The following is a 61,843-nucleotide window of genomic DNA, read 5'->3' on the forward strand; positions in this document are numbered from 1 at the left end:
ATCTTCATGAATATGCATTCTTACCATTTCCTTCATGACATTTCAATATGCATGTATCTATTACACAATAACATATATAATCATATCATACATGTACAAGACTTACCTTCTTGTACCACTTTCACTTTACTTTGTATTTCAATTGCCAATGTATATTATTGAGAATAGAGGTATGTGAGTGCATTGAGGTTGTACACTAATGCTGTCACCACAGCTCGTATCAATTCCCTCATGGGGCACCAAACCTTAGTTCAGTATTCGTCCCGAAGGACTGTCATATATGTCCCATAGGACCACTACATCCCGAAGGACTACGTCCCGAAGGACTATTATACCCTCGACTTTTGGCATGCCAATGACACCTATAGCTCTCATATCGTATACTATGGGCATTATTCTTATATTTCATATGTTCATGTACTCATGTCATTTCTCTTGTGATCATGTAGCTCATGTCATTTCTCTTGTGATCATGTAGCTCATGTCATGTTCTCATATCACAAATCATATCACATGTGTATTTGAATCTATTCATATGTATACATCATTTATCCAATCACATGAACATATATATGCTTTATGCATGTATTACAATAATTATCATGTATGCATGTTCACAACTATTGTACTATAAAAATCAATATAGAAATTAGACTTATCACAAGTCTTATTCCATTATATTATACATATAGTATGCACTCACCTTAGCTTTGCTTTGATTCGATTCTAATCCTTTGATCATTCCGGAATAAGCTTACTTTTAGTATCTACATAATCACACATGGATCTATATCAGTATTATAGCTAATATACTCTAATGGTTCACTCTTTAGATTAAGATAAATGCCAATTTCCTCTTTTAATAAAGGTATGCATCGATGCACTACTTGTGCATCGGTGCATAAAATGCATTCGATGTTTTATTATTAATGAGATTCGATCTTTTTATTTTAAAAGAGTGCATCGATGCACTACCTGTGCATCGATACACCTTCAAACACTTTCTGGGTTTTAACCTTGTTGCATCGATGCACTATGAATATGCATCGATGCACTCTGCCCAGAATCCTCTTTTTGAACCCAAAAATTCATTCATTTTGGATTAAATCCTTCATGTTTAATCTTCTTTTTCATTCTTAACTATAGTACACATCCTTAAACCAATTTATACTCATTTATTTCATCTTAAACCTCTAAATTATATCATTCATATGTAATTTAAGAATTACATCAATAATTCAACATGTTTGAATTCCACTTTTAACACTTTGTATATCTTAACTAGATTGATGACAAGTCAAATTTAACTTTCAATTCTAGTTATAAACTCTATTCCAAGATTTCATTTAAGAACTTCCAATCTTAAATCTCTCCTAACTCCATCATCATTTGATGTTAAGATAACTTAAGCTTTCTTTAAGATTAGTTATCATCTAATAATCAAAACCCAATATTAAATTTAACAAGAAACTTAATAATTAGAAATCTTACCTTTGCTTTGGTTCACACGCACAAGGAAGAAAGAAGAAGAAGAGAACTCTGGAAGCCTTGGGTGTTTTCTCCCCTTCCACCCACATGTATCCTTATATCTATAATTATCCTTTCTTTAATTATTTTTCCTTACAATTACTCTATTGTCCTTCCATTCCTTCCTCCTTTCAATTCCATCCTACACAATAATTTACATATAAATCTTTATACTATTCATTCATTTTATTTTAACCACCAAATTCTGAGACTATACAATTTAGTCACTAACCCGGTATTGAGGATGTTACATCGCGGACTCAGGTGGATGAAGGGGTTAGTTGTGTGTTATGAGTTTACCCCCATCTTAGAAAGTTCAAGACTAGTTTCACTTATCTAAGAGTAGGATTGCTCATCATCACTATGTACTAGTTCCAGATACGTTCATTAGTGCTTAAGTAACTAATCTCTCTATTACTATTCTGGAAAGATTATTTTCAAGTTTCAGAAGAATTCTTTCGCATTAGTGGGAGAATGTTGGTAATGATCAATCCCACATAGAGTTGGAAACACTAGTGGGAATGATATTTAAGGTTCACATTCTCCATTCCCTTGTTGAGTGATAGAGAACAAGGCATGGTAATACGTGTCTTTGACACGTCCGCACAGATACTATATTTTTAGAGAAAATTCGTAAGGAATTTTTCTCTGAAAGATTAAATGAAATAATACTGGATTTAGTCAAGCATCATTTATAAGGTGAGGTATTAATATTATGTAATAATAGGAATGAATTTAGGTTTTATTCTTATAATACACTTAAACACGTTTTGAAAAATTCAAAATTAATACAATAATATCATATTAATTAATGAGAAAAATATTAACAAATCAAATTAAAAGAGTATGAGTTGTTTCCAATTCCAAATTATTAATCGATGATCATCAAAAGCATCATCTGAAAGGATCTTGTTCACGTGACTATTATTGAGTTTGATTCACATATTATATTATTTAAGAATCATGGAATTGATTCGGAAATCATAATCATTGGGCAATGCAATTGATTGAGTCGGCAGCCAGCAATCAGCTGCGTTGACACAGGGCCTGCCTGGCGATTTCACCGCGTTTTTTTATTTTGAACTCTGTTTAGGTGTGTCCTGTTTTTGTATATTATCCTTCCAAATGTTCTCACTTTTAATGATAGAAAAAAGGAGGGACCTTCACTGTGTGTTGACCCACCGAGGAATTGCCTCTTAGCCACCCACCAAGAAAACTCAACTGCATTCAACCTCTTGCCATTTGCCAAATAACCAAGTATTTGTCTACGTTAGCATCACTTTTCTCGGTTCACACCACTTGTCACGCAACTTCACCTTTAAAACCCCCTCACTCCTCAGTGTCCTTCAACTCTCCTTCCTCAATTTCAGTACCCTTTCACTCTCCACCCAAACTTCATTACACTCTCCTCTACGTCTCTCGAATTAGATCGAAAGGTTCTCCCTTTGTTGTGCGTTTTCCCCCCCAAGTGTTCGGAAATCAGATGGCTTTAGAAGCTCCTAACTCTCCAACAACAGCTGCTACGTCTCCTTTCCACTTTGAGGATAGCAACTTACACTCCCTGGAATCATTCACCAAGCGTAAGCGTTCAAAGCGACCACGTTTCGATCACGTTACGACCGAGGAAGAGTACCTCGCTCTGTGTCTGATCATGCTAGCACGCGGTCGTGAAGCCAACTCCTTCGACACTTGTTCCACTCCTCACCGCCATCGCTCTCCTACTCCAACAGAGCAGAAGCTTAGCTACAATTGTAGTGTTTGCAACAAGTCCTTTAACTCTTACCAGGCTTTGGGTGGCCACAAAGCCAGCCACCGTAAGCTTTCAGGTGGCAACGAAGACCAGTCAACGTCAACAACCAATCCCGCGAGTGCCGGTGGAGTTATTTACCCAAGCGGTAAATCCCACGCGTGTTCCATCTGCCACAAAAGCTTCCCATCTGGCCAGGCCTTGGGAGGCCACAAGCGATGCCACTATGAAGGTGGGACTGGGAATAGTTCTAGCGGCGTGACCACATTCGAAGGAGAGGGCTCAACCAATACCATGAACCATATCAGCCGAAGGGTCGAGTTTGACCTCAACCTTCCAGCTTTGCCAGAATTCTCACCGGCTAATTTCTTTGTACCTGACGTTGATGATGAGTTGGAAAGTCCACGCCGCGCTAAGATGCCGCGTGTGTTGGTGCAGATTCCACCCAAAATTGAAGTCAACTAAAGAATTCCAAGTTAGAAGCCTTGTTTTTAGTTGCGTAGGAATTAATTAAATTTTCGACCAGATTGATGTATTTTCTTTTGGTTTTCTAAGACATTTTATTTTGTCTCGGTACATTAAACTCGAGCAATTCGTCAGTGGCAATGCTACCGTGTTTATTAATTAGTCAATTCTATTTGGTACTTATGTTCTGCTCACTGTTGTACAACTTTATTTTGTTCTTTTACTCTTAACAAGCGCAATAAAAAGAGGGCCCTCAGTTGCTGGTAGCAGGCAGCTGGTAAATGAAGGGATGTTGAAGCTTTGTTGCATGTGCAGTAGCAAAACTTGGAGTGGTTTTTAAAAACCAGCAATTCCAGGCCACGTTGTTGAGTATCATGTTTATCGAGGTTGGCCTAATATTCCGGATTATATAATTGAAAGTGACAGGTGACGAGAGGGGATGTTGGGCGAATGTCATGTGGATAAGATCAGATAGGCATGGTGAGCTTTCAGTTTTCGTATGGGGAAAGAGATTAGGATGACAGGTGCTCAAGGGATCTACTTGTATTCTCTTCATTTTCCTTTTTGATAACTTTAATCACCGGTCGTAGTTATTCAGTCAATGGTGATTCGGAGTTTTGGATTCTTCTTTGTGAAATATGATGCCACCATTTGTCCACTCCAACCGCCAAGGATTTAGTGCTGTGTCTCGTTGGCTAATGGCTACCCTTTAAATTATATATACTGTTGTAGCCTAAACATTTAAAAGCACAATTAAAGCAATGGCCGGGGAGGTTAATCTACCCACTCGAGCTAAGATAAGAGACTACGAGAATCGATTACAAGGAATTTGGTGTTCCAACGGAACTTTCCGCCTAAAGAAATTGAAGCACAAAAGTAGGCGTACTAAACAATTAAGATGCCCAAGTTTAGCCGCAATTAGTAGCAAAGGATTACTTGTGGATGTACAGCCAAAGCATAGTGTCACGCCCCCAGAACTTCGACGCCTCAAACCGTCGGAATATCAGAGTCAAGGTCTGACGGGTCGTGCGGCCTTAGACGCTTTAGACGCTCTTCGGTCTTCTCGGCGACTAAGTAAGCCTTACCCAAGCTTAGTGAGTGTGCGAACTCACAAAGGTTGGAACCAAGCCCTCAAGGCTTCGGATTGCGGAAGCTTTAAACACCAACGTGGCTACTCCGAGCCACAAGGTCGGACTATCGTGTGGAAGTGCTAACACGAAGGTGGCTACTCCTGGCCACCAAGATAGGCAACAAGAACAAAGAACTAAAGAACTCAGAAAGAATAGAGCAAATGCCTCAGAGCTTATATTACTCTCTCAAAGAGAAGAATAGAATTGGGTGATTACAAATGAGGAGGAGAGCTCTCTATTTATAGGGGAGCTCCCTCTCAATCGATGGCTAAGATCGTTTTACATGAAGGGCTAGGATTGATTCTCACCTAACCCAATCCCTTAAATCAAGGAAATCCCACCTAACCTTATCCTTCTAGAATCCTCCAAGGAACGGGCCAGATCTGATGGTTCTGGGCAAGCCAAATAGTCTGTATAATTCTCTTACAGATATATGCTCGCATGTCTCGGTTCGAATCCACGAGCCTCGACAACACTGCCCCCATCGCCCTCGTCGCTCCTCTCGGACGCCTCGGAATAGATCCTTCACGGACTTGTTAAGCATTCTCCAAGAATGGCTAAGTCTGCTGGTCACGGTAAGTCCGATTCTCCGTATTGAACCTCTTGGTCGGACGCTTACACCAATGTCTCGGACCCAAGTTTCTAGCCCGTGACATTCCCCCATACCGAACCTAGCGACGCCCTCGTCGCTGCACTCGACGATCCTGGGCAACACCATCTTGGAAACTCTTCAATGCCTTGGCTTGTCGCGGTTCTCCCATACGAACTGCTTGCCTTGGCTTTTGCCTCATGTAACTTCCCAATCTTTCACGCCATAGTTCACATCAACTTGGTTGCCTTTCGACGCCTCCGCTTGCTCACGTCCTCCCATAAGGACTCAGCCTCCCATAACGGACGTGCTTGCTTCGGCTCTTGCCGCCAAGTGATGAAACGGGCTAACACGCCCACAAGTGCATCTCTGTCGTAGGAACTCTTTCCTACAAGTCTTGATTTGCCTCGGCTTGGACCCTATTGTCCCTTGCGACAAAGTCTTGGATCCCATCCAAACTTTGTTTCCCCCGCATTAAAGTTAGGTTTTGCCCGACCTACACTTACTTAAAACGGCAAATCAAACTCAAAAGAACACAAGAATAGTGTTGAGATGTACCTTCTCCTCCTCATTTGTAATCACCCAATTTCATTCTTCTCTTTGAGAGAGTAATATAAGCTCTGAGGCATTTGCTCTATTCTTTTTGAGTTCTTTAGTTCTTTGTTCTTGTTGTCTATCTTGATGGCCAGGAGTAGCCACCTTCGTGTTAGCACTTCTACACGATAGTCCGACCTTGTGGCTCGGAGTAGCCACGTTGGTGTTTAAAGCTTCCGCAATCCGAAGCCTTGAGGGCTTGGTTCTAACCTTTGTGAGTTCGCACACTCACTAAGCTTGGGTAAGGCTTACTTAGTCGCCGGGAAGACCGAGGAGCGTCTAAAGCGTCTAAGGCAGCACGACCCGTCAGACCTTGAGGCGTCGAAGTTCTGGGGGCGTGACAATAGTGTCACGCCCGTAGAGACTCCAACTCAGAAACATGTGGTTGTCACGCCCAGGGTTTCAAATCGTGATCGCATTTTCATTCATTTCGGGTTTACCGTGATTGTGGCCGTCGCGGGCGCTATTGGGCTCTATTATGGGTGTAGCGGGTAACTCGGGCGGCGGCGAAACCGCTATTTATCGAACGAAATCACATTTTTGGACCGTGATTTGAAACCCTGGTCATGCCCTTGGACCTCTGAAACGTGCGGCCTTAGACGCTCAATGACGATACTTGGTCGGTTCTACGCCTAAATAAGGTTTACACCATGCCTTAAGAGCACACTATCTTGACAAAGGCTGGCACGAAGTCCTCAAGACTTCAAAAGGATGCGGAAGCTTTAACCCAATGGGGCCGCTGAGGCCACCAAAGTAGAACACTCGTGCGGAAGCGTAAACACCACGAGGGCTACACTTAGCCACCTAGAGATGCAACGAACACAAAGAGAATAAAGAACAACTCAAAACAACTGAAAGGAGATAATAGAACTTAAAGCAAATGTCTCAGATCTTTTATTTACTCTTCTCTCAAAGTGAGAGTGGAAGAATGAGTCTTAATGATACAAATGAGGAGGAGAGACTCTCTATTTATAGTTGAGCTCTCTCACAATCAATGGCTAGGATCGATTTACATCAACAACCCAGATCGAATACAATCTCTTAAATCTCTCAAATCAAGGAATTGTATCTACAAGATCTCTTTACTAAGGAAACTCAATACATCCTACCTAATTACATCTATTAGTAGGAATCTTTCTTTCAATAAGCGTTCACACTGAATATAGTAAGAATCCTCCACAATCTCTATTGATTTGTGTCTCTTGCCATAATTACCGAGCTCCCATGATCATCTTCACTTTCCATGTTTGTAGGTCAATGTGAATGAACTCTCTAGCATTCTCCAAGTGATGGGTCAAGTCGGCCGGGTGGTCTTGCCGAATTCCATAAATCCAACCTCTTTAACAAACTCACGTGCCAATGTCTCGGACCTTATTGTGGGGCCGTGACGATAGCAATAGTTGAGAAGAGATAAGGCAGCCTTTGATAACTGCATTTGTGGTTGTCGTCACAGGTCGGTCGAATAGATCACTCGTATTAATTAAACAATACAAGCACAGTTGGTCCATGATTAACATGAGGTGGTTGGCAAACCGACTCTATATAAGAAAATTGCGGGTCATTTTTTGTTTCATCGGATTAACTAATGAAATCAAAGTGTCATACACCAAATTCATTTCAACTACATATATTATATTAATTTTTATCACTAGTACCGTTTGCTTTCAAGTTCCAGTTTGGCCAATTGTAATCTTTGTTGTGCCAAGATACCTAAAAGGCTAAAATCTCAACTACAACCTAAAACGTCGGCGTTCTAGTTTGGTGGCCAAAGTCAATTAAAAGTAAGCAAACCAAACATTGACCTGAACTCAAAATAGATGATTCAGTGAGGAAAATATGTTTTATGCGAGTGGTTTAGCCCAACTACAACTTTGTCCCTTCCTATATATTTAAGCCACAAATACCACCATTGTGCACTGCTTGATACGTTCCTAATCCATCGAAAAGTTAAAGCCTGACAATTGAAAACCAGGCCAGATTCTATGTAATTCCATACTTTATTAAAACTATACCCCTTGTTCTTTTCCCTCTGAATATTCAATAATATATTGAAACAAAAAGTGGTTCAGACTTAGGACATGACATGTATCTGATTTTCGTACATAAACTTATAAGTTATTGATATGTTAGAATTCATATAAATATTTAGTCTTTCGAATATAATTTTTAAATGTGTGAATATTATAACATAGTCTGCTGTAAACGACTCTATACCTAACCTGCATTCTTAAGATAGGCATCTCAAGCTGGATTTTAGATATGATGCAGTACTGAGTTGCATATTCTTCCATTTTATAAAACAGAACTTGTGCTATATAAATTATGTATAAGAAATTGGATCCAAATGGAATATGTCTCTTAAGTCAACTTCCTTTTGTTATTTTCAAAGAACATGGGCGAAGAATTCAAGCAGAGCCTTGATTACAGTATTGAAACTTGAGCTTCCAAAATTGGCCAGTTGTTGGTATTGCAAGTGGAACTTGATTATTTGTAAAATTAAGGGGCTAAGATGGTGGAAGAAGGGTGTAGATGAGTGTTGCCCATTCTGGAATGAGATTCAGATCATGGGGTGGAGCATACCTGGCTTCCACATTTACCATTAATAAAAGACATGATATACATCAAAGGGTTTGAATTGAATCTTCCTTTTTTAAAGAAAGAAAAAGTAATGATCATGCACGACGACGTGCTTCGCGGAAAGCGGCAAATGCCTTCAATAGTGGAATGGGAACTCGGAGATGGTGACATAGTCTCATTTTGTGCTATCAAACCACCAACGCTTTTTTGGTTTTTTTTTTCATTCAAAAGTACAATGAAGTGAAGCTCCTCCTCTACTTCAGGTACTGCAAAAAGTACGAGTTCTTCTGTGGGTATTTAGCTAAACAAAAAAGATCAGGGCGTCTAACCTTGAGGCTCGAACTCACGATCACAAGGTTATAAGCTTCGCACTCTACCAACTGAACTAGGCAGGCCATTTAATCTAGTTAAATAATCTAAAATATTTCATCGAGGGACTGAATCTAGGCACAGACTTCATAGCAGGTGCAGGCTTTAATTGAGACGTTAGATGCTATTGTCAAGCCCACAGAGACTCTAACTCGAAAACGTGCGGTTGTCATGCCTTTGGACCTCCAAAACATGTGGCTTTAAATGCTCAATGACGATACTTTGTCGGTTCTAAGCTTAAGTAAGCCTTACACCACACCTTAAGAGCACACTATCTAGACAAAAGCTAGCACGAAGTCCTCAAGACTTCAAAAGGATGCGGAAGCTTTAATCCAATGGGGCCGCTGAGGCCACCAAAGTAGAACACTCGTGCGGAAGTGTAAACACCACATGGGCTACACTTAACTACCTAGAGAGGCAACGCACACAAAGAGAATAAATAACAACTCAGAACAACTGAAAGGAGACAATAGAACTTAGAGCAAATGTCTCAGAGCTTTTATTTACTCTTCTCTCAAAGTGAGAGTGTAAGAATGATTCTTAATGATACAAATGAGGAGAAAAGACTCTATTTATAGTTGAGTTCCCTCACAATCAACGACCAGGATCGATTTACGTCAACGGCCCAGATTGAATACAATCTCCTAAATCCCCCAATTCAAGGAATTATATCTACAAGATCTTCTCTTATCTAAGGAAACTCAACCTCATCCTACCTAATTACATCAATTAGTAGGATTCTTTCTCTCGATAAGTGTTAACACTGGATATGGTAAGAATCCTCCACAATCTCTATTTGATTTTTTGTCTCTTGCCATAATTACCGAGCTCCCATGATCATCTTCACTTCCATGTTTGCACGATCAACACTACATCAAAAGTATTCTATAGCGGCGTTTCTAGCAACGTTTTAAGGGAAAACGCCACAAAATTTAAGCATTTAGCGGCGTTTACAATACAAACGCCACAAAATGATTCTTTAGCAGTGTTTTTCAAACAAACGCTGTAATAGAGTGGTAATTTAGCGGCGTTTATAGCTCAAACGACGCAATAGAGTTGTTTATAGTGGCGTTTCTTCAACAAACGCCATAATAGAGTGGTAATTTAGCGGCATTTTTATACAAACGCCGCGATAGTGTTGTTTTTAGAGTCATTTGTTCAACAAACGACGCTATTGAGAAGTAATTTAGCGGCGTTTATCAAACAAACGTCGCAAAAGGTTTGTTTATAGTGGCGTTTTTGCAAAAAAAAAACGCCGCAATAGAGTAATAATTTAGCAGCGTTTGTCCCACAAATGCCGCAATATATTGTTTATCGTGTCGTTTTTATAAAAATGCCGCAAAAACATGTACTATAGTGGCATTTGTTTTTTATTAAACGCCGCAAAATACTAAAAAATACTCTTAATTTAGTGGCGTTTGTGCGAAAACGCCGCAATAGCCTTGTACTTATTTGGCGTTTGTGATCAAACGCTGCAATATCCATGCTTTAGCGGCTTTTGTAGAAAAACGACGTAATATCCATAATCTTTAGCGCCGTTTATAAAAAAACGCCGCAATAGTTTTGTCATTTAATGGCGTTTCTTTAATAAACGCCGCAGTAGTTTTGTCCTCTAGGGGCATTTTTGTAATAAACACCGCAGAAGTTTCATTAATCTCTGGCATTTTGTGGCGTTTGAATTTAAAAACGCCGCTAAAGTGATCTATTAACTCCTGTGATACTATCTCCCCCCTTTCACAGCGATACCATTTCCCCCCTTTCACAGACATTTACGATCGAAAATAAATGTTGGTCGTTTCTATTCAAAGTCGTCATCACCTATACTAGTTCTCTGAATCTTCTACTGCCACTAAACATAAAACCCCAGTCGATTAGTTTGTATAAAAGCCTAGCACGAGAGAAACCCTAGTTCTCTGATTATCTTGCAGAAGAATTAGGAGTATTTTGAAACCCTAGCTCAGAAGAATTAGGAGGGAAATTGAAACATCAAATTGAAACAGAGTGCTTGTGTAAGTAATTTACTATGCATTTCCATTTTTTTTGTTTTGCATTAATATTCTTTGGTTGTTCAATTATAACGGGTAATTTGAATTTTCTGGAATTTCAAATTTGTTACTATATGTTCTGTCTTCCGATGATTGCATGTTGCTTCTTGGATATGCGTATCCTGCATTTGAGTGCTTTAAAACGGTGGAGAAGAACAAAGTTGGGATCGAGGAACTCAGATTTTGGTGTCAATATTGGTAATCAATCTCTTATCTATTGCCTTATACTACTTTGCCCATTACACATACGACTTTGAGGAGGATTAGGGTGGTGGATCGGTTATATATTTTTTATCATAGGGTTATTATTCTCTTCATCCTCTCTTAGTTTGAACATATTATTCATTTTAATCGATTTAATTGACTTACAAGATTAAGTGTTCACCAAATAGAGCCTAAATCACTCAAATTATTATATCAAAAAGGTGTTGCCCAGTGATGTGAAGCTGCAAAACCTCTTGTTAAACTAAAAAGAAAACCTTAAAATTTCAGATGTTGGTCTCTCGACTCTCTCATAACAACTAATCAACGGGCTTTTACATACAGTTTGTGGGGTGAATTTGTTCGTTTTATTGACTGATAAATTACCCTTTGATGATCGTAATTTAGTAAAGATGCATAAAAAGTTTCATCGTAGGTAGTTTGAGTTTTCATCTTGGATATCAAAGCCTATGAAAACCATTATATGACAACCTTAGATCTTGATCCTTCCACAATAATGAACTTGGTGAAGTTAATGAAGATATCATGGCTTAAGAGATCTCTAATTGTGTAAAGGAAGCTGGGGAAGAGATTGTAATACAGAGTGCTGAAGTAAAAAGAAGGGTGTTGAGGTTAGGAAAATGGAGGGTTTGACGGTGACATTTATACTTGATTTTTGTATTACTCTGTCTAAATTCTTGTACATGATTTACATGATTTAATGACTTGATTACACTATTTCCATTAGCAATAAGCACTCTTTGGAGACCCCATCAATAAAATAATTATAGTTATCTTGGCATAACATGAACATCTGGAATGGATTGTATCGTGTTCCATTTCACATATACTTGGTGTAGCATCTATGCTCCATTCAATATATATCATCTTCATCATCATCATAGGCCAAACTTGTTTTTGGGATACTAATATTTGAACGCCGGCAGATAATGCACAACTCTGCTGTAGAACAATAAATGGAACATATCTTCTTTATTCCCACTTTCATTGCATAAGCATAAAATAAATGGTACTCCTAGCGCTCCCATTACCAACATGATACAAACAAGACTCCATTCTTCATTTTCGAAAACAAAACTAAGGCTAGTTTGAATATGGAACTGCCAGATGACTGAAGAATAATGCTGGGGAAGAGATTTTAAACTTGAGGGTACAAAACTTTTCAAAAAATATGTTAAGAGGCAACTCGGTTTGAATGATATAATTTATAGGACAATGATGCATTTAGTCCTTTATATAATTAAACAATATTGACATTGTAGATAATTGTTTAACATTTATTCAATTTAGAATATGAACATCAAATTTTGTTTGAATCAGTTCATATATATAAACAAATAACATAAATTCCTTTATATTTGTTTATACTGTTAAAAATGCTACTTCTATACAGAATCTAGTGAAGTTCAATCAATGAATAATAAAAATGATAATGATAATTAGAGTTGAAGAAAAGATAAAAAGTGAATGGCTTTTAGAAAAAGGGGAAAAGAGAAAGCCCAAGAAGCAGGCATGAGTGTTGGCCCACCCACCCCTCACAAACATTAATTTTGTTTTGAGGTAAAGTTGAAACCTTAATTGGGATGTATGATTAGTTTTGCACATTTGATACCTTGGTAGTACTTAAGTGACTTATACAAACCTATGTTCAATGTTAGTTTATGATTTGATCATCAATAACAGTACGTTAAAGTTCAAACCTATGTTCCTATTTGGCTACAACGTATGATTATCCATTCTCATTTTATTATTCTTATTTTCTGTCTATAATTTCAGCTCATTTGCATTGTCACTCCATCATCAAGTAATATATAAGAGACACACAATACACTGAAGTTTGATCACCGTGCTAAAAACACAAAAATCCAAGCGGCAGAAAACAAGGTATGCTTGTATTTTAGATTTTTAATACTTTGTTGTTGTTTCCAGTTGCATGCGTGTATGTTCTTTGTATGTTAAGCACATGCTAGAAATACAAACATGTATACGCGTGCACATGCTAGAAATTATTTCCGTATTGGCTACTGAACCTTTGTTAGTCCACATTAGAGACTCTACAGTTGTTTAAAACCATATTTGACTTCTAAAAAAGAAGTTGTTACATAAATATATTTAAAAGTCTAGAAATCATCGACAAATAAGGCAATTCAATTAATCAAAATTTCCTCTCATTTAATGGATTAAATGTAGACCAATGTCAAACATTTAGAATTTAGGTTTGGCTCATTCTTTACTGTGACTTTATGGACCGGTGGTGGATGATGTGAGGCTGATTAGTATCCGAAAATGAAAGCATTTGTGAAACTGTTTGCGTTTATTCAAGTTTACCCATCTCGGAATTAGGAGGATGTAGGAGTTATCAAAGGTTTGAACTTCGAATTAGGTTTTAATTGAAAATTAAGTAAGTCTTTTATCACTGTACTGATGATTATTTTTTAATAAATATATATATATATATATATTATTCAAAAATCTTAATGGATTAAATGTAACATTTGAATTTGAAACTCCAGAAATACGAAATGGAAAAGAGTTGGATGGATTTTTCAAGGGTAAGCGTCGAATATCAAAATGGAGTCGAAAAATTTCTAAATTTAGCTTTTCTGAATGCAAGCCAAGAGAATATGATTCTTTGCCCTTGTAAGAACTGTGTTAACATTAACTGGCACATTCGTGAAGTTGTGTACGAGCATCTAGTTATTTTTTGATTTGTTCAGGGTATAGAAAATGGATCTTTCATGGAGAGTTTGTATCAGATAGATATGCTTCCACGAGTTATTCGACTTATCCTGCTCCTTCTCACCATCCAACTTTTAGAGAAGATGACATGGAAGAGATGTTATGAGATGCATTTAATACGCACACTCATCAGTCGTATGTTATAGAAAATTATTGTCAGAATGATGTTAATGATTTCATTGAGATGGGAAGAATTGGAAGTATTGAAGAGCCAAATGGGGAAGCGGAAAAGTTTTACAAGTTGCTGAATGAAATGAATGAACAACTTTATGAGGGATCAAAGTTTTCAAAGCTTTCTTTATGCATTCGTCTTTTCCACTTAAAATGCCTGGGAGGGTGGACTGGTAGCTCCTTTACGCAATTATTGGAGTTACTAGGAGAAGTGTTTCCTTTTGCAAAAATCCCTCAATCATGCAAAGATATGAAGAAAATAATAAAAGATTTGGGTCTTGGATATGACAAAATTCACAGTTGTCCGAATGATTGTATGTTGTATTGGGGTAATCAAAAAAATCAGGACTCTTGCCATTTATGTGGAAAATCTCGATGGATGATTAAGGAGGCAGAAAATGTTACTGAGGATAAAGCTCAAGCACGATCAAGAAAGAAACCGATTAAGATTCTGCGATATTTTCCTCTCATACCTAGGCTACAAAGATTGTTTATGTCCTCCAAGACTGTTGAGTCTATGAGGTGGCATCATGATGGCAGAACCAATGATGGATTATTACGGCATCCAGCGGATTCTTTAGCTTGGAAGTCATTTGACAACAAGTATCCAAGTTTTGCGAGAGATCCTTGAAATTTCAGGCTCGGTCTTGCAACTGATGGGTTTAATCCATTCAAAATCATGAGTACTTCGTATAGTACTTGGCATGTTGTACTTGTTCCATACAATTTACCTCCCTGGATTTGCATGAAACAATCATCTTTCATCTTATCCATGATAATCCCCGGCGAGAAAGGCCCCAAAAATGATATTGATATTTACATGCAGCCGCTAATTGCAGAGTTGAAACAGTTATGGGAAGGGGTGGAAACGTACGATGTGTTGACAAAGGAGAACTTTAATTTACGCGCGACTTTATTATGGACAATTAATGATTTTCCTGTGTATGCAAATTTATCAGGTTGGAGTACCAAAGGTCGTTACGCTTGTCCTTATTGTGCTGTAGAAACATGTTCGAAGTGGTTGGTTAATGGAAAGAAGTTCTCTTATATGGGACATCGCCGGTGGTTACCTGATAATCATAGATTTAGAAGTCAAAAGAATATGTTTGATGGTGATGAAGAGTTTCGAAATGCTCCTGACCAAACAACCGACTCTCAAATATTCAGAATGTTGAAAAATATCAATTTTACTTATGGAAAGATGAATCAACCAAGTAGTACACAATCAAAGAAAAAGGCAAAGTAAGTCAATGAAGATGTTGAAGATGACGAACAAACTGATGATGAGTCTGATGAAGAGGATGATCCAAACGAGGTAGACTTGTGGAAAAAGATGAGTATATTTTTCGAGTTGCCTTATTGGAAAAAGCAGATTTTGAGACATAATCTTGATGTAATGCATATTGAGAAGAATGTTTGTGAGAATATTATCGGGACCATTCTGAATGATGGCAGAAAATCTAAAGATAATCTTAAGAGTCGACTTGACTTAGTGGACATGGGAATTCGATATGATCTTCATCCGCAATTAAGTCCAAATGGAAGAAATTTCTTGCCGCCTTCTATTTTTTCTCTTTCGAAGAAAGAAAAAGAAGTGTTTTGCACGGTGTTGAAGGATATAAAAGTCCCAGATGGGTATGCATCAAACATTTCTCGATGTGTCAGTGTTAAATATCGAAGACTTTATGGTTTAAAGTCACATGATTATCACATATTAATGCAAGATTTACTGCCAGTAGCTATTCGCGGTTGCATGTCGAGTAAGGTGACGTCTTGTATCATTGAACTTTCTAATATAATGAAAGCCATTTGTGGGAAAGTTCTAATGGTTGAAGAACTTGATAAACTACAAGATCGAGTCGCCTTGACTTTATGCAACTTGGAGAAGATATTTCCACCTTCATTCTTCACAGTTATGGTGCATCTGCTAATTCATCTTCCTCACGAAGCAAGAGTTGGTGGTCCAGTTTTCTATCGATGGATGTACCCTATAGAGAGGTGTTATTTGAATTACACGTTTCAAATTACTACTGATTATACCTCTCACTCAAATGTATTTACGTAGTATGGTGTTTTGTGTATAGGTTCTTGGTCAAGTTGAAGTCTTATTGTCGTAATAAGCGTTATCCGGAAGGATCAATTGCTGAAGGGTATTTGGCAGAGGAATGTATGACATTTTGCTCTAGATATTTGGAAGATTTTGAAACAAGATGGAATAGACCAAATCGAAATGATGTGTTAAGTACTGATGACTTACCTCAACATTATTTCTTTGGAAGTTATGGTTAACCATTAGGGAAAGTTGAATTTGCACACTTAGATGACACATCTTGGGTACAAGCACACCGATATGTTCTTTTCCATCACGATTCAATAGATCCCTTTCGCACATAAGTCTTTCGGACCCAATCCTAATGAAATCTCTTTATCTTTTATATTTATCAATTTTTAACGACATAATATTCTTTATAGTGAGTTTAAAGAAGTATTGAGATCTCGAGCATGTTTCCGAAGATTAAATCAGCGAGAGCTACATAAGTTATTCACAGAAACTTTTCATGAATGGTTAGGTCAGACGATAAGCAACTAAATCTTACGGAACACTTATAAATTATATATGTCTTGCTTTTTATATCGACGTCAATACAAATTAATTCACCATTCATGTGTAATAGGTTTGGAGTGGGAGAGAAGTTAGTGAAGAAGTTAAATGGCTTTCTCAAGGTCCGAATAGAATAGTTAAAAGATATAATGCCTTCCTCATTAATGGGTTCAGGTTCCACACGAAATCTAGTGAAAGATTAAGGACACAAAATTGTGGAGTAGTAGTTACTTCGTCAACTACAAGTTATGCTACTGTAAGGGACAATAATCCGCAGGAGGGAGACGTCGCTTATTATGGAAATCTTACGGACATTATTGAGTTAGATTATTATGGAAAACAAAAGGTTGTGTTGTTTCGGTGTGACTGGGTTGATGTAAACAGATGTATAAGAAGAGATAAATTCGGGTTTACAATGGTGAATTTCTCTCGATTAATTCACACGGGTCAACGTTTGATGGATGAACCATATGTATTTTCTTCTCAAGTGAAACAAGTATTTTATTGTCACGATCCAATGGATGACGGTTGGTATGTTGTGCTTCGAAATACTCCCAGAGACTTGATAGACATCGGGGATGGAAGTAGAGACGACATTGAAACAAGATCAGAAAGTTTACCTCTACTACCACAAAACTTAGATGAAACTATCAGTAATACAACACAATTTCAATGGGTTCGGGAGGACGTTGATGAATATATTTATGACAACTGACATTATATAAGACTTTTGTACGATTTTATATCTTAATTAATTTATTTATAATGTTATAACCTTTAACATGTTGTCTTTCAATATATTCATTAATTAATTCATTTTTTTATTACTCATGTTTGTTTATTATAGATATCATGCCGAGGAGAAAAATAAATGATTTGCGGGTTGTTCGAGCTTCTGAAGACCATGAAGAAAGAAATAACGAGGAATCGAATGCACCTGAGTCTTCTGAAGTTTCGGAAACTGTTGAAGAAGACGTAGAAATTCAAAGTAATCTTCGAAACATTATTTACTACTTTGTTCATTTTCAAAATTGACATTTAATAATTTCTTATATAGTTGAAAATGTTGGAACACGCAAGACTCGAGGACGTACAACTTTGAAGGAATTATACCAACTTCCTCCTGGGCATCGTGTCAAAGTTTCAAGAAACGATGTCGGTCAACCTATTGGCCCAGAATCACGTCTTCTAGCAGATTACTTAGGCATAGTTGGACGTAATGCGAATCTGTTACCGATCAATTACGAGTCATGGCGTGAAATGCCTAATAGTAACAAAAATCAAGCGTTGGATTTATTAAGGTAATAATGTCATTATAATACATACTCTATAGAAATTCAATACTAATTTATACTTACGGTGCACACTTATTTGCTGTATAGGAGAAATTTTCTTTAGAGGTCTCTGATGATTATGTGAAGCAAACGTTAGGGAAGAGATGAAGGGATCACAAGAGCTCCTTAAAGAAGAAATACTTCAAGAATGATCTCAGCCTTGAAGAGAAGTTGCAAACAGTCCCACCAGGAATGCTCAGGTACCAATGGGAAGATGCAGTCAGATTTTGGAGTTCACAAAAAGGACAAATATGATGTATTTTTCAGAAATAATTGTAACAAATTGTAAATCATCATTAAAAGTGGTTGTTTGACATTGTAGGACCGAGAGCATATTGGTGTTGCTAGCAGGCAACAACAAAAGTTTACGCACACGGCTGGATCGAAGAGTTTTGCTTGTATTGCTCATGAGGAGGTATTATAGATTATTGAAATAGTTTTTGCGATATTTTCCATGTACATACTAACTCATAGTAATTATATTATGGTACATTGTAGGAAAATACATCCGGTTCTAAAGTTGGTCGAATCCAATTCTTCGACATGACACATACGAAGAAGGATGGCACTCCTATGACTGCTGACGTTGCAGAAATTATGGTACGTTTTTTGGGTAGATGTTTTAAATTTACCTGACTTTATTTATATTTGTAGAATGACATTTTTTATTTTAATTAATTATTCACTTTATTAGGAAAAATTGAGAGAGAAAAAGGCAGAGTATCATGTTACTGCTTCGAGTCAAGGTATTGTTAATGATGATGACATTGAAAACCAAGCTATTAATGACGTTTTGGGTCCTGAAAGATATGGTCGGGTGCGCTGTCAAGGATCATTCATTACTCCTACCAAATATTTTGGATCCAGTTCATCACAGTCTCGATCTTCCCACCAAGAAGTTTGTCGTTTAAAAGAAAAGTTGGCTGAGATGGATCAACAAATGGCTAACTTGAAAGCAGAAAATGAAGCAAGGGAAGCAGAGAGAGCAGCAGTAGAAGCAGCCAGAGCAGCAGCGGAAGCAGAGAAAGAAGCAGCGGCAGCACAGAGAGAAGCAGCATATCAGTAGAGATGTGAAGAATTTGAAAAACGACTCAATGATATGATGCTGATGATTCAGAAAACGCAACCTCATAATCCACCATCGTAGTCTCATTTACGTTATGAGCATTCTACTGAATCTTGTTTAACTGAACTTATATTACGTTAATGAAAACTTTTATTTATTATATTGGATTTGATGTTGTTTGTTATGGATATATAGTTTGATGTTATTATTGTTTTGTTTGTTGGATAATGGAACAGGTTGAAAAAACAGTTTTGGGGTAATCAAGCATAATTTGTAGGAATGTTAATTCTGTGTTATTTATCGGCGTTTATAACAAAAAAATGCCGCAATATACCATACATTTAGCGGCGTTTGCATCCTAGAAACGCCGCTATATATAGAAATTTACCAGCGTTTTTAGCAAAAACGCCGCAAAAAATCAATACCTATTGCGGCGTTTGTGAGAAAAACGTCGCAAAACATCAAAACCTACTGCGACGTTTGTGGAAAAAACGCCGCAAAACATCAACATCTACTGCGGAGTTTATGGAAAAACGCCGCATAACATCAACACCTACTGCGGCGTTTCTAAATATCATAACCTATTGCAGCGTTTATCTTAAAAACGCTGCTAAATATCAACACCTATTGCGGCGTTTGTGTGACAAACGCCGCTAAATATCAACACCTATTGTGGCGTTTGTGTGACAAACGCCGCTAAATATCAATACCTATTGCGGCGTTTTTTGTTTAAAAATGCCGCGAACTTTAGCGGCGTTATTTTTAACGGCGATTTTCGCGGCGTTTGTCTTAACGCCGCATGTTTTTTTATCGGCGCTTATAAACGCCGCTAAAGGTTAAAAAAAGGCCGCAAAAACCTATTTTGCTGTAGTGCAACGTGAACAGACTCTCTAGCATTCTCCAAGTGATGGGTCAAACCTGGTGGTCTTGGCAAGCCCGATCCCCCAAATCTAACCTCTTTGGCAGACTCATGCTCTAATGTCTCGGACCTTATTGCTCGGCCCGTGACACTATTATCTATGTTTATATTAGACATCCGATGCTTCCATCTTGACTCTTTTTGGAGGTTAAGTGCATAAGGAGAAAGTAGCTAGCCTAGCCTGAAGTTCCACCGTTCTTTATCCACTCATATATATATCTGTAATAAATTATCAAACTAAAAATAGCACAATTATACCATGCACAAGCAAACTAAAAGAAGCAATGGCATTTAAATGAGACACATTTTTCACTTCTGCAGTATCTGTTAGACGCATGCTAAAGTAATAGTATATATACTATAGAGGCCTTCCATTACTACAGACCAATAAGCTATATGCGAATAATTTGCCAAAAAGACACGATGATGTCACCCTCACACTTCATTGTCCCGCCTTCACCACCGCTAAACTTGCTCAAAAAGAAAAATACAAACATCAAGAGCATTTCTGAACTGAATTTCAGAAGTTTTCTTTCGGTCTCTGATGAGTTCCATTTGGCTGCTTGGTACTAATAAAGTTTGGCTAGGAAGGTGTCAGTCAACTCTACACTGATTTGGTGTTCTTGTTTTATTTGTACCTTTATTGGGCTAATTATGTGTGTGTAGAAGTATCAAGCATGAGATATCTATAACTGGTGCAAGCATTTATGTATACTTCAATGATTAAGATAACATTTACTATTGTGGAGTAGGTAAAATGATCATTTCTCCATGACAGAAGGGTTTAGAATTGGTACACAAAAAGTTATTTCAATCGTCTTAGTTTGGAAACAGTTGAGAAGTGCTGTAAGAGATGATCGAAGTAAAAGAGAATTACTTGAACTTTTTCTAGTTACCATGGTAGGTCCCAAGTGAAACTGAAACAAACCATATATATATATATATGAGACAAAAGTTTGACGTTCACTAGAGGGTATAGAGTACTCTCTCTATACTTACCCAATCCTCAACATAGATGCTTTCAATCAATTATTCTGTTGTTATCTGCCATGGAATGGGCGACTCTCTCCCTCCCTATCTGCCATTGACCGTTTGATAATCGCAGTACCCTAGACTGACAAAAGACAAACTCAGGGTTTGATGTTCCTCAACAGATAAGAAGAAGATAAATAATGGCAACGATCATGTCTCCAAAGATAAGGCTTTGAAATAGGGTATCATGTTGAAGCTAAACTTGTTGGTGGGACAGATTCGAAACTGGTTAGACGTCGATCTGTGTATTCAGCAAATAGAATTTAGACAGCTAAAGAAAGGAGCATAGCTAAGAACTAGGTAGGTTTCTCGACAAAATCAAAATTACATTCCTAAGGCCACCAACATGCTCCATTACTATTTCTTGACTAATTCTAAAGGTACTGATAAGGATATCGTTGTCTGGTTTTGTCCTCAACTACTCTACGTAATGGAACAGACAAAAACCCTAACCCATTAAGATTTTATCCCCCCAACCCCAACACTAATATTGTCACAAATCATCCTTTATTTAATTTACTGTTTTAAAGCTATGCCTTAGACGTTTCTTTTAAATTTACTGTGAAGTAAAGGGTTAGGGTTGAAGTGAGAAGAAGATCAAGGATCAGGTTCTGCAGGCTTCTGGTGCTTGATAGTAATTTGTACTGAGAGGGAAGTACAAAAAGGATGGAAAAAAATTGGAAGGACAAAACTAATCTAACTATCTACGTCAATAAAAGAAGTTGGAATCCAACGGTGGACATAAACAATCAAAAAGGAAGCGGAAACACGGAGCCGCTCATGCCCAGACTTTGGAAGAAATTCATATTCTCCCACCTCATAAAAATAAGGATACCCCTTAACCCAACCATGGTCAGATTAACTCAACCCTAAACTATCACGTTGATTAAAATACCCCTCCCCCCCTTCTCTTCATTCTCATGTGGTTTTTCAAGCTCACTCCTTTCGCCCACTTTCTTTACCTACTTGCTTGAAACCCAAGTAATCTCCGGTCAACAAAAGGAACAGCTTTTCCTTTTCTTTTCTTGTTGGTGAAGATCAGTTGAGGAAACATGAGCTGCAATGGTTGCCGAGTGCTCCGAAAAAGGTGCAAGGATACATGTGTGTTACGGTCAAGCTTATGTTGGATAGAGTCCCCCGAAGCCCAAGGCAACGCCACCTTATTTCTCGCCAAGTTCTTCGGCCGCAGTGACCTCCTTTCTCTTATCTCTTCCGTCCCTGAATCCCAACGCCCTGGTACTCTTTCTCTCTTTATTTTCTATTTACGTTATCGATTTTCTGTTTTGATTATTTTACGTATATTTGTTTTTTTTTTTGGGGATTTTTTATAGCTTTGTTTCAGTCTTTATTGTTCGAGGCGTGTGGTCGTACCGTGAATCCGGTGAACGGAGCTGTAGGGCTGTTATGCAGTGGGGACTGGCATATCTGCCAGGCGGCGGTGGATACGGTTTTTCAAGGCGGAGCGTTACGGCCAATTCCGGAGATCATAGCCGGAGTTTGGACGCCGAGTTGCAATAAGTCATCTGATCGTTTTAGTGGCAACAGCTCGTACCACTTCCAGAACCACTACGCTGAGTCGAAGCCTTTGATGAGGATGATGATGGACAATCAAACGGCTTCAACCGTGTCGGATCTAAGCCTCTCTTTGATGACAAAGTTCGGTGGAGGAAGACGTGGCGGAAGGCGCTACAAGGAAGAAAAGAAGAGAGCAAAAGCGATGCCGCTTTATTCGGAGGAATCGGAGATAACTATTTCCGAGAGCAACGAAAATGAAGGAAGCCAGAAGAGAAAGATTTTGAAACTCTTCGTCTGAGAACACTTTTGAGTTATAAAGCGAAGGAAAACGGTCTTTTTTTTTATAAGTGGGAGATCATGTAGTGAATAACGAAAAGAGAAGAGAAGAGAAGATAATAAAGAGAGTGTTTTTACACTTTTACTCCTTTTATTTAATACTCCATATAATCATTTTCTGAATTTTTTTTAAGGATATGAAAATGGTAAGCCGCTCATAACAATGACAGATTTATAAATAATTTTTTATAGTATATGTGCATACATTAAGAACATAAAATTTTTAAATTGAATGAGTAAAAATAAATTTTTAGGATGAGCATTGTCTGTAAAATAAATAACTAATCGAATAATACTCAGATCTTAGAGTAGACATGAAAAATTTCAGGATGAGTACCATCAATAAAATAAATAACTAGTTTCATAAAATTAAAATTTCAAGGTAGTCAAGTACCACCTTCACCAAGCTGAGGTCTGCCATTGAGGATAGGCTTGGACGTTTAACTTCCGTTGAGGGATAATTCAATAATTCACGTGGTTTAATAAAATGGACTATAGTTAGCGTTTGAGTTGGGATTTATCTAATTTTACTTGTAAGCATTCAGATATTTCGTGTTCATCAAGTCATGAGCAGAGTTAATGTTTGTTGGTTATGCATGACGTACTTTCCTAACATGGTTTTCACTTTGAAGCATAATGGGGTTGTTTTTAAAGTATAGATGGAAGGGGTACCATCTTTAAACCAAGATGTAGGCAAAAGCAGGGCCGAAGATGAAGTCAGCTGATTCCCGGGAGGACTCATTCCTCATGCAACGAAGAAAGAGAATCGTTTGATTGAGAGAGACATGAGGCGTGGTTTGTTACATATCAGTACTAGTATATCAGTAATAAAAAAAACAAAGAAAGGAGAAGGGGATATATTGTTTAAAGAGGGAAAAAGAATAGTGGGGTGGTGCCCCCCGCCCACTGCGCCACCCAAACTCCTCCATTGGAAGTGGGTTCCACGGCATAACCCATCTTTTCTTTTTCATTGATGGGAAAGGGACTACAAATATAATTAGCTATAAAAGCAACCATTATTCTTCCACAATCGTTTCGCCGCGTCTATTGCATATGCTGTGGATCACACAAATTCATCTTTCTTTCTTTATTGGAAATCTCCACTCATTTACACGTCACTAGAAAGCATTTCCTTTGTAAAATTGTTGCCCAGCGTTATCAACTATTGTTGGTTTTAATGGTTCAGACGTTTTCTTTCTTTTTTTCTTTTTGAGATAAAAGAGTGTTGATTTGATTGTATCTCTCTCTCAACCAAATCTAGGATGCGGATTATGTTTACTACTAGATTTTTTTTTCTTCTATATATTGATATTTTAAAATATTATTATTTAATATATTGATTAAAATTGTTATGAGAGAACCTATTTAAAATCCAAATAAATTAGAATGAAATGAAGATTAAAAGGATTAAATAGTGCAGATTCGTGCTGGGACTATGGCCTTGAGCAATTTCTGAAAATTATATTTGTTCTTTATCAGGCTTCAAGTATTATATTATGCTTTTTTAATCCTTCATTTACCAAAACAAAACCATTAAGGACGGTTGAAAGTGTATGTATTTTTCACTCTGTATACTAAATCAAATTCATTATATTAAAGCGAACAAATATAGAAACACAAGAACCTTAGATTAAAACTGGAAGCACCATTTACACATTAAATAAACCATAAACCCTTGGAACCATAAATTCAGGGCCTGGATATAAAAAGATCCCCGAGACTAAAATATGTAAATCATCCAAGCACTTTCATCCGTTAAAAACACTAAAAAATTAGTGTTAAAAAGGGTTTAATTGGGTGAAAACAGATGTTTTGAGGCACAAAGGGCTTAGATGATTATTTGATTGTAGTTCAAGAGCAGCCTTCTTATATTTAAGCCAAAATTCGGATTAGGAGGGAATGGTGGTTGATGCTATGTTAGTTATTAGAGGAAAGGCAATGACAATCACATGAGCTGTACAATTCCGTAGTCATGCTGGAAGGTAATTGATTTAGTTGTAAAATGTGTGTTCTGAGGCTACATTCTTTCACCTGCATGGCTGAAATTGTTGATACAAGTACTTGGCAATGCTCAAGTAAAGCAATCTCATTTCCACTTGCATTTCCAAGTTCTCCCACCAAGGACTTGACTTCAGCAACCTATCAACCAAAAAAATAAATAAAATTAGATAAAAGTATAAAATCACAAACTAAAATTGCTAAAAAAAAAAACCAAGGGAATATCCCATTGTCATTAAAGTGAAGCTTATAGTTTATCATTGTCATCCAAATTTAAATGGTAAGTTTCATTTTCATCCTTAACCTAAAGCAAGATGCATAACTAATCAACCTGTGCCATTTTTAATACTTGTAGAACTGCTTAAGAAAACAAGCCGCTAAAACTAACATCAAATCAATATGACCACCCTTTGAGGACAGTAAAGAATTTCATAGCAGCTACAGTCGTAACTTACGCAAACTCTAAGGTGCTTATGCTTATCAAATGATCAATCTTTCACACTGGAACATGAAAACTTCTCGACACATGGGTACATGCACTCTAAGGCGCTTACGCTTATAAAATGATCAATCTTTCACCTTGGAACATGAAAACTTCTCAACACATGGGTACATGCACTCTAAGGCACTTATGCTTGTAAAATGATCAAGCTTTTGTTGAAATTATTAAAATGGTTTTCAAGTTTGGTAACCAACTTTGAAAAAATGGTTTTCAAAGTTTGGTAAATGTTTCTTTGAAAATGGTTTTCAAAGTTTGGTAAATGTTTCTTTGAAAAATAGTTTTTCAAAGTTTGGTGAAAAATGATAATGGGATAATCACAATTAATCCCTAGGCTTTAAGGTATTTACAAGATTAAGTCCTTAAGTTTCAACTATAAATACTCTAGCTCATTTAGCTTCAAAACCATCCCAAAAATCATTTCTTTCTCCCAATACTAGAGAGCTTTCTTGTGAGTAGTGAGTGTTTTGTAAACACCTGTAATTTTTCTCTCTTAGTAAAAGATCTGCAGCAGTCCGGAGACGTAAGCACAATTGGCTGAACTCCGTTATCAATTTCGGGTATTATTTTTCTGCTTTTATTTTGTATTCTCACTAATCTGACTATAGGAAAATTACTTGTTACTTGGTTTATTTCCCAACAACTGGTATCAGAGATTTTGGTTGTGAATTTTGTCAATTTTTACGGGATTACTATTCGGGTTACTATTAACGTGAATAGTGAATTTTGTGAATAGTGAAATTCGGTCGGCGATACGAGTTTGTCGACGGATGTGTTCTAATACACGGCGGTTAGCAGAAATTGTCAGAAACGATCCAAACGAAGCCAGATTCGAGTGGGAGCGATGGTTGCAGACGAAGGGAATGTGAAAATTGAAAAGTTCGATGGTGCGAACTTTGGATTTTAGAAGATGCAAATTGAAGATTTTCTATACCAGAAAAATCTATATCAACCCCTCTCAGGAAAACAACCGGAGGGCATGAAGAATGAAGACTGGGCTGTTCTCGACAGACAAGCCCTCGGAGTTATCCGACTGACGTTATCTCGCAATGTTGCTTTCAACATAGCAAAGGAAAAGACCACGGCGGGTCTTATGACGGCTCTCTCCAGTATGTATGAGAAGCCATCGGCCTCAAACAAAGTTCATTTGATGAGGCGATTATGTAATTTGCGGATGACGGAAAGGGCATCGGTGGCACAACACCTAAATGAACTCAACACAATCACAACCCAGTTGAGTTCAGTGAATATTGAATTTGATGATGAAGTTCGAGCTTTAATTCTCTTATCATCTTTACCAGACAGTTAGAATGCTACTGTTACAGCAGTCAGCAGTTCGTCGGGAAACAACAAATTAAAATTCGACGATGTTCGGGATCTGGTACTGAGCGAAGAAATTCGACGGAGAGAATCGGGTGAAGCATCAACCTCCTCAGCCTTGCACACGGAGTCCAGAGGGAGAACTTCAGAAAGAAATTCAAATCGTGGCAGATCGAAATCCAGAAGGGGAAAATCAAGAACAGGAAATAAAGATTTTACCTGTTATAATTGCGGCAAGAAGGGTCACTTCAAAAGAGATTACCGAGCACCGAAGAAAAATACCGACGCACAGGAATCTGCCAACATGACGGAGGAGACAGGTGATGCTATGATTTTAAGCGTCAACAGTCCGATTGAATCATAGATTTTGGATTCAGGGGCATCTTTCCACTCCACGCCATGCCAAGAAATCATGAAGAACTATGTCAGTGGTGATTTTGGGAAGGTTCATCTTGCTGATGATGAAACCTTGAAGATCGTCGGAAAATGAGACATCCGATTAAAGCTGCCAAATCAGACCACCTGGAAGCTGACAGGAGTGAGACATATTCCTGGTCTCAAAAGAAATTTGATTTCTGTATGACAGCTTGATGGAAAAGGATACAGTACAACCTTTTCAGGATGTAACCTCAAATTTAGAGAATATCATTGCAGTAGCAGATGTTGATGGAAAATCAAACATATGACACCAAAGGCTTGGCCATATGAGCGAGAAAGGAATAAAGATACTTCTATCAAAAGGGAAGCTGTCGGATCTAAAGAATGTAGATGTCGGACTATGCAATGATTGCATCTTTGGCAAACAAAAGAAAGTCAGTTTTGCAAAGATTGGCAAGACACCCAAGGCAGAAAGGTTAGAATTGGTTCATACTGATGTATGGGGATCATCCCCAGTTTCATCTCTTGCAGGCTCACTATATTATGTCACCTTCATCGATGATTCAACAAGGAAGGTGTGGGTTTATTTTCTGAAGAAGAAATCAGAAGTCTTCGATACCTTCAGAAAATGGAAAGCCATGGTGGAAAATGAGACTGGTTTAAAAGTCAAGCGGTTGAGGTCTGACAATGGAAGAGAATACAGAGATAGTAGATTCAGAGATTTCTGCGCAAACAATGGGATCAAAATGGAGACAACAGTTTCCATAATACCGCAGCAGAATGGCGTAGCAGAGCGCATGAATAGAACTCTGAATGAACGTGCCAGAAGCATGAGGATACATACCGGATTGCCCAAATTTCTATGGGTTGAAGCTATCAACACTGCAGCTTACCTGATCAACCGTGGGCCCTCAGTTCCTTTGGATGGCGGAATACCAGAGGAAGCTTGGAGCAAGAAAGAAATAAACATTTCACACTTAAGAGTGTTTGGTTGTATTTCTTATGTACACATAAACTCTGCTGAAAGAAGTAAATTTGATGCCAAGTCCAACAAATGCGTATTTGTTGGTTACGGTGGTGATGAGTTTGGTTACCGGTTTTGAGACTACGAAAATCGGAAGATCATTAGAAGCAGAGACGTCATTTTCAATGAATATGTGATGTACAAAGACAGGTCAACCGCAGAATCAAGTAATATCGAAGCTGAAACAAATGAATTTGCTGAGTTCGAGGAGATTTCTGGAAATGATGTTCAGATCAGTCCTGAAGCAGTTCAAGAGGAAGAACCAGGCACACCAGAACTGAGACGCTCCTCCAGAATTCCTAAATCAACCCAACGGTATTCTCCTTCTTTGCACTACTTGTTGCTGACTGACAATGGTGAACCAGAGTGTCATGATGAAGCAATGCAAGTGGATGATTCAGTCAAGTGGGAGTCTTCCATAAAAGATGAGATGGACTCGCTTATGTCAAATCAGACATGGGAATTAGCTGAATTACCACCAGGCAAGAAAGCGCTCTATAACAAGTGGATTTACAGGATCAAAGAAGAGCACGATGGGAACAAACGCTATAAAACAAGATTGGTTGTCAAAGGTTTTCAACAAAAAGAAGGTATTGATTACAATGAAATTTTCTCTCCAGTCGTGAAGCTATCTACAATCAGACTGGTGTTGAAAATTGTAGCTGCAGAGAATTTACATCTTGAGCAGTTAGATGTAAAGACAGCTTTCCTTCATGGTGATTTGGAGGAAGAAATCTATATGAGGCAGCCAGAAGGCTTCATAGAGGTAGCAAGAAAAACCTGGTATGCAGGTTGAAGAAGAGCTTGTATGGTTTAAAACAAGCTCCTAGACAGTGGTACAAGAAGTTCGATAGTTTCATGAGTAACAGTGGTTTTACCAGATGTCAAGCAGATCATTGTTGCTACATCAAGAGGTTCGACAATAGCTTCATTATTTTATTGTTGTACGTTGATGACATGCTCGTTGCAGGCTCAGACATGCAAGAGATTATAAACTTGAAGCAAAAATTGTCAAAGCAGTTTGTTATGAAAGATCTGGGCGCTGCAAAGTAGATTCTTGAGATGAGGATCAAGAGAGACACAAAGTCGGGGACTTTGATATTATCACAGGCTGTGTACATCAACAAAGTACTCTCCAGGTTCAACATGCAAGATGCTAAACCAGTAAGTACACCTTTAGGTGTTCATTTCAGACTCTCCAAAGAACAGTCACCAAAGACGGAGGAAGAACGTGCACACATGGTGAAGGTGCCGTATGCCTCAGCAATTGGAAGTCTGATGTATGCCATGGTTTGTACCAGACCAGATATTGCTCAAGCAGTGGGAGCTGTTAGCAAGCACATGAATAATCCGGGCAAGGCACTGGGAAACAGTCAAATGGATCCTCAGATATCTGCGGAGTACCACAAACAAAACACTTTGTTTCAAAGGTGGAGATACGATACTGACAGGCTATGTAAATGCTGACTTAGCCGGAAATGTTGACATCAAAAGGAGCACTACAAGGTATGTCTATACTCTAGGAGGAACCGCAGTGAGTTGGGTTTCTCAACTACAGAAGATAGTTGCTCTCTCCACAACTGAAGCAGAATATATCGCTGTTACGGAAGCTAGCAAAAAGATGGTTTGGCTCCAAAGTTTCTTGGAAGAGTTAGGCAAGAAACAAGAAAACAATGTCTTGTATTGCGACAGTCAAAGTGCTATACATCTAGCAAAGAATCCGTCTTTTCATTCTAGGACAAAGCACATACAATTGCGATATCATTTTATCCGGTCTCTTCTGGAAGATGGGATTTTGAAACTTGAAAAGATCAGTGGAGCTCAAAATCCGGCAGACATGTTGACAAAGACGGTGACTACAGACAAACTGAAGTTGTGTTCAACTTCAGTTGACATGCTAGAGTAACAAGACTAGAAAAGCTGTTGCATTGATCGAGGTGTAAAGACAGATTAAAATCAGTCTTCAAGTGGGAGATTGTTGAAATTATTAAAATGATTTTCAAGTTTGGTAACCAACTTTGAAAAAATGGTTTTCAAAGTTTGGTTTTCAAAGTTTGGTAAATGTTTCTTTGAAAATGGTTTTCAAAGTTTGGTAAATGTTTTTTTGGAAAATAGTTTTTCAAAGTTTGGTAGATGTTTGTTGAAAAATGATAATGGGATAATCACAATTAATCCCTAGGCTTTAGGGTATTTACAAGATTAAGTCTTTAAGTTTCAACTATAAATACCCTAGCTCATTTAGCTTCAAAACCATCCCAAAAATCATTTCTTTCTCCCAATACTAGAGAGTTTTCTTGTGAGTAGTGAGTGTTTTGTAAACACCTGTAATTTTTCTCTCTTAGTAAAAGATCTGCAGCAGTCCGAAGACGTAAGCACAATTGGCTGAACTCCGTTATCAATTTCGGGTATTATTTTTCCGCTTTTATTTCGTATTCTCACTAATCTGACTATAGGGAAATTACTTGTTACTTGGTTTATTTCCCAACAGCTTTCACACTATGGAACATGAAAACTTCTGGACACATGGATACATGCAGTTCTAACCATACAAACAGTGTATCAGGACATTAGGAAAAGATAAAGTTTGCACTCTGCATATAAACGAGGGGACAATGGAAAAATTCAAATTTTAATATGAAAAAGAAAGTGGGAAGGGTGAAAGAGGAAACGGAGCCTAAGGATGAGAGAAACTGAGAAAGAATTACCTTGGAGAACAATGAGCACATGGAGGATGAAATTCCCTGCATTATGTCAACCGCTGAACATATAACATCCTTCAAATTTGGGACATCAGCCTGTACAAATGAATAACCAGCCAAGATGTTTCTTTAAAGACCAAAAAGGCTAATACATGAAATACCACAGCTTGAACAAAATTGACAAATTCCCAAGATGAAAATTACCCTTGCTCCAGCAACAATTGGAAGGCGGAGTGTGCTAGCCATCAAAGCTTCAGTAGCCGCAGACAATGAACTGCAATAATCATGGTCCAGGACATCCCATTCATCCAAAAGCATCATCTGAACTCATTCATAAAAAGAGAGAGTAAATACATGAATTGAAACATGCAATTTTAGTTGACACGAATATGTAAAAGGTTTTTTCAGATAAGGAGCAACTTGAAAGTAAGATAAAAGGATGAGAGGAAATGGGAAGGGGGAAGAGAGATGGCAAGAGATAGAGCAGGATAGAGAGAGATGCAGTTTGAATTCTAACAGAAGAGGTAGAGAATGAGAAACTAGGATAATCAAGTTTAAGATGAGCAAAATAATCAAATTAACAAGGTACAATTCCACAATGGAGACATGGTTCTTACTTGCCCCTTCAGGATGGAAATCAGCTTCAATTTTTTCCTAAGCAACTGCAACTCGGTTCTTTTGGCTCTAACAGATTCTTGAAGTTTTGAGGTAGTTATCCATGTGCTATAAAGATTTTTCTGTTGCAATAACACAATAAAACAAAAGGATTTCTCATCAGATTTTAACTGATGCAAGTAACCTCAGAAACAATAAGATAGTTAAACCAAGCTCCTTACAAACACAACGCAAAACAATAATTAAAACAAATGTTAATCACATCAACTATTGAAAAATAAAAAATCTGAAGCAAACTCCTATTTCCCCTGCTTCGTTTTTCTCAATAAATTCATTCAACCATTTCTATTTCTATGGCACATAGAGTTTGGAAAACCTGCTTGCCTTTAATTTGATCAGACTGTTCCAGATATAGTGAATGCAACTATTATTTCTCCCTGTTTCTCCTTTGTCAGACTAAAATCTTTGAACCATGCTGTTTCTATGGCACATAGAACGAAAATTATGCTTGCCTCTATTTTGATCAGATTGTTCCAAACATAATGAATGGCCTCTAACTCATTCCTTAAAGCAAGATCGGCAAGTAATAAGCCATTCTCTCCTCTCAGACATTTAGCCCTTTTAACTTCTGTTCTTAATTTGAAATCACAACCTACTGAACTCAGTGTCTCTCAGGTGCCCTTGAAATGCAGAGTAGGCCTACAGTTTAATTTCCCTCTTTCCATTCTAGTATCGACATCCATTTTCACTTATTAAAGAATTGCATTTAGATATCTTTTTAAACAGATGAAGTAAGAATTTGTAATGGAACAAGCTGTTTACAGGGGAAGAAAAACTTGGGAGAATTTATAATGGAAACCCTGTTTACATGTAAACAATGCAGCCCTTCACCAAAACATCAGCTTCATCAGAATCGTTTTAACCCACAAAACAACTATCACGTGATGCTTGAAAGCAATGACAAAGTTACATCTACCACATGATAGAAATTATAATCAATCGATAGAATAACCAAAAAGCTGGAGTGCGAAGCCTTCTCAAGCAGAAAGTGACCTTGGGAGTTCCAGTTTTACCAATAACTCTATTTGTCCGTTCATATCATAGAATCTAAATTTTAAGGGTGAAATCCTAGCAAAGATGTAACAATACATAATGCAAAACTGGCAAATATCATTGTAAAATGCAATATGGGAGCAATTCAGCCATACCTCTGCATTAGAGGTCTGAGAAGACACAGCAGCATATGCACTAGCATTGGTAAAACGCCATTGCAACAGCCTATTATGAAGTAGCCTCAACAAATGAGAATCCGAAACCTTATTTTCCCCAATCTTGCCCATCTTAAGAACGTCACCAGCAAAGCTCAAAATTGACGGAGTATTTACCAAATTACAAGCGGATCCATTCCGCACTCTAGAGGGGCTCATTCCCCTCGCAGGAGAGGACACACCAAGCTTACTAGGCGATGCAGGCCGAACTGATCCACGAATCGGAGATAACTGTCCTCTGCTGTTCACTACACCTTTAGGAGACGACGAAGGACTATCAATACCGAACTTGTCTGGTGCATGTATCTTAGAGTGAGTTGTAATTTTCTTAGAAACCGGCGAGAGAGGACCGGCACGGCGTAACCGACTATTTGCCTCTTGCAAAAACCGGGCCGGAACTATTATCCCCCGAGGCCCACGCTTAACGTCTTCATAGCCGTTAGAAGAACTTTCAGGAGCTCCTGCACTACCAGCAGAAACACTTTCAGTATCCGAAGCCACAGAATCAAATTGAGCCTCGGATCCAACGGCTGTAACACATGTTGAATCTCTAGTGTCAATCATGGCATTTTGTAGTGCCCTAACTACATTGCCGTTAACAGATCCGTTTAACCTCCTCTTCTCGTCGGCGCCATCGACGATTCGACTCATTGAATTCAATTTTCTAAAGCCGGCCGGCAACCGCTCCATGTATGAATTCCCCGTTTGATCTATTCCTCTATCCGGTGTCGGTGTGATTGGTGTTGGCTTTCTCTTCTCCGGAGCGCCTTTCCTTGCCGCGCCTGGAGATGGAGCTGGTTTAGCTTTGGTAAACTGATAGGAAAATGAATCTCCCTGAAACGAAACAGATAAGCTTCTCGTCGAAGTGAAGAGCAACTTCTGAACAGCGGATAATTCGCCGTTATTGTTACCGTCACTATTTCTCAAATTCATAGAATTGTTAGGCCGCGGCGTCGTCACCTGCCTCCGCTCCACCGATTGCGACCGCTTGATAGTCGATGGAGTTGTTGACTTCGAAACAAACGGCGACGGGCACCGCTTGGTAGAAGCCGCTGAAGAAGAAGACGATGACATTGAGGAATTTGAGGATGACGGCGTGGACAAATAACGAGAAGTGACCTCACGGAACTTGTGACGGCGGGGAGCAATAGCATTGTCGGGGTCGGAAGGCAATAAAGGAGGCCGTGATGGGTTTTGGTGTTGGCCGTATGGCTGTGGCCCTCCGCCACGCTGTTTGGGGTTTACCGCTGCGGACACTGTAGCTACCATTGCGTACACACAAAATTTAATCCCCACAATCTCAGTGATTCATAAATTCAGTCACTCGAAAACCCTATAAAGTATAAACCCTCCAGAAAATCTCACATCCAAAACAAGGAAATCAGAGTTCAAAGTTAATTAGAAAACAAAAGGAGCAGAAACACTGAATGACCGTTAGCCAATAACGAGAGCGTAAGAGGAAAAGCGAGATAGTGAGAAGGGTGTGAGCAGTTTAGGCGAAATTTGAGTGCATAACGTTGTGCTCGTCTTTTTTCCTTTACATCGCTTTTCAAACTTGAAGGGAGAGGAGTGTACTGGCGACACAGTTTGGGGGGTTGGGGGGGAACTGCACTCGCGTAGAGGAGTGGCAAGTGGCAACGTCTGTAGATGATTGTGATATTGGAAAATAAAGACACGTGGAGGTTAGTAGTTGTGGGATAATTTTAGGAAAAGTGAAAGTAGATGAGAGACTGAAATATTCATATGGACGTTACGCTAATGCTAACCACGCTCGAATTTAAATTCTTTTAAGAGGACGTTGAATTATTATTATTGCATAACTGTTATTTAAAAGTAAAATTTAACCAATAATTTAAATGGATTATTTATTTGATTCAATAAGTAAATTTTAAATTTATTTTAGAATCTACGGGTAAATGTTACAATATTTAATAAATTCGTCATGTTCACACGATGAATTTATTTAAAAATTATTTTTAAATAATTTCATGTATGTGGATTCCGTAGATTCAAATTATTTAATATTTTTTAAGGAATTCGTGGACATGACGAGTTCTATTAAAGTATATTATCTTTTATAAAATAAATAGTATATTTTTATTAAAAAAAATTAAATTTATTTTTTAAATGGGACTCGTCTTGTGGGTGTGACGAGTTCCTTTTAAATTTTAGATGTATAATCGTTACTTGAACATTGGGCAACGAGCAAAATATTTTTAAATTTCATTGGAACTTGTCATATGAGCGTGACGAGCTTCATCGGTAATATTGGTTTTTTTTATATATAAATAGGAGTGAGTTGATTGTGTTTGTGTGAAAAGTGGAAAAAATCAAATCACGAATCAGTTGGAACAATTTGGGTATGATTTGGCGAACAATGTATATGGGTTTTACGACTCCGATAACGATGATTCAAATTCAAGCTCATTTTCAGATGAGGAGTGGGTAGAGCATGCATTAATGTCGATAGTTGAGAGAGAAAAACATAGGAGAAAAGTTGAGGAAAAGAATAAGAAGCCGATGAAAATCGAGAAGAAGAAAAAAAAGTACAAAGACTTATCAATCCGACGTAATAAATGACTTATAGAGAGGGATAAGAAAGAATAAAAATAATAGTATGAAATTTGAGCAAAATAAAAATAAGACATAAGACAAATATGAAGAATTACCAATTCGATCAAGTAAACGAATTTTAGAGAGTGGTGAAAAAAAATAAAATAATATATGAAAAAAATATTAATTTTTATAGTCTAAATATATGTATGAAATTCTTTTTACTAATTAATTAATTATTGTAGTAAGTAAAGTTATTTATGAATAATTTTAAATTATGTATGATAAAAGTGGAAGTTGAAAATATTAACGTTGAAAATACATAAATACACATAAAAAAGTACAATAAAAAATGGAGTGAAAGATAAAAATTTAGAGAATCACATAAACACAGTTAAAAATAGTACAAATAAAAACATGCATTATCGTCCAGGTCGATATTTAGGAAAATGCAGAAAATACTTTCTGTTGTGTCATTCACCTCTACAGTGTCCACAAAACTTTGATAGATCTTGCTCTCTTTGAGGATCATCCATATCAGTATGAATTCGGCTAGATTATGGTCGGCCATTCAACTTCTTATGCGATTCTAGGTTTGGTAACCATTCTTCAAAAATAGTTGTGTTGATCAATAAGAATCGTTTGGGAGATACTTAAACTCACAACTGTTTATGTTACACATTGTGTGCAAGCTATAACACTCATCAGCATAAGGTTATAGGTCAACATTAACGTATAGACATGCAGTGACAACATGAGCGTATGATAATCTAAAAGCTTGAAATCAAATGTAACCACACCATTTTCTATTTAGATTATTAATGCATATGGCAGAATTGCCCCCTTATGTGGTCGAACAAGGGCTTGGGCAACGTAATCAAAATCAAGTCTGGAAAAATTATAAACAAACATTGATATTGCATATGTTTATTTTTTATTGCCTTCTCCAAATCTGAAGACCAATTTATCCCTTTGTTGATCATAATATTTATTTATACACTTTTGTCTGCCTAAACTTTACTCAACCTAAAGTAAGTCTCCCTAACAATACTTGTTATCGAGAGATGTCGAGTCCCTTTAAGCACTAAGTTTATATTGGCAAGGTTGGTTGTCATATGGTCGTAATGTCGTTCCTGATTATCATATGCTTGTGATCATCTTTCACTAGGGATTTCAGTTACAAAGTTATAAACTTCTTCGTATCTTCTCAGTTCTAGCCGTGCATGGAATATGATTGTAGTAAAACAAACCCAGAAAAAAAATTAGATTTAAGAATACAAAATGAAGAACATAAATTAAGCATAAATAATTAATGAAAAATAATGTATTACTTACATATGTTGATAATATCTTTTTTGATCATTTTGTTCTTAAACCTCTTCATAGGATTAGAGACAATATGATGTATACAATATCAGATATGAGTGGGAGGTGTAAATCTACTTTCAGTCTAGAAATTATCGCTAACAAACCAGGCGAACGGTCTAATATAAGTCAAACTCTATCTTGAGTGACAACATGGAAACGCAAATGGAAAAGAAAAAATTTCTACTTTCCTCTGATTCATTCTTAACAATGGCTAAGGGAATGGGGAAATTTTTTTTGTCACTATCTTATACAACAACTATCATCAGGATGTGTTTGTATACTCCATATAGAAAAGTCATATCGACTTGAACCATTTGTTTGCAAACTCAGAACACTCCAATAGATGACTTGAAAGCCCAAAACAAGCCATCAAAAACTCTTTTTTCCAGAGACAATTTCTCTGTGAAGCGTGGTCGCAGGAAGCGTATAAGATCTTACAATGATTCCAATGATGAAAGATTTCATTGCTTGTAATAGAGGTGATAGCTCAATATATGACTGATCTAAATGACCATACATTAATTTCATTGCTTTCTTTTTAGCCATCCATGACTTGTAGTAAGGCATAACATATCCAAATGTGATGGATGCTACTAACACTAAAACAAGTATTCCTTGATTTTTTTCGACCAAAAGCTTGACATACGAGAACATAACATCTGAATCTAAATGATTTTGGTCCTGTGTCAATGAGCTCATTGTACATGCATGTTGACCATTAAACCTTGTGACTTCCCACAACATCATTCATTGTAAGTATGAAACTTGTATCCTCCAATTACACCCGACATCATGGTGTATATACATTGCAAAGTATATTTTTTGATCAGACTCTGCGACATAGAATTAAAGATGAACTTTGATGCAATACTCCTTAATTGCAAATTGTGCATTCTTTTTAGTTTCAATCTGGGAACTAATCACCAACTTCGTTGATCCATCGTTTGAATAACCCCTGTAGGCAGCACATATCTTTGGTATATCATAGATTTCAAGATTTCTCATAGCATCGTAATTAATGTCATGCATTACAACTGCATGATGATACCGATGTAAATCGTTTAGAGTTATTTGGGGGTTGAGGTTGTGTTGGTGTTTGGGCGTAAACTTTTGAAGCATTTTGTAATCCATAACCCTGTGAAACATATCCTCTCATACATCAGACTCAATATCCAAACTTTGTCCTTTAGAAGCAGCCTCAAATATATTAGAATCATAAAGTATTGGTGTGTCGTCTTCTTCTATTAATGGAACAACAATTTCATCGTCCTCGCTAAACTCAACAAGGCTTTCACCGAATCATCTAACAATATTATCATCTGCACCATTTCTATGTAGTATACATGTTTCTAGTTCTTCTATTTTCGGTGCAACTGTTGATGAGGTCGAAACATTTGATGCATTTGTAATTTCAGCATAAATCTCGATCCTGTCATTATTTGTTGATTGTTATAGTCCAACCATAATAGCAACATCGTCATCACATCAAGTTGAATTGTTTTATACTTGATTAGACTTGATGAGACTAGGTGTCAATAACTCAAACATGAAACAAAATCTTCAAGTTTTTTTCAATTTTGTTTTTCATTTGGCGATAAGATACATCTGTAGAGAACATCATTTTAACAGGCATGTGCGACTTAAACACAAAACCAACGTTAGTTTGTAAAATTTCATCATTGTAATGTACAACTATGAATAATTTAATGGTCATTGTTTCAAATAATTTTTTGTAGATTAAATAAAGTCTAAAAGTATAAGTTTTTCTCATGGAATATAAGTCAATTTATAAAATCCTATAGTAATATTTAAAAATGATAGAGAATCTTAACTATTCACATTATTTCTTTTCAGTGATATATCATCTCAAATAAAAAATTTATTTCATATTGAATGAAAAATCTTTTTCGGTAGAACAATAATTTCAAATGACAGATAATCTCAACTATTCACATCATTTTCTTTTCAGTGAATTATCACTTCAAATCAGAACTTATTTCATATTGAATGAAAAATCTTATCCGATACAATAATAATTTTAAATGATAGAGTCTTAACTATTCATAACATTTTTATTTTCAGTGATATATAACCTTAAATTAGAACTTATTTCATACTGAATAAACAATCTTTTCAAGTACAATAATAATTTCAAATAATAATTTCAAGTGATAAAGAATCTTAACTATTTACGTTATTTTCTTTTCAGTGAATTATCAATTCAAATAAGAACTTATTTCATATTGAATGAAAAATCTTATCATTCACAATAATAATTTCAAATGACAGAGAATCTTAACTATTCAATTTCTTTCTTTTCAATGATATATCACCTCAAATAAGAACTTATTTCATATTGAATGGAAAAAGATTTCTTATACAATAATAAATTCAAATGGAAATGAATCTTAACTATTCAAGTCATTTTCTTTTCAATAATATATCACCTTAATCAGAACTTATTTTATATTGAAAGAAAAATCTTATTCGCTACAATAATAATTTCAAATGATAGAGAATCTTAACTACTCGTGTCCTTTTCTTTTTAGTGATCTATCACCTCAAATCAGAATTTGATTAAAGGTGATAAGTGTTTATATATATATATATATATATCGTGGTCCTCATCTCCAAACTTACTATCAATACATCATCTAATATTTGCTTTTCTAATCTCCCAAATGAAATCTTATATAAGATTTTAGGATGCGATGTCGGGAATAATATTGGAGATTTCTTAAATCTTTGCTAAACTTGTTGAGATTTTTGTTTGGTTGCAAAGTCGAGGTCAGTATTTTCAAAATCTTTGTTTTAAATTCTTGTCCTTACGAGAAGTTGTTCTTTTGAAAAATCTTGGTGCACTACATAGGGAATGTATATTAGAGTGTTTTTCAAAATATTATGTCAATGTTGATATTGGGTGTGAGACTTTGAAGGAAACATCTACGATGAGAAAAATGGAGGCAACATATGCATTAGGAATATGATTGTTGCATTTAGAGGGGATGTTTCGGAAGGATAATAAAATGTTAGAAAATCACCCTCCAATGCATGATACGAAGAACCAAGGCCAATTTGAACATTATAAAAAAAATCGCTATGACAACGATATCTAAAATTCCCTTAGTTTTAGCAATTGTTAAGGATGAGAGATGAATATGCACATGCAGTGAAAATGTTAAGGGTTATTTTTATTATTTTTTGGAAAAATGAAAAAATATTATAATTGACTTTGAAAATCATAGGAGTTAAATGTTTGTAATGTGTAATATAATGTAGTATAAGTATTAAAAAATCTAAATAATTATAAGAAATTATTGTTATGTAACTCGTCATTTTGTGATTACGAGTTTATAATTATTATGTTTATATATAGTCATCTCTATATAAGTAATATAAAAAATCTCAAATCACATCTTCACCCAATATCATTGTTCAAGTTTTTATTTTTAAGTTTATCATGATAATAATTTAGGCAACAATTTATTGTGAAGGGAAATCTTTTATCATCTCATTCGATAAAAAAAATTTAACTTTTTGATTTGATGGCGAAATTTTCAAACACGATTAAAGCTAATCAATATTCAACACTATCTTCACTACACTTCAGATTTGCCACCTATGTGGTTCCACAACATTCATCAATGGGATATCTTCATAGTGATTCTACAGTTTGAACAAATTGACACATACATTACCAATTCAATGAGTAACATTAACCTATTTGTCGAGTATCATAAACAAGTCGCAACTCCTTCCACTTCAAACACTAAATTAGGATACATGTCTTATAATATAAAATATGAACTTCAAGAACTAGAACTATTTATGGAAGGAAACAAGAGAAAAAATGAAGGATTGAAGAACTGAACTTAACATCTGTCGAGTATCATAATCAAGCCACAACTTCTTTCACTTCTAATGTAATGTAGAAGTTAATGCTTGTAATGCTTGTTTAAATCAAATAGTTTAGTATTATAAAGTCGATAAATAAAACATAATATAAACATGATAAATAAAACATATTTTTTACATAATTTAAAATTATTCATAAATAAACTTCACTTACTACAATAATTACTTAATTAGTAAAGATACATTCATACATAATTGAAAACTATTCATAAATTAACATTTTTTCAACAACTATTTTAATTTTTTAGCCCTACAATTCGTTTACTACGTGTATTGGTAAATATGCATATTTGTCTTTTGTCTTCTTCTTATTTTCAAATTTCCTACAATTATTTTTTATTTTTTCACCTCTCTCTGTAAATCATTGCTACATTGAATTTGTAAGTCTTAATATTTATCTTTTTTTCTTTTTCTTAATATTTTTTTTGAACTGAAAATTTGGTATCAAATTTACACGTGATTTAATCTATACAATAAAAAATAAATTATTTCTCTTAAAATTTATATTTAGGTTTTATAGGAAAAAGAAGAGAAAAGAAAAATCATCTAAAAATCAAATTCAAAATTTAAGTTAATTAAATATTTAGATCATATCTTGTAATAGATTTAATTTATTCATAAAAATAAATTGCTTCCTCTAAAACTCACTTTTTTTTGTAATAAAAAAGATAGAGATTTATCTAAGAGTCTGAACATAATATTTCATGCAGGTTAAGATGCTATATTTAGATACCATATTCACACGTAAGTAATTATTTTCATCTTTTGCATGGCTTTCTCTATTTTCATGGATTACCAGTATTGCCCAAAAAGACTATTGAAATAGCTTCTAGGACTTGTTCTAACTCCACCCAACTTTAACCTTAATTCCAAATATGTAAAATTAGAGGCTATTATTAGCTGGAAAAAAAAGTTAGGTTTGGTTCATCTGTGGACGATGGGCATACCTTAATTATTCTTTACTCTTTGTACTATATCCCTACCGCTACCTAATAATGACCATTAACGTTACCGACAAATCATTATTTTTAACCATTAAGCTTTTAACACATACTGGGACTATGAATCATAGTCATATATTTGATTGATAATTTAATTAGGGGTGCGTGTGTGCATGTGTTGTTTAATCATTTGTCTTTGCTGTACGCTTTTTAGTACGTATCACTCAAAGAATCTGTCATGAACAAATTTGATTCGACGAACTACACAGAGAGAAAAGAAGGGGAGCTAAAATTCCAAAAATGCTACAAAATCATAATCACAATATTTCTAGACACCAACACAAGCTTCCATTAAATTCCATCAAAGGACCATCCCCATAAAAAGCAATTTTCCATCTCTTTCCTCCAAATCCTACACCTCTCTTTTGTATTGTTACTGTCAACAGATAATGAAATCTTCCACATTATTCCAATTCTTATCTGGAAAAGGATAATCATGTTTGTTAACCATGGTAAATCGAGGAACGTTTTGTTTTAATCCTCTAATGTTTCCTGACAAATTTATTCCATCTGGGTAGGTGTTTAAAGCTTTTGTGGTAGATTGGTAGGCCTGTTATCTGGGGCTGGACAGTGATAAAACTATCAATAAGATATCAAAAAGCTGAGTGAATTCTGAATCGTGCATGCATTAAGTAACCCTACAAAGATGAGAGAAAGAAAAGAAAAGAAAAGGCTATTAAACCATATGGATAACATGGCAGAGTTTTTAGACTTTTCACTTGGCAAAGTGTAGACGGATGACAACCAAATTCCAATGATTACAGTTTCAACATGAAATTCCAATTTCATACATATCACATTGCCTGTTGTCACCATATGATATCATATCTTTGCTTACTGAAGCTATTGCTTGCAGCAGACGCACAGAAGCATTTTTAACACATGAAAAACAAGCCTTCATTAATCAAGAAAAAAAAAAGAAAAACAAGCCTTCAATCATTGGTATTAAAGTTATCCCCATTGGTTTTCTCTCCATGATTAAGCACTCCAATAAAGAGAGTTTAACAGTTCCTCCCAGCGTTACCTAATCCGCGGTTCGTTTTGGATCACAATTCGCTAGTTTCACCGTTTGTGGTTCTTTTGATTGTTGAAACGTATTTTGAGATGTGATTCTTTAGGTGGGATTATTTGAGATGATCGATTCATTTTATAAATTAGAAATGGACTTTATCCTTCCATTGCTTAATTGAAAGAAGAGTTGTGCAACATTGCAACTTAAGTTTATCTTCTTCCCTATGTTAGTACATGGATTGTGCATGGTACAGGCATTTTGATGCTTCTTTCTCTTCCTTAACGACTTGACATGCGAACTAACCTCAAATGGGAACTAACGAATTCAAGTGAGATTCGTGGGGTTGGGGGCGAATTAGGTAACATTGGTTCCTACAGCACCCTCGTTTACTAGAAGTAAACCAGTTAAGCAAAAACATTTTTTTTTGAGTAAAAACAGTTTTGTTTGCGGTAAAGGAGCTGGATGAGAAGTCTATCAACATGAATTGAGTAGCCAGTTTTGAAAATGATCGGGTAGAGTTTAATCTATTTGGTCAGAAATCTGACATCAGCCTAACAACTATAGGCGGCCAGAGATGAACAGTAAGTTGAAATTGGAGTCAAAGCTGGAGATCGAAAATGTCATTGCAGTCGGAGGAATTAATCCTTGTTCAAGTAATGTTTTAAAACTCGATCACATGGTAGCTGATACAATGGCCAAGATAAATGAGTTTTTTGCGGTCCCATTGCTTTGGTGATTATGAGATGATATATTCTTTCCACTAGGCCTAGCTAATCAAAAAGAAAGGGACTAAATGAATGCAGTCGCTTTTTGTATTAGCTGGTCGGTGATATAAAGAATTCCAGTTTCGTTAGTTTTCTGAGTGCTGTTGATTTGGTCACCCTATGAGCCTTGGCCTTCGGCTAAGTAGGTCCACCATGATTGTTTCCTGTCCATGTTCTTTGCTTGTATTCTGATAGTTTCCCGTAGCTCAACCCCAGTACGTAAGACAATTTTTATATTCATCAAAATAGCAGCTGTGATAGTAGATATGCTAGTTAATTCAACAAAATGGAAATGACATTAACGATACAAGGCCAAAACCTAACAAATACATAAACTTAAGCTGCATATACATAGGCAACTATAAGTTATCGAGTGTACAAGATTAGATAACACAGATGGTATTACGTAGCCACGTTCTTCAGCTGATAGTAATGACTTTAAGTGGAACCACCAATCTTGGAATTGTCAGGAGGTGAGGGTTTGGGGATATATGGAATAAGAGGAGTACCATGCTCAATAGGACCAGGTTTTATAGATGCCTTTGAGCTTGGAACTGGATCAATGGGATGGTAATCTTCCATATCCACATTGTTCTGTTTTTCATTGCCGATCCCCTGCAATTTCAGATGAGAAAACGTCTCAAAATTCTAAAGGAAAAAGGCTTCTCTTAGCAGGTTGTGGCATGCATGTAGTGAATGCATACCTTCAGCTTCCTACTCGTTCCCGTCACCCTCGTACCACCGCCATGTTGCAAAAACTCCATACCTGGGATGACATTTAAAAATCTTCTTACATGTGATTATTAATGATTCTTACATTGATATGTCTTTGGTTTCTGCTATTCTTGTACCATATTTACCAACACAATTCATAAACTTTAGCAATAAACATTTGATCTCTGGCTAAGAAAAGAAGAAGATAAATTCTGATCATCAAGTTAGTGAAAGCATTACTTGAACCACGTGAATTGACATTGACATGCAACTCTGCAATTTTAAGCTACATTTTCTGAACGCACCCACACTTAAAAGTTAAACCCGAGCCATTGGTTTGAAATGCATTGCCCTCAACCTCGGGTCAAACCCTTGGGTTCTAAGCTACATCATTTTATTGGCTTGATTTAGATATGGGACAAGCATAGCCTACGAGTGGATCAACTAGTTATAAATATCATTGAAATAAACCAATAAATAATTGCTTTAACCTACCGCCAGCAAGGCAACAACCCAAAGAACGAAAACAAAATATCTGTAATAGACGAGAGTGAGGGTTAAAGACAGTTTGAGAGTAACGAATTTAAGAAAATTGACGCAAAACTTGTATAACAAGAAATAGGATGTAGTGAGGTCATTTAATTCTTCAAATAACAAGCCATGTGCAGTCACAAAAGCTGTACTTTAAGGAACAAATATTACTTCACTTTAACTTTATGAGGTGTAACTTTTATATTACCGAACTTTCAATTGCTCAAATTTTAGTTTTTACTTCAATTATATATCAGGTTGTTAAAATTTAATGGTATGATGACATGAACATATCTTTCCCTCATGTAATGATGTCGACAAAACGATAATGTCTTTTCCATGTCATCATATCATTTTGATTTTAACAATCGAATAATATAATTGAAGTTAAAATCAAGGGTAAGTTATAAATTTATTAGCTAAACTATCAATTTTGACCCATTTTAATACCTAAACTTTTAGTTTTTTCAAAACCACACCTAACATTTATTTTCTTTTCATTTTAGTACCCACCATTAAAAACTTAACGCGTTTAGTACCTAAACTATAAGTTTTGGTCCGTTTTAGTACTTAAATTTTCAGAACTTAACGTTAAGTTTTGAACGGGTACTAAAATGAAACAAAAACTAATCTTTAGGTATGATTTTGAAAAAAATGAAAGTCTAAATACTAAAACGGACTAAAATTGATAGTTTAGATACTAAACACGTATTTTACCCTAAAATAAAGTATCAGTGTGTAATTGAAATGTACAATACACTACCTAAAATTTATAAGTATTTAGTGTAGTTTATCCTAAAGTTTAATTCATAATATTAGTCGGATCATTAACAGATACAGAACATAAAAAAATACGGTTTAAGTGACTTTTCAGTTTTCATGCAAATTAGTATTCTTCAGCGGTAACTAATATTAGAAGGTTAAGTTGTTAAGAAACCATGCATTTTGCTATAATACTCACACAGATCGCAATGCAGCAATTACCATTGGTCTAGTTATGGGGGGAATTGCTCTTAGAAGGAGAAATGAATTATGTTTAGTCGAGGAAAAATAGAAGAGTACGAGTTACAACATTTACCAGGAACGGAGGAGCTGCTGGAGAAGGTAAGGGCAACCAAGGCTGCCCCAACCACAAAGAAGAAAACCCAAATCTCAGGGAACTTCATAATGGCAGATGGTGAGTTCTCCAAACAAAGAGTTGATTTCTCCAATTACACCCTTTATATGCAGCAACACATTTCAGTTCACGGATGATGGATCTCTCTTTTCCAGTTACCAAAATATAATTTAAAGAAGAAAAAAAATAAAAGAGCAAGCAGCTTTCGTCACCCCAGATTTGAGAAACTTGAAAGTCGACCAGAAAACCCGTGGAGATAAGGAGGTGAAGTGGGTGGCTTAGTGATTATTGTCTAGTGCCTAATAGCGGCCCAGCCATGCCTTTGAAATTGTAGTGTAAGATATAAAAAAATATAGTAATAAATAAATGCTTTAAATGGGTATGTGAATAATAAAAGAAAGCATGTGAGTTTCATTGTCTGGTCTCTCTTGGCTGTAGGGATGCAGAGAAGGGAGTAATTGCCGTTGTTATTGCAGGGAGAGGCCAGAACAGTGTCATTGAGGGAAAATGAATGAAGACTTTCAATGCTGCAAAAATAAATTATGGGTGGGAAAGCGAGCCGTTGTCCACGTTCTTTCTTAACTCCGGTACCCTTTAGCATTTATTTTGTGCCAACTGCCAATTGCACTTTGTTTTTGCTGTTACACGCCCCACGTTTCGTTTGCTTTCTCAGACATGGAATCACAATAATCGATCATAATGAAAACAAGGGAAGAAAATTAGAACTGCAAAGGGGTTGTTGCTTATGCACGGAGTCCGATTCCCCCGCACTCCATTAAATGATACAGTACCAACCATTAAAGCTCAGGAGAGAGAGAGAATAATAGTGACGGTCCATCTTAAAACAACCCTTTACGTCATTCGGTGGACTGTGCGGAAGGTGGAGGTGATGAGCATACGTGAAAATTAAGTGATAAAGCTACAAGTAATTAACTAGTTATTGAGAGGTGGTATTGTAAGTTATAACTCAAAGGCTCAAAGCTAAAACTGATCATGGCGGCCGGCCGGCAGTCAGCAAGCATTTGGTAATAACTTCACTTGTACGCAGGATGGTCAAGCAGCAGCCGAGGAGTAAAAAAAAGCTACTCAAAATGGATGCCATGAACATCCTAGGAGGTATTGAACTAACCCTACATCGGATTGAATATTTCATTTCAAGACTTATTTGGTCTTAAACATTATAAATAGATGGAATTTTAAGGTTAAGTTCATTATCACAATCTTTTTAAGTTACAACTACTATCAAAATTAGTCTTGGGACATTTCACTGTGATTTTTAAAGTGAAAAAAATAAAGGAGGGTAAGAATAAGAATAACTATTCACCCATTCTAAAGTGAAAATAAAATTATCAAATATGATTTATATCTTTCGAATTAACTCTTCTTTTCTCTTTCTTTTCCTTTTTATATTTTTGTCTCCTTCGAACTTCTCTTGATATTTATCTTAACGTTATATATGAAAATATTAATATTAAATTATAAATCAAGAGGTTTAACGTTTGATTATTTAAATTTATTCTTATGGTTATATATGATGGTGGATCCCAATAAAGTTAGCAAAAGCAGAATTCAAAAATTTACCGAGTTAAAGTTTGATTCAAGTTAAAAAAAACTTAGAACTCAAAACATTCAGATTTAGTTCGATTGAAACAACTCAAATTCGATTTAAGTTCCAACTCAAATTCGATTTAAACTCAAATTCGAGATCAAACCCAAATTTTGAGGAGATGAAAGTTTTATATTGTATTTTTTATAAACAAATAAGGCCAGCAAGATTCATCATCAACCTAATACCAAATCATTTATATAGATTATTAGCACATTTACCGAATATTTATTAGAGTACGAGATAGAACATGGAGATATAGGACCTGGTAAGCAGCTGATATATACAAATGATTTGATGTTTAAAAGAAAAAAAAGGAAGGGGAGCAATCCCATAAAACCATTCCCTCCTCAATCCCTCAGTTATATTGTGGTTGGGATTCTTACGAGACATAAAACCTAGCTACCAGGGAGTAGCATATAGGATGAAAAAGAGAACAAAAATGGAACCAGGAATGCAAAGGACCGTGGTCAGAAGCCGCGACGAGGAAAAGGAGGTTTCCTAGTCCATTGCGATTCAAAGCATCTTTTCAATGGTCACTTTTTGCATCTGTTGGGAGATTCTCCAATTCCAAACTCGGATCTTCTCAGCATCTCCCACATCTAGGGATGGGCATGGAACTTGAATCCGATGGGTTCTAACTCGATCCGACCCGATCTGATTAAGTCAGATTTTTTTTTAAAAAAAATTTAGATTCGGATCGGGTTGGATTTTATATTAAAATATTCAGAGTTGGGTTGGAGTTGGGTTTAGGGTTAAAATAATCCTACTTGACCCGACCCGAATAGTTAATATATAATTATTATTAATTTTTTTTTACTTTGACTATTCCTACCCGGCAACTTTCAAAATTCCATTTTCTTGTGTTTCGTGAGAATAGTAGTTCTCCCGAATTTTTAAAATTCCCTATCAGTGGTCCAAGTTTATTTGGTTTTGTTCACCAAGATTTATGGGTTGGCACCTTTGAAACCAACACCTTCATTTAATGAATCAAACAAAAAAAGATGGACCCACCAATATACCTAAAACGGGAGATAAAGCTGAAAATCAAAAGAAAAATAACTGAAGGTGGTGAGCATGTGCTATGCACCGAGATTCATGCAATAAACACTAAACCATGAAAACTGCACTAACCAAGCGTGGGTTTTAATAAATAAAAAATTAAATCAGGTCGGGTCGGGTCAGATCGGATTTTTGTAATTGTCTATCGGATCGGGTGAAATTATAATTTCATCGGGTCGGGTTACAGGTGGAGGTACTCTACTTCTCGGGTCGGGTGGACCCAAAACCCGACCCATACCCATCCCTACACATCACTTGCACATCCCGGTATTCACACGATCTTACATCCTTTTGCAGCTTCAATAGCCCTGTTTTTTTTTCACACAAAAAAGAGGCTAATTAAGTAATCAGATAATTCAGTTTAGAGGAAGTAGAGATAATCCACCTTCAACGGTATCGGTGGCATAAGTCGCTAATTTGTTCTGGAATATTCAAAATGATCTAATAGTGAAGTCGTGTCGTGAGTGAGAATATGGACCACGATTATACGATCACGTTCTTCACAGGCATTGACAGTTCAATTGTAGAAGAAAAAATATTCCAGGAAAAAAAAGTAAATCTCTGTTGATCTCAAATGGAAATCAAAATCAACATAAGACAGTGGAGGATTCGAGTTGAAATCTTATCAACGAAATGCATTCTTCTACCAACTGAAATTTGAAATTCCTTCTTCTCGTCTGAGAGGAGACAGAGGGTGGGGAAAGACTCCTTCGGGAAAAAGAAAAAGAAAAAACATAAAAGGAGAGGAGGTTTCAAATAATTCCCTGCAACAAAATCTACCCCCAAAAAACTCAGAAACTAATGATTGAAGTGAATATGGAAAAAACGAGAAATAATTTAAATCTCTCTCATCTGCTTTTGTTCTTTTTCTACTTCTTTTTTCTTTGCCTGGGAACTGATCGTATTCTGAATTTTAATGGCTTCTATTAACACCAAAAATCTAACCTACGCCGATGATGTCATCTCCATGAGTACCACGTGTCGTTTCCTAGCGGTTTGAGAGCTGTGATTGGATTCAATACTTTTGGGGCTTTCGATCGAGACGGGGATTATGTCTGATAATTGACGCGCTGCTGCTTTCCTTCTCCGACGTGGAGGTTTTGCAAGTGGCTTTTACATTGTCCAGCCACGTGAGAATATCGTTTTGTTTGTTGAAGCTGCAACCTTCCATGGTTCGAGCGGGAAAATGATTTGGAGAACGGTTCAGGCGTGGCGCGTGGTCTAATTAAGTGGAGTTGGGGCCGAATAAATAGGCCCGATTCCCGTGGCCTTTGACCGCATGGTTCAAAGAGGTAGAGGAAGTACCACGTCAGCGCTTCAATGTGTTCAAACTTGAAAGGAAAAAAATAGTTTTGGATATTTTTCTTTCTCACATTTAGATGTTACGTTAATTTAAAAAAAAAAACTCCAATCATTGAATTAAAAAAAGTAGCAATATTATAATATTCGAGTTAGAGATAAATACTAATATAGTCATTAAAGATTTCAAAATTGAGTCTTTTTCTCTCCAAAAATCACGTTTCAAATTAGCCAAAAGATAATATAAGGTCCTTGTACTTTTTTAAAAAAAACAACGTGACTCTCCACTTTTTTTTATACCTAATGTAGCTTTCCAATTTAAAAAAAATTCAATATGGTCTTTTGTCCAACGCTTTCCATCGTTGGCCAATAACTCCATTATTTTGTGGTGACTTAATACATTAAGCAGACCAACATCTTATTTTCCTCTCAATCTGACCCTCCAACTCAAGAAAATAATTCAATTTGGCCCTCCTATTTTTTTCTTTTATTTTGGTCACTAAACTTTAAAACAATTCAATTTAATCACTCAACTTTTGAATTACTCTTGTTTTAATCATCATGATTTATTTTATTAATATTTATGTATGATGTGGCATTTATTATTCTTTAATATATGATTAAAATGATATTAATTAAATTAAAATTTTAAAATTATATTGAAACAAAAAAATTCTCAAAATTATAATTAAATTGAAAAATATTCCCTGTGCTTTATATATTTCCAAATCTCTACTCTCCTCCTTTATCCTCTCATTTCATTTTTCTTCTTTTCAACCAAAGATTTCTTTTTTTATTACCCGATCAAGCAACTCATCCCCAGTTTTTTCAATTTTTTTACAAATTCAATATGGGTTCACTGAATATGGTAATGAAAGGAAAAAAATCTTTAGTTCAAAAGAAAAAAAATTCCACATCATACATAAATATTAATAAAAATAAATCATGATGATTAAAACATGAACAATTCAAAAGTTGAGTGATTGAATTGAAAAATATTAAAGTTTAGTGACCAAAATAAAAGAGAAAAAAATAAGAGGGTCAGATTGAGTTATTTTCTTAAGTTGGAGGGCCAGATTGAGAGACAAAATAGGATGTTGGTCTACTTAACATGCCACGTAAATAGAAAATAACGGAACTGTTGGTCAACGACAGAAAACTTTGGTAAAGGACCACATTAGGTGCAAAAGAAAGTTAAGGGCCACATTAGGTGCAAAAGAAAGTTGAGGGCCACATTGATTTTTTTGAAGAGTACGATAACCTTAGGTACCCTTTTACCTTCAAATTATCATTTTCCTTTACTTAGTTTATTGATTTATTCTGTTCATTGATATGCCAGAGTTGATTGATTTATTCAATTGGGTCTGTACAATGGACTAAGAATAGAAGCAAAACATCCGAAATGAGATCCATGTCTCACTTATTTTATGACTTATTTATGTTACTAATTCAACCAAAAATATCAACGAATCAAATATTCATGATAACACCGGAAAGCATAATTAATTAACAAAAGGTATGCATTTAACATGATATATATATAATTGTTTCACCGATCCACTGCGACTCTTAATCAGCCTTGATTGAACAATTTCCAAACCAGTTTTATACATAGTAATCAGACAGGACAAATCACCAACCAGCCAGTCTGCTTTCAATCGATGAAAATAGCTCAACAAATGAATAAAGAAAATAGAGGACCTGAATACTGAAGGGGAGCAAAGCTGATTATAATTCTATCTCTGCAGAACTAAAGGCATATTTACCTACATTATAGGAAATATTCAATTCTATAGGTTGCTTTCAGTTGTGTTTCATGTCTTCCGGGACGAATTTCAGATGGACAGTTAAATCGAGTAAACTAAAAGAATTTACTACTCCATGCTCACTTGGTTTAAGCTTTGCCATGTATGTCAAATAGATTGTGCATATATAGGCACACGAACTATTCATTAGGGCTTCCAGAAAAAAATGTTAGTAAAGGTATCAGCCAGCAGTCATACCAATTAGATATGAGAAGGTCGAAAAAACAGATAGCCGTGATCCCAAACACCCGGAGATGAACAGATACAAACTTGTACGTAACAGAATCGCAGGTTGGCCAGAACATAGCACCATTTATCAATGTTGGGAGGAGTTCACACACTTCAATTTAGCAACAATCGCTTCAGCCTTTTTACCTGAGTTTGGAAACACAATAAGAAGTCAGAGAGTAATACGTCGCCTTTGTCAGAACACCAACATCACACAACCTGAAACTCAGTTTTATACAAGTACAAGATAGAATTCGGGTTTCATCTTTAAAACCCTTGTGATATAGCCCTAACCTATCATTCTCCATTTTCAGAGGACGGGTTCAACCTCTGGAACTAGCCAATAAAAGACAAAGACAGTGTTAGATACAGGCAAAACTAAAACAGCTTAAAACAGTACATCCGTAGCCCTAAAAGCGCAATGCTAGATACAGGCAAAAGTAGAGGCTTTAGAAAGCCTACAAGGTTGGAGTGACAACATTTCATCTAAGACAAGTCTCAAGTTTTCAGCTGAAGAGAGTTTATAAAATAATGATGGTTATATACCTTTGCTATATCACCTGTTGAACTCCATTAGGACCATAATAAGTCCCAATCAAGCAGAGATACTCAGAATATAGTTTGTAGAAAGCCCAAAGCCCCAACATTGCACATACAATATGTAGCCCAGAAATTAAAAAAGAAGCAGCATGAAGTTATATTTTGGTGGTGATATTAAATTTGAGTGATAAATACTAGTATCGAAACTGTACCCACTACACATTGTGTTAGTCAAAAGGGCACCTGGTTAATTAACGAATAGGCTCGCAAAGTCAGAAAGGTGCATGCTTAATTTAGATGGGAGTTTATAGGGGTGAAACCCTACAGCTGGAGCTCACTGGATATAAAAATTTAGTTGGTTGTTGCAAGCACCCTTCTTGGAAATCAGCACACCTAGTGGTGGTGGACCCTTGCCTAAATTTCCATTGCATTTGACTCGATTTCTAGTTGTTGGATGGGAGTTTGCAAAGTGCAGCAATCATTTAAGTGATAATAAAGCAGGCTTGGGAGTTGGGAGTGGTGACTAACCAACCGGGCTTTATTAAGTGCACCTTCATTTGTGTGACCAACGAAACTCGATTTAAACTGTCCCAGAGCCTGTCACAGCCCATAAATCAGAGGTTGGCAAAAGTCAACAGCAGCCCATCTAGAGCTAGTAAACATGTCTGAGCCCGAAAATCTGCTCATACTGAACCCAAAAAGGTTTCAATCTAATCCCTTATCAGTTCAGAAATATAAAACCTCAAGTTATTTTCCCAATAAATTAGTCACAAAGTTGTTTTATTTCTTCTGTCAATAATGGAATTTTAATCACTTCAAGCTGATAAATGAGTTCAAAAATCCACCTTAAACACATTAACAACTTTTCTAAATTTATCTATGAAATTAAGAATTTCATTGTCATTAAAGAGGGTCTGATGAAAAGAAAAGAAAAGGCCTCCATGCTCCCTGAGTTGGCATTTTGTTGTAACATTTACTAGAAAACAGACGACGACCTTAAATATCGTAGGATGCAGCTACCTTACACGCAACATTTGATGAAAATCTAAAGAAAATTGAGGAAACTAGAAATTGGAGAATATCATCCTTATTCTCTCCCCCAACAGCATTGATCATTGGCGTTATTTCCGTGGATTGTCCTTTTGAGGTGTAGAAGATGAACCATATCTGCCACCTTTTCCTGCTCCTGGAGATCCATATCCCCGTCGCCATTTCCTGACCACCCCCCTCCACCCCCACCTCCTACATTACCGTAACTGTAGCCACCACCAGTACCAAATCCTACACCTCCACCCCCAACCCATGCCCCGGGTCGTAGCTGTTGTTAGATTTGTCTAGAAATTAAGTTGACAAGTTGGAAATTTCATCTTGGTTGGTCAACTTATTGGAAATTTCATCTTGGTTGGTGGCCAAACTTTGAACATGTGAATTTCATATTTGGTGGCTAACTTGTACACATTGGAAAATTCTTTGGTAGGTGGCCAAACTTTGAACATATTGTTCTTGAAACTCAACTATAAATAGGCCTAAGTATTTCCATTAGAAATCATCAAAAACAAGTCTCTCTTCTCTTGTATTATTCATTTCCCACTTTGGGAATTCCAAAGAATTCCATTTGTTGTAATATTGGCGATATAGTGAAGTTATCATCCGGTGTGGTGCCCGAGGAGTAGACGATATTCTCGTCGAACCTCGTAAATTTGGTGTGTTCTCTCCTTTATTGTTTTTTATTCGGTTCTTTTCCATTGTGTTTCATATTCAATAGTTTGACAGGTTTATCCGCTGTGCAACCTTTGGTGTTTTAATCTTGACATTTTAGGTCAATTTTAAAACTACGTTCGTGTGGGAAATAACTCGTTTTCCCCAACATTTGGCATCAGAACTTTGGTTGAGGTTATCCTGGTGGTTCCGTTGCTGAAAGATACAGTTCGTGATATTGAATATTGTTCGTTAGAATTAAAATGCCAAAATACGGATCAGTTGAGACATCAAGTCTTCATCTGGACCGGTGAGGAGGGTGTCAAATGCAAATTTCTCGTGGAGTTGTTCGATGGATCCGGTCATTTTGGCATGTGGCAAGGCGATGTGTTAGACGCTTTATTCCAACAAGGTCTAGACATCTCCATTGAGGAAGAAAAGCCCGAATATATGGAGGAGAAAGAATGGGGAACAATCAATCGTTTGGCGTGCAGCACGATTCGATCTTGTCTTTCCAGGGAGCAGAACTATGGCTACAAGAACGAGACTTCTGCAAGTAAGATGTGGAAAGCTTTGGAGGAAAATTCCTGAAGAAAAGCTCTCAGAATCGTCTCCACATGAAGAAAAGATTGTTCAGATTTGATTATCAACCAGGCACCAGTATGAATGAACACATCACTGCGTTCAATGAGCTAGTGGAAGACTTATTGGGCATGGATGAAACCTTCAAAGATGAAGATTTAGCTTTGATGTTGTTGTCCTCTCTTCTAGATGAATTTGAGCACCTGAGACAACATTACTTCATGGTAAGGATAATGTTACCCTTAAAGATGTAACTGCTGCTTGTATAGTTTGAACTCAGGAAGAAAACCAAGAAGGAGAGCAAGTACGAAGCAGCAGAGGCCATGGTGGCAAGAGGTCGCTCGAAAAGTCAAAAGCCAAAGTGGAGAGGGAGATCAAAGTCGAAGTCCAGACTGGGAAAAGATGAATGTGCCTTTTGTCATGAGAAAGGCCATTGGAAGAAAGATTGTCCGAAGCTGAAGAAGAAAGGAAAAGTTGCTCCATATGCATGTGTTGCAGAGCATGATGCATAGACTCTGACATATCATTGGTTGCTTCATCAACAACATTTCATTCCGATGAGTGGATATTAGATTCGGGTTGCACCTATCATATGTCCCCTAATCGGGAGTGGTTGCCGAGTTGTTTATATGGGCAATGACAATGCCTGTAAAACTGTTGGGATAGGTTCAATTCGATTGAAGAATCAAGATGGATCAACCAGAGTTCTGACGGATGTCCGATACGTGCCCAGTTTGAAAAAAATCTCATCTCGTTGGGAGCCTTAGAATCCAAAGGCTCAGTATCACTATGAGAGATGGAGTTTTAAAAGTCACATATGGCGCATTGTGATGATGAAGGGCATCAGGAAAAATAATTGTATTACTACCAATCGGGAGGGTTCTCCGATTTAGTGGAACTAAATGCAGGAGTTGTTTATAGGGCAATGACAATGCCTGTAAAACTGTTGGGATAGGTTCAATTCGATTGAAGAATCAAGATGGATCAACCAGAGTTCTGACGGATGTCCGATACGTGCCCAGTTTGAAAAAAATCTCATCTCGTTGGGAGCCTTAGAATCCAAAGGCTCAGTAGTCACTATGAGAGATGTAGTTTTAAAAGTCACATATGGCGCACTTGTGATGATGAAGGGCATCAGGAAAAATAATTTGTATTACTACCAAGGTAGTACAATTATTGGAGCAGTTGCAGCAGCTTCCAGAGGTGATGATTTGGACGCAACCCAGTTGGGACATGCTGGAGAGAAATCCTTGCAAATTCTGGCAAAGAAAGGATTGTTGAAAGGTGCAAAGGCTTGCAAATTGAACTTTGCGAGCATTGTGTTCTGGGAAAGCAGAAGAGAGTGAAGTTTGCACCACTATACATAATACAAAAGGTATGTAGATATATTCACTCAGATGTATGGGGTCTTCAAGACATCGTCTTTGGGGAGGAAACCATTATTTTGTAACTTTTGTAGATAACTTTCCAGAAGAGTTGGGTGTATCCGATGAAGTCTAAAGATGAAGTGCTTCAAATTTCCTGAAATAGAAAAATATGATCGAGAATCAGACTGGTTGAAAGATCAAACGTATTAGGACGGATAATGGAGGGGAATATAAAAGTGACCCATTCTTTGACGTTTGCCATGGTATGATATTGTTCGACACTTCACTGTTAGAATACCCACAACAGAATGGGATGACAGAGCGTATGAATCGAACACTATTGGAGAAAGTTCGATGTATGTTGTCTAATGCTGGGTTAGGCAAGGCATTTTGGGCTGAGGCTGTGACATATGTTGGCCATCTCATTAATCGTATGCCGTCATCAGCGATAGGAGGAAAAACACCATTGGAGGTATAGTCTGGAAAAACCTGCTACTGATTATGATTCTTACATGTATTTGGATCCACTGCTATTATCATGTGAAAATCCAAGCTTGATCGAGAGCAAAGAAGGCTCTCTTAGGAATCACCCATGGAGTGAAGGGATTCCGCCTTGGTGTTTAGACACCAAGAAGATAATTTGTAGCAGAGATGTTACCTTTATGAATCTACCCTAGTAAAGAAGGTAACAAGTGAAGCTGTCCAGACAAGTAGTACTCTGCAGCAGTGGAGCATACTCCAAAACAGGTGGAGTTTCAGCAGATGATGATCCAGAAGTTGATGCAGCTGATTTTTCAACTCCAATAGAAGAATCAAAAGATGAAGAGGTTCAAACCCAAGAACTATTGGAGGACACCAGAAACACTTGCAGTTACAAGGCCAAGGAGAGAAATTCGTAGACCTGCTCGATTTGTTGATATGGTGGCCTATGCTCTCCAGTTTTTGATGATGATATCCCTATCATTACCAAGAAGCAATACAAAGCTTGGAAAGTGATAAGTGGAAAAGTGCATGGATGAAGAAATGCAATCTCTCCAAAAGAACGACACTTGGAAACTGACACAATTACCGAAAGGTAAAGAGGCATTGGATGCAAGTGGGTTTTTGTAAGAAAGATGGATCTCATAACAAGAAAGATGTTCGCTACAAGGCATGGTTGGTAGCTAAAGGCTACGCTCAAAAGGAGGGAATCGACTACAATGAAGTATTTTCCCTGTTGTGAAGCATTCCTCCATTAGAATATTGTTGGCCTTGGTAGCACAGTTGAATTTGGAGCTAGCTCAACTTGATGTAAAGACGGCTTTCTTGCACGGTGATTTAGAAGAGGAGCTCTATGACACAACCAGAAGGATACAAAGATGGGGGTTGTGAGAAATGGGGTTGTAGCTGAACAATCGCTATATGGATTGAAGCAATCTCCGAGGCAGTGGTACAAGCGATTTGATAGCTTATGAGGAGGCAAAAGTATACTAGAAGCAAATATGTTCTTGGTATGGAGATAAGAGAGATAGACAGAGGGAAGCTTTGTTTAACACAGAAGCAGTATCTGAGAAAGGTATTACAATGTTTTGGCATGAATGAAAATACCAAACATGTAAGTATCCCATTGGCTTCTCATTTGAAACTTAGTTCTCAATTATCTCCTAAAACTAACGAAGGGTGTATATGGCAAAAGTTCCATATGTTAATGCAGTTGGGAGCTTGATGTATGCAATGGTGTGTACGCGTCCTGACATTTCACAAGCAGAGTTGTGAGCAGGTACATGATCCTGGAGAAGGACATTGGCAAGCTGTGAAATGGATTCTACGGTATCTCCAACAAACCGTGGATGTTGGTTTAGTTTTTGAACAGGATGAACACTTGGTCAGTGTATGGTTGGATATGTTGATTCCGATTATGCTGGTGATTTGGATAAGCGTCGATCAACTACTGGGTATTTGTTTACTCTTGCTAAAGCCCTAGTAAGTTGGAAGTCTACATTGCAATCTACGGTGGCCTTGTCTACTACAGAGGCAGAATACATGGCAGTTTCAGAGGCTGTAAAGGAAGCAATTTGGCTTAACGGGTTGATGGAAGACTTGGGAGTTGTTCAAAGTCACATTAGTCTCTATTGTGACAGTCAGAGCGCTATTCACTTAGCGAAAAATCAAGTCTACCATTCAAGGACTAAGCATATCGACGTGAGGTATCACTTTGTGGGGAGATCTTTGAAGAATGAAAGATTCTACTTCAGAAAATTGCATCAAAATCCTGCAGATATGATGACCAAGGTGGTAACAGTAATCAAGTTCAATCATTGTTTGAACTTGATTAACATCCTGAAAGTAGGAACACCTTCGGATGTGTGGCGCTTGTGAGCGCAATTAGAGGCACTACAAATTTGGGGAGTTGAAGAAGTTGAGTAGACTTGGTAATTTCAAGCCAAGGTGGAGATTTGTTAGATTTGTCTAGAAATTAAGTTGACAAGTTGGAAATTTCATCTTGGTTGGTGGCCAACTTATTGGAAATTTCATCTTGGTTGGTGGCCAAACTTTGAACATGTGAATTTCATATTTGGTGGCTAACTTGTACACATTGGAAAATTCTTTGGTAGGTGGCCAAACTTTGAACATATTGTTCTTGAAACTCAACTAAATAGGCCTAAGTATTTCCATTAGAAATCATCCCAAAAACAAGTTCTCTCTTCCTCTTGTATTCTTCATTCTCCCACTTGGGAATTCCAAAGAATTCCATTTGTTGTAATATTGGCGATATAGTGAAGTTATCATCCGGGTGTGCCCGAGGAGTAGACGGTATTCTCGTCGAACCTCATAAATTTGGTGTGTTCTCTTTATTGTTTTTATTCGGTTCTTTTCCATTGTGTTTCAATATTCAATAGTTTGACAGGTTTATCCGTTGTGCAACCTTTGGTGGTTTTAATCTTGACATTTAGGTCAATTTTAAAAACTACGTTCGTGTGGGAAATAACCCGTTTTCCCAACAGCTGCCACCACCTCCACCTCCATAACCTCCGTGCCGCCACCATTGCCCACACCTCCCTCACCACTTCCAAAACCTCCCCCACCACCAAAACCGCCGCTTCCACCACCTCCCCCACCTCCAAATCCACCACTTCCTCCACTGCCCATACCTCCCCCTTTGCCACCTCTACCACCACTACCACCAGCACCACAACGGCCTACAAATCCCTCACTCCCAGAACCAGCACCAGGGCAACCTCCAGAAGTATAACCACTAACTGCAGTCACATTATGGGCGAATTCTTCACCAAACCTTTGCCCTAATCCCATGCCTATCATTCTACGATTCACATCACTCGAAAACCTTGCTTTCCACTTGCTTCAACCACACAACTCGAAGAAAACCACAAACACAAACAAACCACCCCCCAAAACATCGCACCACTACTTTTCATGACTCCACCGCAATTAATCATAAAAATAAGAGTAAGATGATCAAAGGAAATGAATTAATTAGAACAGAGAGTTGATTTCGAAACCCATGCAAAATACGCATCTCAGTGAACGAGCTGGCACTGTTACGAAGGAGCAAATATATATACGCACAAAAGCTATGTACTGTGGTGGCATTGGACGTGGAGAGGTGTGATGTGAACCGGAGCGTACTCGGCTTGTTCTGGTGATGAGACTAATTTGCATGACCACAGCTCACATAGACTGCATTTTTTGCGTGTATTTGTTCTATTCCTTTGTTAAATTACACACGAACAAATCAGGTTTGGGACTATGTGCAGGCCTTCAAAACGAATGGGCTTTGCAGAATTTCATATTATGGACGGCACTTAGCAAGCTACTAGGTGAACGTTTAGAGTGTCAAGACTCATCTTATTATTCATGTGACTTAAATATAATATAATTATTTTTAAAATAAAGATGACATGTTAGTAGATGATGAGACAACTCATAATCTTATCATTGTATAAGTTCGAGTTTGAAGTTTTATAATTGATGACATGAAAACTATAATAGCGAATTTGTTCTGTTTCCTAATTAAAATTATTATTAATGTACACAAATTATCTTAGTGGTTAAGATTGATATTATTCTTAAGAATTCTAGATTCGAACACCAACATCTATAAAAGTGTTTAAATTTTATTGTCAACTAGTTAAAGTCTTTAAAATAGATATTGTATTTATAATCACATCAGTTTAATAAAAAAATATATTTTTTTGGATAAATTGTTGTGTATTATCTAAGAAAACGAAAAACCTGCTATAAAGTACAAGGTAAAAGGGAATTCATGTACAAAAAACTAGGAGATACCCTAAGTAGCACAAAGCCTTCTATTTACAGGGCTCAAGGAATCTATACATCAATTTCTAACATTAATTCTATCTATATCCCTTAATACCAACAATCTTATCAACTGAATGAGTTTTTCCCTTAAAAACCCGACAATTTCTCTCCTCCCACACAGAATAAATATGGACACTCAATGCAATTTTAAAAATGTAAACCAACAGTGTTATCCTTCATCTGGGTACAAACCCAAACCAATTCATGATCGCAATCCGTAACAGCTCTACCAACATTACACAACCTAAGAACCTTCTCCCAAATACAACAAGAAAAAGAATAGTAAAAAAAGAGGCACTCCCTCAATTCTAAGGCAGGAGAACAGATCGCACAGAAGGGATCAACGACAATATTCCGCAACAATCTATCCTTAATACTAAGCTTACTAAGAATAGCCAACCAAGTAATGGCAGAGTGTTCAAGAACATGCATAGAAAACCATATTAGCTTTTTCCATGGAACATGAGGTACCTTATGTCTAATCTCATCCTAAATTTAGATGACATTTACCTTCTGTCCATTCAAACTAGAAGAGATGACTAAAGCAGTTTCATCTCTCATTTAAACAATTTTTTCAAGCTCAACTAGCATTGAACGTAATCGGAGTAAAAACTAGCTCCCTTTTAAAAAAGGCTTAATATAAAAAAGGTGCTCAATATGTCGTTTTTTAGTTCAGTGCCTACGTTTTTTTCATTTTAGTTTAGTGTTAAAGTTTCATTCGTAACTCAAAATGGTCACGCTCAGTTACAGTTAACCATTAAAAATCGCGTGACATATTTTTTAATATTAAAAAATCTTTATCTTCTTCTTCTCCTTTATCGTCTCCAGTTTGGGTTCAGTTATGGGCGACAAACCGATGAGCAACGCGTATTTTTTCTGCAACTGAGGCGTCATGCACACTCTACTTGAACATCTCTTCGATGTCGTCTTTCATTTTACTTTCTTCCATCAACTCATGTATAAACTCATCGGAAACTCGTATTCTCAATGTTGGCCTTCTCTGCCAACCGAGGAGAAGAGTATCTAGGGTTGGCAAAGGAAGCAATGGTGACGAACGATAAAGCTGTCTGGAAAACTTGTTGGGGAAGAAGAAAGTAGTTGTGGCCGAGGAACTCACTTTCGAAGGCGTAGAGAAGGTTGCTGCATGATGAGCATTGCTGCTCGTGGCGGCGGCTGCGGTTGTAGTCTCGTATTCTCAAACACCCGGACTCACTGTTTTCGACTTGGAAAGGTTGACAAGCAGCGGCCTTCTCTGCCAACCGAAGAGACGAGTATCGAGCGTTGGCGAATGAAGCAATTGTGACGAATGATAAGCCATCTGGAAAACTTGTTGGGGAAGAAGAAATAGTTGTGGCAGAGGAACTCACTTTCAGAGGCGCAGAGAAGGTTGCTACATATGAGCTTTAAAGCTCGTGCGGCGGCTGCGGTTGTAGTCTTTCTCTTCCTTTTCTTCTTCTTCCTCTCGCATTCACTTCTGTTTTCCTGAAGTTGCTGTTGTGCAAATCTCCTTAGTCTTCTATGTTCCTCTTCTGGGTTACCAGTAAGATTTAATTTCTACAACACATAAATAATCATCATAAA

General features: G+C 36.8%; 4 protein-coding genes, 1 long non-coding RNA gene and 1 pseudogene across 6 annotated transcripts; 3 read left to right on the plus strand and 3 right to left on the minus strand.

Moving 5' to 3' along the window:
* Nucleotides 1-2,700: 2,700 nt before the first annotated feature.
* LOC120216620 (zinc finger protein ZAT10-like) lies at nt 2,701-3,835 on the plus strand. 2 transcript variants are annotated; one of them, XM_039213979.1, is made up of 2 exons: nt 2,701-3,380; nt 3,414-3,831. In XM_039213979.1, exons 1-2 carry the CDS (start codon nt 3,011-3,013, stop codon nt 3,737-3,739), a joined length of 696 nt encoding a protein of 231 aa, XP_039069910.1. In that variant the 5' UTR covers nt 2,701-3,010; the 3' UTR covers nt 3,740-3,831. The 2 variants fall into 2 exon arrangements, with proteins under 2 accessions (XP_039069910.1, XP_039069909.1); XM_039213978.1 differs by having other exon boundaries at nt 2,701-3,835.
* An 18,202-nt stretch (nt 3,836-22,037) lies between these two features.
* Nucleotides 22,038-22,993, plus strand: LOC120216606 (LOB domain-containing protein 38-like). Its single transcript, XM_039213970.1, has 2 exons — nt 22,038-22,364; nt 22,460-22,993. The coding sequence occupies exons 1-2, from the start codon at nt 22,181-22,183 to the stop codon at nt 22,939-22,941; spliced, it is 666 nt and encodes a 221-aa protein (XP_039069901.1). The 5' UTR covers nt 22,038-22,180; the 3' UTR covers nt 22,942-22,993.
* A 1,679-nt stretch (nt 22,994-24,672) lies between these two features.
* On the minus strand, nt 24,673-34,294 carry LOC120216605 (QWRF motif-containing protein 2-like). The gene is made up of 5 exons (XM_039213969.1): nt 32,721-34,294; nt 31,515-31,634; nt 31,102-31,218; nt 30,904-30,993; nt 24,673-25,118 (listed from the first exon to the last, which is right to left on the minus strand). The coding sequence occupies exons 1-5, from the start codon at nt 34,047-34,049 to the stop codon at nt 24,897-24,899; spliced, it is 1,878 nt and encodes a 625-aa protein (XP_039069900.1). The 5' UTR covers nt 34,050-34,294; the 3' UTR covers nt 24,673-24,896.
* Nucleotides 34,295-34,951: 657 nt separating this feature from the next.
* Nucleotides 34,952-42,872, plus strand: LOC120216621. Its single transcript, XR_005525068.1, has 3 exons — nt 34,952-34,962; nt 35,625-35,629; nt 42,751-42,872. It is a non-coding gene; the product is annotated as an uncharacterized LOC120216621 (long non-coding RNA).
* An 897-nt stretch (nt 42,873-43,769) lies between these two features.
* On the minus strand, nt 43,770-46,106 carry LOC120216609. The gene is made up of 3 exons (XM_039213972.1): nt 45,717-46,106; nt 44,098-44,159; nt 43,770-44,008 (listed from the first exon to the last, which is right to left on the minus strand). Exons 1-3 carry the CDS (start codon nt 45,802-45,804, stop codon nt 43,832-43,834), a joined length of 327 nt encoding a protein of 108 aa, XP_039069903.1. The 5' UTR covers nt 45,805-46,106; the 3' UTR covers nt 43,770-43,831.
* A 7,276-nt stretch (nt 46,107-53,382) lies between these two features.
* Nucleotides 53,383-59,358, minus strand: LOC120216566 (annotated as a pseudogene).
* Nucleotides 59,359-61,843: the final 2,485 nt, after the last annotated feature.

Source organism: Hibiscus syriacus, unplaced genomic scaffold (assembly GCF_006381635.1).
Source record: "Hibiscus syriacus cultivar Baekdansim isolate YM2019G1 unplaced genomic scaffold, ASM638163v2 tig00110162_pilon, whole genome shotgun sequence".
Classification (NCBI taxonomy): Eukaryota; Viridiplantae; Streptophyta; class Magnoliopsida; order Malvales; family Malvaceae; genus Hibiscus; species Hibiscus syriacus.

Coding starts and splice junctions, on each gene's coding strand:
- LOC120216609 (XM_039213972.1), bottom strand. CDS start 45,804: ATGAAGTTCCCTGAGATTTGGGTTTTCTTCTTTGTGGTTGGGGCAGCC. Junction 44,160..45,716: donor CAGCAGCTCCTCCGTTCCTG/GTAAATGTTGTA, acceptor ATGTCATCCCAG/GTATGGAGTTTTTGCAACAT. Junction 44,009..44,097: donor GAACGAGTAGGAAGCTGAAG/GTATGCATTCAC, acceptor CTGAAATTGCAG/GGGATCGGCAATGAAAAACA.
- LOC120216620 (XM_039213978.1), top strand. CDS start 3,011: ATGGCTTTAGAAGCTCCTAACTCTCCAACAACAGCTGCTACGTCTCCT.
- LOC120216605 (XM_039213969.1), bottom strand. CDS start 34,049: ATGGTAGCTACAGTGTCCGCAGCGGTAAACCCCAAACAGCGTGGCGGA. Junction 31,219..31,514: donor TTTCCATCCTGAAGGGGCAA/GTAAGAACCATG, acceptor GAATGAGTTCAG/ATGATGCTTTTGGATGAATG. Junction 25,119..30,903: donor TGTGCTCATTGTTCTCCAAG/GTAATTCTTTCT, acceptor TTTGGTTGATAG/GTTGCTGAAGTCAAGTCCTT.
- LOC120216606 (XM_039213970.1), top strand. CDS start 22,181: ATGAGCTGCAATGGTTGCCGAGTGCTCCGAAAAAGGTGCAAGGATACA. Junction 22,365..22,459: donor CCCTGAATCCCAACGCCCTG/GTACTCTTTCTC, acceptor GATTTTTTATAG/CTTTGTTTCAGTCTTTATTG.